The 72,089-nt window shown below is 31.8% G+C and overlaps 2 protein-coding genes across 2 annotated transcripts; one reads left to right on the forward strand and one right to left on the reverse strand.

The window, feature by feature from the left end:
- Positions 1-25,657: 25,657 nt before the first annotated feature.
- On the reverse strand, positions 25,658-40,026 carry LOC138189661 (arginine kinase). Its single transcript, XM_069131743.1, has 4 exons — positions 39,523-40,026; positions 36,827-36,992; positions 28,339-28,640; positions 25,658-25,774 (listed from the first exon to the last, which is right to left on the reverse strand). The coding sequence occupies exons 1-4, from the start codon at positions 40,024-40,026 to the stop codon at positions 25,658-25,660; spliced, it is 1,089 nt and encodes a 362-aa protein (XP_068987844.1).
- A 7,905-nt stretch (positions 40,027-47,931) lies between these two features.
- On the forward strand, positions 47,932-57,896 carry LOC138188245 (uncharacterized). The gene is made up of 7 exons (XM_069129860.1): positions 47,932-47,991; positions 48,112-48,234; positions 50,762-50,824; positions 51,560-51,622; positions 51,758-51,799; positions 51,875-51,949; positions 57,822-57,896. Exons 1-7 carry the CDS (start codon positions 47,932-47,934, stop codon positions 57,894-57,896), a joined length of 501 nt encoding a protein of 166 aa, XP_068985961.1.
- The last annotated feature ends 14,193 nt before the right edge of the window (positions 57,897-72,089 follow it).

Raw genomic sequence — 72,089 nt, forward strand, 5'->3', positions numbered from 1 at the left:
GTATTAGGTTATATAGTATAACGTTACATATTGTAACGTTAAAACGTATAACGTTATATGGAATAACGTTATAACGTAATACGTTATATGGTATAACGTTATAACGTAATACGTTATATGGTATAACGTTATCACGTATTAGGTTATATAGTATAACGTTACATATTGTAACGTTAAAACGTATAACGTTATATGGTATAACGTTATAACGTAATACGTTATATGGTATAACGTTATAACGTAATACGTTATATGGTATAACGTTATAACGTAATACGTTATATGGTATAACGTTATAACGTATTACGTTATATGGTATAACGTTATATGGTATAACGTTATAACGTAATACGTTATATGGTATAACGTTATAACGTAATACGTTATATGGTATAACGTTATAACGTAATACGTTATATGGTATAACGTTATAACGTATTACGTTATATGGTATAACGTTATATGGTATAACGTTATAACGTAATACGTTATATGGTATAACGTTATAACGTAATACGTTATATGGTATAACGTTATAACGTAATACGTTATATGGTATAACGTTATAACGTAATACGTTATATGGTATAACGTTATATGGTATAACGTTATAACGTAATACGTTATATGGTATAACGTTATAACGTAATACGTTATATGGTATAACGTTATAACGTAACACGTTATATGGTACAACGTTATAACGTAATACGTTATATGGTATAACGTAATAACGTAATACGTTATATGGTATAACGTAATAACGTAATACGTTATATGGTATAACGTTATACCGTAATACGTTATATGGTATAACGTTATATGTATAACGTAATATCGTATTACGTTACATAGTATAACGTTATATGGTATATCGTTATGACGTAATACGTTATCTGGTATAACGTTTTATCGTAATACGTTATATGGCATAACGTTATAACGTAATACGTTATATGGTATAACGTTATCACGTATTAGGTTATATAGTATAACGTTACATAGTGTAACGATATAACGTAATACATTATATGGTATAACGTTATAACGTAATACGTTATATGGTATAACGTTATCACGTATTCGGTTATATAGTATAACGTTACATATTGTAACGTTAAAACGTATAACGTTATATGGAATAACGTTATAACGTAATACGTTATATGGTATAACGTTATAACGTAATACGTTATATGGTATAACGTTATAACGGAATACGTTATATGGTATAACGTTATATGGTATAACGTTATAACGTAATACGTTATATGGTATAACGTTATAACGTAATACGTTATATGGTATAACGTTATAACGTAACACGTTATATGGTACAACGTTATAACGTAATACGTTATATGGTATAACGTAATAACGTAATACGTTATATGGTATAACGTTATATGGTATAACGTTATAACGTAATACGTTATAAGGTATAACGTTAAAACGTAGTACGTTATATAGTATAACGTTATATGGTATAACGTCATAACGTAATACGTTATATGGTATAACGTTATAACGTAATACGTTATATGGTACAACGTTATAACGTAATACGTTATATGGTATAACGTTATATGGTATAACGTTATAACGTAATACGTTATAAGGTATAACGTTAAAACGTAGTACGTTATATAGTAAAACGTTATATGATATAACGTTATAACGTAATACGTTATATGGTATAACGTTATAACGTAATATGTTATATGGTATAACGATATAACGTAATACGTTATATGGTATAACGATATAACGTAATACGTTATATGGTATAACGTTATAACGTAATACGTTATATGGTATAACGTTATAACGTATTACGTTATATGGTATAACGTTATCACGCATTAGGTTATGTAGTATAACGTTACATAGTGTAACGTTATAACGTATTACGTTATATGCTATAAGGCTATAACGTAATACGTTATATAGTATAACGTTATATGGTATAACGTTATAACGTAATACGTTATATGGTATAACGTTATAACGTAATACGTTATACGGTATAACGTTATAACGTAATACGTTATATGGTATAACGTTATAACGTATTACGTTATATGGTATAACGTTATATGGTATAACGTTATAACGTAATACGTTATATGGTATAACGTTATAACGTAATACGTTATATGGTATAACGTTATAACGTAATACGTTATATGGTATAACGTTATATGGTATAACGTTATAACGTAATACGTTATATGGTATAACGTTATAACGTAATACGTTATATGGTATAACGTTATAACGTAATACGTTATATGGTACAACGTTATAACGTAATACGTTATATGGTATAACGTTATATGGTATAACGTTATAACGTAATACGTTATATGGTATAACGTTATAACGTAATACGTTATATGGTATAACGTTATAACGTAATACGTTATATGGTATAACGTTATATGTATAACGTAATATCGTATTACGTTACATAGTATAACGTTATATGGTATATCGTTATGACGTAATACGTTATCTGGTATAACGTTTTATCGTAATACGTTATATGGCATAACGTTATAACGTAACACGTTATATGGTATAACGTTATCACGTATTAGGTTATATAGTATAACGTTACATAGTGTAACGATATAACGTAATACATTATATGGTATAACGTTATAACGTAATACGTTATATGGTATAACGTTATCACGTATTAGGTTATATAGTATAACGTTACATATTGTAACGTTAAAACGTATAACGTTATATGGAATAACGTTATAACGTAATACGTTATATGGTATAACGTTATAACGTAATACGTTATATGGTATAACGTTATCACGTATTAGGTTATATAGTATAACGTTACATATTGTAACGTTAAAACGTATAACGTTATATGGTATAACGTTATAACGTAATACGTTATATGGTATAACGTTATAACGTAATACGTTATATGGTATAACGTTATAACGTAATACGTTATATGGTATAACGTTATAACGTATTACGTTATATGGTATAACGTTATATGGTATAACGTTATAACGTAATACGTTATATGGTATAACGTTATAACGTAATACGTTATATGGTATAACGTTATAACGTAATACGTTATATGGTATAACGTTATAACGTATTACGTTATATGGTATAACGTTATATGGTATAACGTTATAACGTAATACGTTATATGGTATAACGTTATAACGTAATACGTTATATGGTATAACGTTATAACGTAATACGTTATATGGTATAACGTTATAACGTAATACGTTATATGGTATAACGTTATATGGTATAACGTTATAACGTAATACGTTATATGGTATAACGTTATAACGTAACACGTTATATGGTACAACGTTATAACGTAACACGTTATATGGTACAACGTTATAACGTAATACGTTATATGGTATAACGTAATAACGTAATACGTTATATGGTATAACGTAATAACGTAATACGTTATATGGTATAACGTTATAACGTAATACGTTATATGGTATAACGTTATATGTATAACGTAATATCGTATTACGTTACATAGTATAACGTTATATGGTATATCGTTATGACGTAATACGTTATCTGGTATAACGTTTTATCGTAATACGTTATATGGCATAACGTTATAACGTAATACGTTATATGGTATAACGTTATCACGTATTAGGTTATATAGTATAACGTTACATAGTGTAACGATATAACGTAATACATTATATGGTATAACGTTATAACGTAATACGTTATATGGTATAACGTTATCACGTATTCGGTTATATAGTATAACGTTACATATTGTAACGTTAAAACGTATAACGTTATATGGAATAACGTTATAACGTAATACGTTATATGGTATAACGTTATAACGTAATACGTTATATGGTATAACGTTATCACGTATTTGGTTATATAGTATAACGTTACATATTGTAACGTTAAAACGTATAACGTTATATGGTATAACGTTATAACGTAATACGTTATATGGTATAACGTTATAACGTAATACGTTATATGGTATAACGTTCTAACGTAATACGTTATATGGTATAACGTTATAACGTAATACGTTATATGGTATAACGTTATAACGTAATACGTTATATGGTATAACGTTATAACGTATTACGTTATATGGTATAACGTTATATGGTATAACGTTATAACGTAATACGTTATATGGTATAACGTTATAACGTAATACGTTATATGGTATAACGTTATAACGTAATACGTTATATGGTATAACGTTATATGTATAACGTAATATCGTATTACGTTACATAGTATAACGTTATATGGTATATCGTTATGACGTAATACGTTATCTGGTATAACGTTTTATCGTAATACGTTATATGGCATAACGTTATAACGTAATACGTTATATGGTATAACGTTATCACGTATTAGGTTATATAGTATAACGTTACATAGTGTAACGATATAACGTAATACATTATACGTTATAACGTTATAACGTAATACGTTATATGGTATAACGTTATCACGTATTAGGTTATATAGTATAACGTTACATATTGTAACGTTAAATCGTATAACGTTTTATGGTATAACGTTATAACGTAATACGTTATATGGTATAACGTTATAACGTAATACGTTATATGGTATAACGTTATAACGGAATACGTTATATGGTATAACGTTATAACGTAATACGTTATATGGTATAACGTTATCACGTATTAGGTTATATAGTATAACGTTACATATTGTAACGTTAAAACGTATAACGTTATATGGTATAACTTTATAACGTAATACGTTATATGGTATAACGTTATAACGTAATACGTTATATGGTATAACGTTATAACGTAATACGTTATATGGTATAACGTTATAACGTATTACGTTATATGGTATAACGTTATATGGTATAACGTTATAACGTAATACGTTATATGGTATAACGTTATAACGTAATACGTTATATGGTATAACGTTATAACGTAATACGTTATATGGTATAACGTTATATGTATAGCGTAATATCGTATTACGTTACATAGTATAACGTTATACGGTATATCGTTATGACGTAATACGTTATCTGGTATAACGTTTTATCGTAATACGTTATATGGCATAACGTTACAACGTAATACGTTATATGGTATAACGTTATCACGTATTAGGTTATATAGTATAACGTTACATAGTGTAACGATATAACGTAATACATTATATGGTATAACGTTATAACGTAATACTTTATATGGTATAACGTTATCACGTATTAGGTTATATAGTATAACGTTACATATTGTAACGTTAAAACGTATAACGTTATATGGTATAACGTTATAACGTAATACGTTATATGGTATAACGTTATAACGTAATACGTTATATGGTATAACGTTATAACGGAATACGTTATATGGTATAACGTTATAACGTAATACGTTATATGGTATAACGTTATCACGTATTAGGTTATATAGTATAACGTTACATATTGTAACGTTAAAACGTATAACGTTATATGGTATAACGTTATAACGTAATACGTTATATGGTATAACGTTATAAAGTAATACGTTATATGGTATAACGTTATAACGTAATACGTTATATGGTATAACGTTATAACGTAATACGTTATATGGTATAACGTTATAACGTAATACGTTATATGGTATAACGTTATAACGTAATACGTTATATGGTACAACGTTATAACGTAATACGTTATATGGTATAACGTTATAACGTAATACGTTATATGGTACAACGTTATAACGTAATACGTTATATGGTATAACGTTATATCGTAATACGTTATATGGTATAACGTTATAACGTAATACGTTATATGGTACAACGTTATAACGTAATACGTTATATGGTATAACGTTATATGGTATAACGTTATAACGTAATACGTTATATGGTATAACGTTATAACGTAATATGTTATAAGGTATAACGTTAAAACGTATTACGTTATATAGTATAACGTTATATGGTATAACGTTATAAGGTAACACGTTATATGGTATAACGTTATAACGTATTACGTTATATGGTATAACGTTATATGGTATAACGTTATAACGTATTACGTAACATAGTATAACGTTATATGTTATAACGTAATATCGTATTACGTTACATAGTATAACGTTATATGGTATATCGTTATGACGTAATACGTTATCTGGTATAACGATTTATCGTAATACGTTATATGGCATAACGTTATAACGTAATACGTTATATGGTATAACGTTATCACGTATTAGGTTATATAGTATAACGTTACATATTGTAACGTTAGAGCGTATAACGTTATATGGTATAACGTTATAACGTAATACGTTATATGGTATAACGTTATAAAGTAATACGTTATATGGTATAACGTTATAACGTAATACGTTATATGGTATAACGTTATAACGTATTACGTTACATGGTATAACGTTATATGGTATAACGTTATAACGTAATACGTTATATGGTATAAAGTTATAACGTAATACGTTATATGGTATAACGTTATAACGTAATACGTTATATGGTATAACGTTATAACGTAATACGTTATATGGTATAACGTTATAACGTATTACGTTATATGGTATAACGTTATATGGTATAACGTTATAACGTAATACGTTATATGGTATAACGTCATAACGTAATACGTTATATGGTATAACGTTATAACGTAATACATTATAAGGTATAACGTTATATGTATAACGTAATATCGTATTACGTTACATAGTATATCGTTATATGGTATATCGTTATGACGTAATACGTTATCTGGTATAACGTTTTATCGTAATACGTTATATGGCATAACGTTATAACGTAATACGTTATATGGTATAACGTTATCACGTATTGGGTTATATAGTATAACCTTACATAGTGTAACGATATAACGTAATACATTATATGGTATAACGTTATAACGTAATACGTTATATGGTATAACGTTATAACGTAATACGTTATATGGTATAACGTTATAACGGAATACGTTATAAGGTATAACGTTATATGGTATAACGTTATAACGTAATACGTTATATGGTATAACGTTAAAACGTATTACGTTATATAATATAACGTTATATGGTGTAACGTTATAAAGTGATACGTTATATGGTATAACGTTATAACGTATTACGTTATATGGTATAACGTTATAACGTAATACGTTATATGGTATAACGTTATAACGTAATACGTTATATGGTATAACGTTATAACGTAATACGTTATATGGTATAACGTTATAACGTAATACGTTATATGGTATAACGTTATAACGTATTACGTTATATGGTATAACGTTATCACGCATTAGGTTATGTAGTATGACGTTACATAGTGTAACGTTATAACGTATTACGTTATATGCTATAACGCTATAACGTAATACGTTATATAGTATAACGTTATATGGTATAACGTTATAACGTATTACGTTATATACTATAACGTTATATGGTATAACGTTATAACGTAATACGTTATATGGTATAACGTTATAACGTAATACGTTATATGGTATAACGTTATAACGTAATACGTTATATGGTATAACGTTATAACGTATTACGTTATATGGTATAACGTTATATGGTATAACGTTATAACGTAATACGTTATATGGTATAACGTCATAACGTAATACGTTATATGGTATAACGTTATAACGTAATACATTATAAGGTATAACGTTATATGTATAACGTAATATCGTATTACGTTACATAGTATATCGTTATATGGTATATCGTTATGACGTAATACGTTATCTGGTATAACGTTTTATCGTAATACGTTATATGGCATAACGTTATAACGTAATACGTTATATGGTATAACGTTATCACGTATTGGGTTATATAGTATAACCTTACATAGTGTAACGATATAACGTAATACATTATATGGTATAACGTTATAACGTAATACGTTATATGGTATAACGTTATAACGTAATACGTTATATGGTATAACGTTATAACGGAATACGTTATAAGGTATAACGTTATATGGTATAACGTTATAACGTAATACGTTATATGGTATAACGTTAAAACGTATTACGTTATATAATATAACGTTATATGGTGTAACGTTATAAAGTGATACGTTATATGGTATAACGTTATAACGTATTACGTTATATGGTATAACGTTATAACGTAATACGTTATATGGTATAACGTTATAACGTAATACGTTATATGGTATAACGTTATAACGTAATACGTTATATGGTATAACGTTATAACGTAATACGTTATATGGTATAACGTTATAACGTATTACGTTATATGGTATAACGTTATCACGCATTAGGTTATGTAGTATGACGTTACATAGTGTAACGTTATAACGTATTACGTTATATGCTATAACGCTATAACGTAATACGTTATATAGTATAACGTTATATGGTATAACGTTATAACGTATTACGTTATATACTATAACGTTATATGGTATAACGTTATAACGTAATACGTTATATGGTATAACGTTCTAACGTATTACGTTATATGGTATAACGTTAAAACGTATTACGTTATATAGTATAACGTTATATGGTATAACGTTAAAACGTATTACGTTATATAGTATAACATTATATGGTACAAAGTTATAACGTAATACGTTATATGGTATAATGTTATAACGTAATACGTTATATGGTATAACGTTATAACGTAATACGTTATATGGTATAACGTTATAACGTAATACGTTATATGGTATAACGTTATAACGTATTACGTTATATGGTATAACGTTATCACGCATTAGGTTATGTAGTATAACGTTACATAGTGTAACGTTATAACGTATTACGTTATATGCTATAACGCTATAACGTAATACGTTATATAGTATAACGTTATATGGTATTACGTTATAACGTAATACGTTATATGGTATAATGTTATAACGTAATACGTTATATGGTATCACGTTATAACGTATTACGTTATATGGTATAACGTTATATGGTATAAAGTTATAACGTAATACGTTATATGGTATAACGTTATAACGTATTACGTTATATGGTATAACGTTATTTGGTATAACGTTAGAACGTAATACGTTATATGGTATAACGGTAAAACGTATTACGTTATATAGTATAACGTTATATAGTATAACGTTATAACGTAATACGTTATATGGTATAACGTTATAACGTAATAAGTTATATGGTATAACGTTATAACATATTACGTTATATGGTATAACGTTATATGGTATAACGTTATAACGTAATACGTTATATGGTATAACGTTAAAACGTATTACGTTATATAATATAACGTTGTATGGTATAACGTTATATCGTAATACGTTATATGGTGTAACGTTATAACAAAATACGTTATATGGTATAACGTTATAACGTAATACGTTATATGGTATAACGTTATATGGTATAACGTTATAACGTAATACGTTATATGGTATAACGTTATAACGTAATACGTTATATGGTATAACGTTATAACGTATTACGTTATATGGTATAACGTTATATGGTATAACGTTATAACGTAATACGTTATATGGTATAACGTTAAAACGTATTACGTTATATAATATAACGTTATATGGTGTAACGTTATAAAGTGATACGTTATATGGTATAACCTTATAACGTAATACGTTATATGGTATAACGTTATAACGTAATACGTTATATGGTATAACGTTATAACGTAATACGTTATATGGTATAACCTTATAACGTAATACGTTATATGGTATAACGTTATAACGTAATACGTTATATGGTATAACGTTATAACGTAATACGTTATATGGTATAACGTTATATGGTATAACGTTATAACGTAATACGTTATATGGTATAACGTTATAACGTAATACGTTATATGGTATAACGTTATAATGTAATACGTTATATGGTATAACGTTATAACGTATTACGTTATATGGTATAACGTTATATGGTATAACGTTATAACGTAATACGTTATATGGTATAACGTTATATGGTATAACGTTATAACGTAATACGTTATATGGTATAACGTTATAACGTAATACGTTATATGGTACAACGTTATAACGTAATACGTTATATGGTATAACGTTATATCGTAATACGTTATATGGTATAACGTTATAACGTAATACGTTATATGGTACAACGTTATAACGTAATACGTTATATGGTATAACGTTATATGGTATAACGTTATAACGTAATACGTTATATGGTATAACGTTATAACGTAATACGTTATATGGTATAACGTTATAACGTATTACGTTATATGGTATAACGTTATATGGTATAACGTTATAACGTAATACGTTATATGGTATAACGTTAAAACGTATTACGATATATAATATAACGTTGTATGGTATAACGTTATATCGTAATACGTTATATGGTGTAACGTTATAACAAAATACGTTATATGGTATAACGTTATAACGTAATATGTTATAAGGTATAACGTTAAAACGTATTACGTTATATAGTATAACGTTATATGGTATAACGTTATAAGGTAACACGTTATATGGTATAACGTTATAACGTATTACGTTATATGGTATAACGTTATATGGTATAACGTTATAACGTATTACGTAACATAGTATAACGTTATATGGTATAACGTAATATCGTATTACGTTACATAGTATAACGTTATATGGTATATCGTTATGACGTAATACGTTATCTGGTATAACGATTTATCGTAATACGTTATATGGCATAACGTTATAACGTAATACGTTATATGGTATAACGTTATCACGTATTAGGTTATATAGTATAACGTTACATATTGTAACCTTAGAGCGTATAACGTTATATGGTATAACGTTATAACGTAATACGTTATATGGTATAACGTTATAAAGTAATACGTTATATGGTATAACGTTATAACGTAATACGTTATATGGTATAACGTTATAACGTATTACGTTACATGGTATAACGTTATATGGTATAACGTTATAACGTAATACGTTATATGGTATAACGTTATAACGTAATACGTTATATGGTATAACGTTATAACGTAATACGTTATATGGTATAACGTTATAACGTAATACGTTATATGGTATAACGTTATAACGTATTACGTTATATGGTATAACGTTATATGGTATAACGTTATAACGTAATACGTTATATGGTATAACGTCATAACGTAATACGTTATATGGTATAACGTTATAACGTAATACATTATAAGGTATAACGTTATATGTATAACGTAATATCGTATTACGTTACATAGTATATCGTTATATGGTATATCGTTATGGCGTAATACGTTATCTGGTATAACGTTTTATCGTAATACGTTATATGGCATAACGTTATAACGTAATACGTTATATGGTATAACGTTATCACGTATTGGGTTATATAGTATAACCTTACATAGTGTAACGATATAACGTAATACATTATATGGTATAACGTTATAACGTAATACGTTATATGGTATAACGTTATAACGTAATACGTTATATGGTATAACGTTATAACGGAATACGTTATAAGGTATAACGTTATATGGTATAACGTTATAACGTAATACGTTATATGGTATAACGTTAAAACGTATTACGTTATATAATATAACGTTATATGGTGTAACGTTATAAAGTGATACGTTATATGGTATAACGTTATAACGTATTACGTTATATGGTATAACGTTATAACGTAATACGTTATATGGTATAACGTTATAACGTAATACGTTATATGGTATAACGTTATAACGTAATACGTTATATGGTATAACGTTATAACGTAATACGTTATATGGTATAACGTTATAACGTATTACGTTATATGGTATAACGTTATCACGCATTAGGTTATGTAGTATGACGTTACATAGTGTAACGTTATAACGTATTACGTTATATGCTATAACGCTATAACGTAATACGTTATATAGTATAACGTTATATGGTATAACGTTATAACGTATTACGTTATATACTATAACGTTATATGGTATAACGTTATAACGTAATACGTTATATGGTATAACGTTCTAACGTATTACGTTATATGGTATAACGTTAAAACGTATTACGTTATATAGTATAACGTTATATGGTATAACGTTAAAACGTATTACGTTATATAGTATAACATTATATGGTACAAAGTTATAACGTAATACGTTATATGGTATAATGTTATAACGTAATACGTTATATGGTATAACGTTATAACGTAATACGTTATATGGTATAACGTTATAACGTAATACGTTATATGGTATAACGTTACAACGTATTACGTTATATGGTATAACGTTATCACGAATTAGGTTATGTAGTATAACGTTACATAGTGTAACGTTATAACGTATTACGTTATATGCTATAACGCTATAACGTAATACGTTATATAGTATAACGTTATATGGTATTACGTTATAACGTAATACGTTATATGGTATAACGTTATAACGTAATACGTTATATGGTATCACGTTATAACGTATTACGTTATATGGTATAACGTTATATGGTATAAAGTTATAACGTAATACGTTATATGGTATAACGTTATAACGTATTACGTTATATGGTATAACGTTATTTGGTATAACGTTATAACGTAATACGTTATATGGTATAACGGTAAAACGTATTACGTTATATAGTATAACGTTATATAGTATAAGTTATAACGTAATACGTTATATGGTATAACGTTATAACGTAATAAGTTATATGGTATAACGTTATAACATATTACGTTATATGGTATAACGTTATATGGTATAACGTTATAACGTAATACGTTATATGGTATAACGTTAAAACGTATTACGTTATATAATATAACGTTGTATGGTATAACGTTATATCGTAATACGTTATATGGTGTAACGTTATAACAAAATACGTTATATGGTATAACGTTATAACGTAATACGTTATATGGTATAACGTTAAATGGTATAACGTTATAACGTAATACGTTATATGGTATAACGTTATAACGTAATACGTTATATGGTATAACGTTATAACGTATTACGTTATATGGTATAACGTTATATGGTATAACGTTATAACGTAATACGTTATATGGTATAACGTTAAAACGTATTACGTTATATAATATAACGTTATATGGTGTAACGTTATAAAGTGATACGTTATATGGTATAACGTTATAACGTAATACGTTATATGGTATAACGTTATAACGTAATACGTTATATGGTATAACGTTATAACGTAATACGTTATATGGTATAACGTTATAATGTAATACGTTATATGGTATAACGTTATAACGTATTACGTTATATGGTATAACGTTATATGGTATAACGTTATAACGTAATACGTTATATGGTATAACGTTATAACGTAATACGTTATATGGTATAACGTTATAACGTAATACGTTATATGGTATAACGTTAAAACGTATTACGTTATATAATATAACGTTATATGGTATAACGTTATAACGTGATACGTTATGTGGTATAACGTTATAACGTAATACGTTATATGGTATAACGTTATAACGTAATACGTTATATGGTATAACGTTAAAACGTATTACGTTATATAATATAACGTTATATGGTATAACGTTATAGCGTGATACGTTATGTGGTATAACGTTATAACGTAATACGTTATATGGTATAACGTTATAACGTAATACGTTATATGGTATAACGTTATAACTTAATACGTTATATGGTATAACGTTATAACGTAATACGTTATATGGTATAACGTTATATGGTATAACGTTATAACGTAATACGTTATATCTTATAACGTTATAGCGTAATACGTTATATGGTATAACGGTATAACGTAATACGTTATATGGTATAACGTTATCTCGTATTACGTTATATAGTATAACGTTACATAGTGTAGCGTTATAACATAATACGTTATATGGTATAACGTTATCACGCATTAGGTTATGTAATATAATGTTACATAGTGTAACGTTATAACATAATACGTTATATGGTATAACGTTATAACGTAATACGTTATATCTTATAACGTTATAACGTAATACGTTATATGGTATAACGGTATAACGTAATACGTTATATGGTATAACGTTATCACGTATTAGGTTATATAGTATAACGTTACATAGTGTAACGTTATAACGGAATACGTTATATGGTATAACGTTATAACGTATTAAGTTATACAGTATTACGTTATATAGCATAACGTTATAACGTGTTACGATATTTAGTATAACGTTATATGGCATAGCATTATAACGTAATACGTTAGATGGTATAACGTTAAAACGTATTACGTTATGTAGTATAACGTTATATGGAATAACGTTATAGCGTATTACGTTATATGGTATAAGGTTATATGGTATAACGTTATAACGTAATACGTTATATGGTATAACGTTAAAACGTATTACGTTATATAGTATAACGTTATATGGTATAACGTTATTACGTAATACGTTATATGGTATAACGTTATAACGTAATAAGTTATATGGTATAATGTTATAACATATTACGTTATATGGTATAACGTTATTTGGTATAACGTTATAACGTAATACGTTATATGGTATAACGTTAAAACGTATTACGTTATATAATATAACGTTGTATGGTATAACGTTATATCGTAATACGTTATATGGTATTACGTTATAACAAAATACGTTATATGGTATAACGTTATAACGTAATACGTTATATGGTATAACGTTATATGGTATAACGTTATAACGTAATACGTTATATGGTATAACGTTATAACGTAATACGTTATATGGCATAACGTTATAACGTATTACGTTGTATGGTATAACGTTATATGGTATAACGTTATAACGTAATTCGTTATATGGTATAACGTTAAAACGTATTACGTTATATAATATAACGTTATATGGTGTAACGTTATAAAGTGATACGTTATATGGTATAACGTTATAACGTAATACGTTATATGGTATAACGTTATAACGTAATACGTTATATGGTATAAAGTCATAACGTAATACGTTATATGGTATAACGTTATAATGTAATACGTTATATGGTATAACGTTATAACGTATTACGTTATATGGTATAACGTTATATGGTATAACGTTATAACGTAATACGTTATATGGTATAACGTTATAACGTAATACGTTATATGGTATAACGTTATATGGTATAACGTTATAACGTAATACGTTATATGGTATAACGTTATAACGTAATACGTTATATGGCATAACGTTATAACATATTACGTTATATGGTATAACGTTATATGGTATAACGTTATAACGTAATACGTTATATGGTATAACGTTAAAACGTATTACGTTATATAATATAACGTTGTATGGTATAACGTTATATCGTAATACGTTATATGGTATAACGTTACAACAAAATACGTTATATGGTATAACGTTATAACGTAATACGTTATATGGTATAACGTTATATGGTATAACGTTATAACGTAATACGTTATATGGTATAACGTTATAACGTAATACGTTATATGGTATAACGTTATAACGTATTACGTAGTATGGTATAACGTTATATGGTATAACGTTATAACGTAATTCGTTATATGGTATAACGTTAAAACGTATTACGTTATATAATATAACGTTATATGGTGTAACGTTATAAAGTGATACGTTATATGGTATAACGTTATAACGTAATACGTTATATGGTATAACGTTATAACGTAATACGTTATATGGTATAAAGTTATAACGTAATACGTTATATGGTATAACGTTATAATGTAATACGTTATATGGTATAACGTTATAACGTATTACGTTATATGGTATAACGTTATATGGTATAACGTTATAACGTAATACGTTATATGGTATAACGTTATAACGTAATACGTTATATGGTATAACGTTATAACGTAATACGTTATATGGTATAACGTTAAAACGTATTACGTTATATAATATAACGTTATATGGTATAACGTTATAACGTGATACGTTATGTGGTATAACGTTATAACGTAATACGTTATATGGTATAACGTTATAACGTAATACGTTATATGGTATAACGTTATAACTTAATACGTTATATGGTATAACGTTATAACGTAATACGTTATATGGTATAACGTTATATGGTATAACGTTATACCGTAATACGTTATAAGGTATAACGTTAAAACTTATTACGTTATATAGTACAACGTTATATGGTATAACGTTATAACGTAATACGTTATATGGTATAACGTTATAACGTATTACGTTATAAGGTATAACGTTATATGGTATAACGTTATAACGTGATACGTTATGTGGTATAACGTTATAACGTAATACGTTATATGGTATAACGTTATAACGTAATACGTTATATGGTATAACGTTATAACTTAATACGTTATATGGTATAACGTTATAACGTAATACGTTATATGGTATAACGTTATATGGTATAACGTTATAACGTAATACGTTATAAGGTATAACGTTAAAACGTATTACGTTATATAGTACAACGTTATATGGTATAACGTTATAACGTAATACGTTATATGGTATAACGTTATAACGTATTACGTTATAAGGTATAACGTTATATGGTATAACGTTATAACGTAATACGTTATATGGTATAACGTTATAACGTATTACGTTATATGGTATAACGTTATATGGTATAACGTTATAACGTAATACGTTAGATGGTATAACGTTAAAACGTATTACGTTATATAGTATAACGTTATACGGTATAACGTTATAACGTAATACGTTATATGGTATAACGTTATAACGTAATACGTTATATGGTATAACGTTATAACGTAATACGTTATATGGTATAACGTTATATGGTATAACGTTATAACGTAATACGTTATATGGTATAACGTTATAACGTAATACGTTATATGGTATAACGTTATAACGTAATACGTTATATGGTATAACGTTAAAACGTATTACGTTATATAATATAACGTTATATGGTATAACGTTATAACGTGATACGTTATGTGGTATAACGTTATAACGTAATACGTTATATGGTATAACGTTATAACGTAATACGTTATATGGTATAACGTTATAACTTAATACGTTATATGGTATAACGTTATAACGTAATACGTTATATGGTATAACGTTATATGGTATAACGTTATACCGTAATACGTTATAAGGTATAACGTTAAAACGTATTACGTTATATAGTACAACGTTATATGGTATAACGTTATAACGTAATACGTTATATGGTATAACGTTATAACGTATTACGTTATAAGGTATAACGTTATATGGTATAACGTTATAAGGTATAACGTTATATGGTATAACGTTATAACGTAATACGTTATATGGTATAACGTTATAACGTATTACGTTATATGGTATAACGTTATATGGTATAACGTTATAACGTAATACGTTAGATGGTATAACGTTATATGGTATAACGTTATAACGTAATACGTTAGATGGTATAACGTTAAAACGTATTACGTTATATAGTATAACGTTATATGGTATAACGTTATATCGTAATACGTTATATGGTATAACGTTATAACGTAATACGTTATATGGTATAACGTTATAACGTATTACGTTATATGGTATAACGTTATATGGTAAAACGTTATAACGTAATACGTTATATGGTATAACATTATAACGTAATACGTTATATCTTATAACGTTATAGCGTAATACGTTATATGGTATAACGGTATAACGTAATACGTTATATGGTATAACGTTATCACGTATTAAGTTATATAGTATAACGTTACATAGTGTAACGTTATGACGGAATACGTTATATGGTATAACGTTATAACGTAATACGTTATATGGTATAACGTTATAACTTAATACGTTATATGGTATAACGTTATAACGTAATACGTTATATGGTATAACGTTATATAGTATAACGTTATAACGTAATACGTTATAAGGTATAACGTTAAAACGTATTACGTTATATAGTACAACGTTATATGGTATAACGTTATAACGTAATACGTTATATGGTATAACGTTATAACGTATTACGTTATAAGGTATAACGTTATATGGTATAACGTTATAACGTAATACGTTATATGGTATAACGTTATAACGTATTACGTTATATGGTATAACGTTATATGGTATAACGTTATAACGTAATACGTTAGATGGTATAACGTTAAAACGTATTACGTTATATAGTATAACGTTATACGGTATAACGTTATAACGTAATACGTTATATGGTATAACGTTATAACGTAATACGTTATATGGTATAACGTTATAACGTATTACGTTATATGGTATAACGTTATATGGTATAACGTTATAACGTAATACGTTATATGGTATAACGTTATAACGTAATACGTTATATGGTATAACGTTATAACGTAATACGTTATATGGTACAACGTTAAAACGTATTACGTTATATAATATAACGTTATATGGTATAACGTTATAACGTGATACGTTATGTGGTATAACGTTATAACGTAATACGTTATATAGTATAACGTTATAACGTAATACGTTATATGGTATAACGTTATAACTTAATACGTTATATGGTATAACGTTATAACGTAATACGTTATATGGTATAACGTTATATGGTATAACGTTATACCGTAATACGTTATAAGGTATAACGTTAAAACTTATTACGTTATATAGTACAACGTTATATGGTATAACGTTATAACGTAATACGTTATATGGTATAACGTTATAACGTATTACGTTATAAGGTATAACGTTATATGGTATAACGTTATAACGTGATACGTTATGTGGTATAACGTTATAACGTAATACGTTATATGGTATAACGTTATAACGTAATACGTTATATGGTATAACGTTATAACTTAATACGTTATATGGTATAACGTTATAACGTAATACGTTATATGGTATAACGTTATATGGTATAACGTTATAACGTAATACGTTATAAGGTATAACGTTAAAACGTATTACGTTATATAGTACAACGTTATATGGTATAACGTTATAACGTAATACGTTATATGGTATAACGTTATAACGTATTACGTTATAAGGTATAACGTTATATGGTATAACGTTATAACGTAATACGTTATATGGTATAACGTTATAACGTATTACGTTATATGGTATAACGTTATATGGTATAACGTTATAACGTAATACGTTAGATGGTATAACGTTAAAACGTATTACGTTATATAGTATAACGTTATACGGTATAACGTTATAACGTAATACGTTATATGGTATAACGTTATAACGTAATACGTTATATGGTATAACGTTATAACGTATTACGTTATATGGTATAACGTTATATGGTATAACGTTATAACGTAATACGTTATATGGTATAACGTTATAACGTAATACGTTATATGGTATAACGTTATAACGTAATACGTTATATGGTATAACGTTAAAACGTATTACGTTATATAATATAACGTTATATGGTATAACGTTATAACGTGATACGTTATGTGGTATAACGTTATAACGTAATACGTTATATGGTATAACGTTATAACGTAATACGTTATATGGTATAACGTTATAACTTAATACGTTATATGGTATAACGTTATAACGTAATACGTTATATGGTATAACGTTATATGGTATAACGTTATACCGTAATACGTTATAAGGTATAACGTTAAAACGTATTACGTTATATAGTACAACGTTATATGGTATAACGTTATAACGTAATACGTTATATGGTATAACGTTATAACGTATTACGTTATAAGGTATAACGTTATATGGTATAACGTTATAAGGTATAACGTTATATGGTATAACGTTATAACGTAATACGTTATATGGTATAACGTTATAACGTATTACGTTATATGGTATAACGTTATATGGTATAACGTTATAACGTAATACGTTAGATGGTATAACGTTATATGGTATAACGTTATAACGTAATACGTTAGATGGTATAACGTTAAAACGTATTACGTTATATAGTATAACGTTATATGGTATAACGTTATATCGTAATACGTTATATGGTATAACGTTATAACGTAATACGTTATATGGTATAACGTTATAACGTATTACGTTATATGGTATAACGTTATATGGTAAAACGTTATAACGTAATACGTTATATGGTATAACATTATAACGTAATACGTTATATCTTATAACGTTATAGCGTAATACGTTATATGGTATAACGGTATAACGTAATACGTTATATGGTATAACGTTATCACGTATTAAGTTATATAGTATAACGTTACATAGTGTAACGTTATGACGGAATACGTTATATGGTATAACGTTATAACGTAATACGTTATATGGTATAACGTTATAACTTAATACGTTATATGGTATAACGTTATAACGTAATACGTTATATGGTATAACGTTATATAGTATAACGTTATAACGTAATACGTTATAAGGTATAACGTTAAAACGTATTACGTTATATAGTACAACGTTATATGGTATAACGTTATAACGTAATACGTTATATGGTATAACGTTATAACGTATTACGTTATAAGGTATAACGTTATATGGTATAACGTTATAACGTAATACGTTATATGGTATAACGTTATAACGTATTACGTTATATGGTATAACGTTATATGGTATAACGTTATAACGTAATACGTTAGATGGTATAACGTTAAAACGTATTACGTTATATAGTATAACGTTATACGGTATAACGTTATAACGTAATACGTTATATGGTATAACGTTATAACGTAATACGTTATATGGTATAACGTTATAACGTATTACGTTATATGGTATAACGTTATATGGTATAACGTTATAACGTAATACGTTATATGGTATAACGTTATAACGTAATACGTTATATGGTATAACGTTATAACGTAATACGTTATATGGTACAACGTTAAAACGTATTACGTTATATAATATAACGTTATATGGTATAACGTTATAACGTGATACGTTATGTGGTATAACGTTATAACGTAATACGTTATATAGTATAACGTTATAACGTAATACGTTATATGGTATAACGTTATAACTTAATACGTTATATGGTATAACGTTATAACGTAATACGTTATATGGTATAACGTTATATGGTATAACGTTATACCGTAATACGTTATAAGGTATAACGTTAAAACTTATTACGTTATATAGTACAACGTTATATGGTATAACGTTATAACGTAATACGTTATATGGTATAACGTTATAACGTATTACGTTATAAGGTATAACGTTATATGGTATAACGTTATAACGTGATACGTTATGTGGTATAACGTTATAACGTAATACGTTATATGGTATAACGTTATAACGTAATACGTTATATGGTATAACGTTATAACTTAATACGTTATATGGTATAACGTTATAACGTAATACGTTATATGGTATAACGTTATATGGTATAACGTTATAACGTAATACGTTATAAGGTATAACGTTAAAACGTATTACGTTATATAGTACAACGTTATATGGTATAACGTTATAACGTAATACGTTATATGGTATAACGTTATAACGTATTACGTTATAAGGTATAACGTTATATGGTATAACGTTATAACGTAATACGTTATATGGTATAACGTTATAACGTATTACGTTATATGGTATAACGTTATATGGTATAACGTTATAACGTAATACGTTAGATGGTATAACGTTAAAACGTATTACGTTATATAGTATAACGTTATACGGTATAACGTTATAACGTAATACGTTATATGGTATAACGTTATAACGTAATACGTTATATGGTATAACGTTATAACGTATTACGTTATATGGTATAACGTTATATGGTATAACGTTATAACGTAATACGTTATATGGTATAACGTTATAACGTAATACGTTATATGGTATAACGTTATAACGTAATACGTTATATGGTATAACGTTAAAACGTATTACGTTATATAATATAACGTTATATGGTATAACGTTATAACGTGATACGTTATGTGGTATAACGTTATAACGTAATACGTTATATGGTATAACGTTATAACGTAATACGTTATATGGTATAACGTTATAACTTAATACGTTATATGGTATAACGTTATAACGTAATACGTTATATGGTATAACGTTATATGGTATAACGTTATACCGTAATACGTTATAAGGTATAACGTTAAAACGTATTACGTTATATAGTACAACGTTATATGGTATAACGTTATAACGTAATACGTTATATGGTATAACGTTATAACGTATTACGTTATAAGGTATAACGTTATATGGTATAACGTTATAAGGTATAACGTTATATGGTATAACGTTATAACGTAATACGTTATATGGTATAACGTTATAACGTATTACGTTATATGGTATAACGTTATATGGTATAACGTTATAACGTAATACGTTAGATGGTATAACGTTATATGGTATAACGTTATAACGTAATACGTTAGATGGTATAACGTTAAAACGTATTACGTTATATAGTATAACGTTATATGGTATAACGTTATATCGTAATACGTTATATGGTATAACGTTATAACGTAATACGTTATATGGTATAACGTTATAACGTATTACGTTATATGGTATAACGTTATATGGTAAAACGTTATAACGTAATACGTTATATGGTATAACATTATAACGTAATACGTTATATCTTATAACGTTATAGCGTAATACGTTATATGGTATAACGGTATAACGTAATACGTTATATGGTATAACGTTATCACGTATTAAGTTATATAGTATAACGTTACATAGTGTAACGTTATGACGGAATACGTTATATGGTATAACGTTATAACGTATTAAGTTATACAGTATTACGTTATATAGCATAACGTTATAACGTGTTACGATATTTAGTATAACGTTATATGGCATAGCATTATAACGTAATACGTTAGATGGTATAACGTTAAAACGTATTACGTTATATAGTATAACATTATATGGTACAAAGTTATAACGTAATACGTTATATGGTATAACGTTAAAACGTATTACGTTATATAGTATAACGTTATATGGTATAACGTTATAACGTAATACGTTATATGGTATAACATTATAACGTATTACGTTATATGGTATTACGTTATATGGTATTACGTTATAACGTAATACGTTATATGGTATAACGTTATAACGTAATACGTTATATGGTATCACGTTATATTGTATTACGTTATATGGTATAACGTTATATGGTATAAAGTTATAACGTAATACGTTATATGGTATAACGTTATAACGTATTACGTTATATGGTATAACGTTATTTGGTATAACGTTATAACGTAATACGTTATATGGTATAACGTTAAAACGTATTACGTTATATAGTATAACGTTATATGGTATAACGTTATAACGTAATACGTTATATGGTATAACGTTATAACGTAATAAGTTATATGGTATAACGTTATAACATATTACGCTATATGGTATAACGTTATACGGTATAACGTTATAACGTAATACGTTATATGGTATAACGTTAAAACGTATTACGTTATATAATATAACGTTGTATGGTATAACGTTATATCGTAATACGTTATATGGTATAACGTTATAACAAAATACGTTATATGGTATAACGTTATAACGTAATACGTTATATGGTATAACGTTATAACGTAATACGTTATATGGTATAACGTTATAACGTAATACGTTATATGTTACACAATTATAGCGTGTTACGGTATATGGTATAACGTTGTAACGTAATGCTATTTAACGTTACAGTATATAACGTAATACCTTATAATGTAATACTATAGATCGTAACAATATATAACGTTATAGTAGATAACGTAATACCATATAACGTTATAGGTCATATCGTAATGCTATATAATGTCATCCGTCACAACGTAATACCATATAACGTTATAGTGTATAATGTAATACCGTATAAAGTAATACTATATGACGTAATGCGTTATGACGTTTTTTTCCATATAACGCAATACGTTATTAAGTTATTCCATATAAGGTTATGTTATATAGCGTAATACGTTATATCTTTATACTAAATAACGTCATACTATGTTACGTAATACGTTATAACGTTACACCATATAACGTATTGAGTTATAACGTAATACCATATATCGTAATACTACCTACCGTAATACGTTATAACGTTATACTACATAAAGTAATACTATATATCGTAATACCATATAATGTATTACGTTATCACATAATACTGCATTAGGTAATACATTGTAACGTTAATCTATCCAGGGTTGTTGGTTACTGGTGGTGCAAGCGGAAAGGGGTTGATTCTACGCGATAAAAGAAGTCGAATATATACAATAATGATTTGTGGTTTGAGTCTTTGTTTTCGAGAAAATTGACTTTGAATTTTCGCTCGGTTCGCGTGCGGTAGGTTATAACTTATCTCCTTGTTGAACGTTGTCTCGATGGAAAAATTAAAAAAAAATAATTAAAAAAAAATTTTTATTCTATATTTTCGACTTCTTTTTTCACCTAGAATCACCCCCTTTCCGCTTGAACCTCCAGTTACCAACCACCTTGTATATTAACATTGTATAACGTGTTATGGTATAATATGTGGTAATATAATAAAACGTAATACAATATGACTGCGGTGTAGAACATGAAAAGTCCGAAATGAATAGTTGGTGCTTTCTTTAACTTTTTGTTTATTAACTCGATTAGCGACTTCTTCACAACTCTCCACTCTTGTCTCCTACTGATGACTGCTTACTGGCAACTGCACTGTTTATCCACTTTATCCCTTTGTCGTCATTAGATGTTCTTTTTCGCTCGTATTATGGTAGAACGTAATATAACATGATGTGGTATGATATAATGTAATATGATGTAATAGAATATAATGTAATATAATGTATCATTATACAAAACCACGTAGTATAATATAACGTGATATGATATAACGCAATGTAACATAATGTAGTATGATATACGGTAATATAATGTAACATTATACAACATAACATAGTACAGTATAAGGTAATATAATATATCGTAATATAATATACCGTTATACAATACCATGGAATATAATATAACGAAATACAATATAACGTAATATAATATAAGGTTATATAGTATAACATAATACAGTACATCGTAATATAATATAACGTAATATAACAAAGAGTAATAAAATATAACGTAATATAATATGACATAATATAGTGTAACGTAACGTAATACAAAGCAATATGGTATGCTGTAATATTATAAAGCGTAATAGAATACATATAGTATAGTAACATAGTATACTGTAACATAGTATAACGTAGTTTTGTATAATGTAATATATTATAATGTGTTATAATACGACGTAATATAATATATCGTAATACAATGTTACGTAATACATTCTAACAAAAATAAGTATATAATAATTTCGTATATTACTGGTATATTTACTGTTGTAAATCGCGATATCAATTTTAGTATGACTTTTAACATTTAATTTATATTTTATCTTCTTAGGTTGTCTTATCTAGTTTATGCTGTTTCTACAACTTCTATTGAGTTAGCAACGTTATATCCCTTACTAACAATATTACTACTTCTTGCCCTTACGGGATTATGTTTCACTAATAAATTTACTAATCCGTCTATCTATAATATTACGGAAGGAATATCTATCAATCCAGTATAGAATTTGAAAGGTATCTTAAATGGCATTGAAGAAATATTTACTCAAGATAGTGGATTAAATAATGATATTTCAATCGAATGATTTATCCAGTGAATAATTATTCGATGTTCATTATAAATTATTTCAGTCGTGTTATTTCAATAAATTTTCATTCTTTCGCGTGTACATGAAGAATGACCTGAAAATTACTTGATAATTATTTGAGTAATGACACATATGACGTGCGAACGAATAATTCTTTCGATTTAAAATGTTACTAATTTTGCGCGGAAAATCTATTTATTCACATACAATTACGTAAATATGCGTATATTAATGGCTTATTAATATTCTATCACACATCAAACAAGTTACAACAAAATGAAATATTGAATAAATCTAATGAAAATAAGAAAATTCAAGCGACCATATATTTATCATTTACAATTTAATTGTAATGTCAATTTTCTAGTAAAATAAGTTCACGATACCGATCTAATTATAACGTTGAACGAAACGTTTGGTATAATATCATCGTTCGCCGTGACAATACGACGAATTGAAAATTCAACTAAATTAAATTTTTCATATTTAGTATTAAGAGGATAAGTGAACATTCTAGATTTTCTTAAGGAGGTAGTGTGCAAATAATTAATTATACACTCGTGGCATGCAGTCAACTCGACTTTTCTAGTCGAAAGCTAAAATTTAGCGATTGATGTTATGACTACGATTTTCAAAGCAAATATGATGAGAATGAAGAGAAATATAATGAAAATGGCCAGAACGTTATGGAACTCTGCGTATTTTAAAAATTATATTATTCTTGTCTCTCGGAGTTAAATTTAATAATCACGAGGTTTGCGTTCATTTTAATACTCTTTAATTAGTATCAATATCGTGTTTTATTTCTTTGTATATCCATATAATGTTGCTACACGTATAATAAAGTTATATTACTCTTATGATCATTGTTTTACCATCGTTTAATTTGACACCGCAGAAGGATGCACGTAGTATGAATCAATTACAATCCGCCCAATAAACCAAATCCACAGATGGATTAAATAAGCTGAGCCCAATAATAAGGTTCCAAAAAATTTATAACTGCGAAGGAAGTTAGTTCAAAGTCAAATTCTCTCGCGTTCAAAAATGCACGCTTCGGGTCTAAAATCCGCTCGACACGCGTTGTTCTTTCTCCAGCTTGATATTTGCTGCGAAGAATCAGGCGTATTTTGTCACTTTTAATCGCGCTATAGTTATCCACGGGATGGCAGTGAAATTTAATAAAACCGTGCTACACGTTCGCGTGGAATAGAATGTAAAAAAAAAGAAAAGGAAACGCGCGGAAAGGGGAAAAAGATACAATAAACCTGAAACTGAAAAAGAAAAAGGAAAATAAATAAGCTCGCGTAGTAAGTAAAACTGTGTGTTTTTACGTTTCGTAGATTCTTCGCCCGTAGACAGCGAAGATCCAGTTCAAATATTTCCCCTGTAAGCTGGGAATATTCATAACTGTACTTGTTTGTACGTGCTCATCCGTAACTATAGTTTATGTTGTATACACTTGGGATTTGTATAAGCATCATCGCCGCTTCGCTCAGCGCAAAAGATATAAATATTTCGTACGAACGATTAGCATTGATCCCGAGCCGAAGGAATACTTGTTGCGTTGCGTTTCATTAGCATTTCAAAGATGACTAACGTTCGATAATGATAATTACGTGGAACCGTGGAATTATTTCTCTGTTTACCCATTTATAATTTTGCAACTCGTAACGACCGCGTGACCGATCGATCTGAAATCGATCTTTTAAACGCATTATCTATATCGTTAAATTCATTTAAACTGATTAAACTGCGAAACTTTGTTGAAAATATTTTCTCAAAATTATTTGTTTATGTACCTCATAATTGCACTATCATAACAGTTTCAGAAGTCATGGTATCGTACGTTTAATTTGCATTTCTTTGATACACCGTTGAGATTATTCGAACATATTACTTACATATTGGAAAAAGTAATTACATATTTTTGTAATGAAAAATATGCGCATTTCTACGTGAAACATTTACGTGAAAGAAGATAAACGTTGCATGATCCTATTCATTTACGTACGTAATGCAGTCCTTTCTTTGCAATGAATATAATCGTGGAGATTTATCACGTTTGTCATGTTCTTCATATGAAATATCGCGAAATCCTTAGAAATATCCGACTCCCATTAATAATAATAATAGTTAAAACTACATTTTTAATATTGAAAATCAAAGCATTCTTTTTATCCCTTCTTGATGAAATAAATATACCACTAACTTCCATTACGACGTTCCTTCAGAAATTCACAATTTTGTTATTGAAGAATGAAATAAAAATAAAGAAGAACCTTGCAATAGAAAAAGAAGACTATTCAAATTCTGTTTGGAATGAAGAAGATTATTCAAATCCTGTCATTTATATGTAAAGTAGACTAGTTTCTTTAGCGATCAAATAAGACAGGTAGAAAAAGAAAAAAAGTAGAGTAGGATCGATATTATTTCTCACCTGAAGATGGTACATGTTCGCGATTTCTTCGAATCTCGCATAATTCTCGCTCAATTTGGGAAGGCGGATATGAACAGAGGCCCTGATGGTTGTCCCCAGGTTGGTCGGGCAAAATGTGAGGAAGCCGAACCGACGGTGCCGCGAGAATCGTATTTCCTCCCCGACTTCGGTAACCGCTTTAACAAGCCTCGAGTATACGGACGACAGATTGCCACCCTTTTCCATCGATATCAGACGCATGTGATCCTCCTCGTTGCACCAGACGAGAAAAGTTTTTGCCTCGTTAAAAAATATTCCTCTGCCTGGAAATAGGATAGCGAGCGGGTAACGAGGAAAGAAGGGTAGGGTTTTGTTTCTTCTTCGTTTAAAGTTTAAAGTTTCAGAAAAGAGACTCGGCCTCTTTAGTTAGCAGATCGTGGATCTTTCTTTGTGATATTCGATATATATCGTAGGATTTAGAATTTCGTGATGATATTTTCTTTAATATTAATCCCTTCGCTGTGAATTAAAATTACAATATGCCGCGATAACAACGTTGTAAAATTTGAAAGAAGGTGGTTTCGTTTGAGTTCCGTGTACGGTTAAAAATTTTGAGAACCGTTACCGTCCAGTGAAACGTAAAAAAAGAGGGAAGTTATGCTGCAATAACGGTGTCGTAAAATTTGGGAAAAAATGGTTTTATGTGAGTTTTGTGTATAACTAAAAATTTTAAGAATTATTACCGCCCACTGAAACGTAAAAACGGTGTTCCAACTTTGTAAATTAAAATTACGATATACTGCGATAACAACGTCGAGAAAAGAAATTTTTTTCTTCTGTGTGAGCTTCGTGTGTGATTAAAAATTTTGAGAATGATTACTGCACAATGAAACGTAAAGAAGGGGTTCCAACTTTTTAAATTAAAATTATGATATGCTGCAATAATAGTGAAAATTTGAGGAAACGTAGTTTTTAGGTGAATTTTGTTTATGGCTAATGGTTATTTATGTATTGCTTTATATGTACACCTCGCGCGATAAATTTTATAATATAGTAGACTGTACCAGTTGACAGTGTCTCATATCGAATTTCTATTCATCCGACTGAAACACTGGAACATAAAAACCGAACTAAACATTCGATACGGAAGAAAATTTCCTTTTCGCCGCGCAATTTCTCGGCTTCCTTACGTTGTTCTTTGTAAACAGGGCGTCACAACCAGAATGGAATATTAATGTTTCAATCCCGCGATGTCTAAGGCAAATGGAAACGCAGCATGGCATGTCGTAACCAAACCACATTCGATTATCTTTAAATCGGCACTGGATTTACCCTTTGAGTAGGTATCATGGAAGAGAGATATACATGAAAACTGTGAAAAGACTGTAGATACGAATAAGTACGGATATTCCTCGAATAGTTTTATAAACGACTGCGCTAACCATTTGGCTTCCAAAATATATTTTTCCCTATTCAGCATATTTTCAGAAATACTTTTAAAAATACTTTTAAAAATACACGAAATTAATTAATAAATATTGAAAAAATAAATAAATACATAGGATATTTAATTTTCTGGATTATATTTGATTTCGATAATTATGGAAAAATAGTTTTCCTTTTTTGTTCGGCTAGCGTTTATGATTGAGTCAATGCCCATCGCGTAGACTATGATAATGTCAAACTACAATATTATTAGCTCCCTTTCTAAATAACATAACGCATATAAAATCACGGTTCACGTGATGTTGACAAGAATTGAAACGACATTTTGAGTTGCTTATAACGTAACAATGTTAGCATCTCTAAGAGGAAAGTTGGAAGTTGTATTCCTATCCAAATTTAACTTATGAAATTTTTCATATAAATTAATTGATGTATGTTGTCGTTGGCAGCGATGGGAGAGCATCAAATTTTATAAAAATAGAACTGACCTTTGTTTTGATGTGCGACAAATCGTTCGTACTTCGAGAAGGTCGGCTTCTTTTCTTAGCCGTTTAACCTGTCGCAACCTTAAGACAATGATACGATATAACAGATACAGAAATATTATCAACTTCAAAAAGTGATTCAGCTACGATCGAGAGGTTGTGAAGGAAAGTAATACAAGTGACGAACTTCATAGTATTTACACCTGCAATTTCTCGACGAAACCCTCCGCAAAGTTAAATCTTAGTAGAAAAATCTGTATATACTATGTATTGTGTAATACACCTGTGTAATATATCTGTGTACTATCGAATATTCTTGTCTCCTGCTTCTGATTTTTCGTATAATGAATTACTATAAAGTACGTGTAGTTCTAAAAGTAAATTGTAATCTCATTTAAACAAGATAACGATTAGTTTTATTTCAAGTAATTTCGTTTCATTTAGAAATTATCATGACCTTAAAATCTCAAAAACATTGCTTAGACAATATTGTCCGTGCAAAAACCAAACTTTGCTTGAAACAGTTCTTCTAATACCGAATATATAACGACCATAATTCGAAAGACAAACAAGTCGTAAGATTATAATGGAACTCCTCATGCATGCTTCTGTGGCGGATCGGTATCAACAGGACGCCGACAGGTCGAGGCATCAACTCGGCGCAACACCTCCCGGGCGATCCGCGGGTACCAACCGCCAACACCAGAGGACTACTACGACGACAAGTCTGTCTATCTCGCTAGCAGTCGAATATACGATGTCTCTACGTCTAAGACAGGGACTACCGGGCATAGCCTTACTGACGAGTCCACCGGTAGTCCCGGGACGAAACGCTCAAACTCTCTTTTCATCTGGCAGCAACTCCAACAACACACTCGCTACACTTCCTTATCTTACAATTTGAATTATAGAGGAAATATTTCTTCGAATAACAAGTACATGTATAACGAACGTAACTCGGAAGACAATTACATCAAAAGTTCATAATGAATCATCCTGTATGCGCTTTCATATCTTACGACTGAAGTTAGAGAGCAAATCAAGCTAGAGCAAATCATTCGAAATATGTGTATATTTCTATATCGATTTGAGGCGTCTATTTATTAGTTTCACGTTAAACTTGGATTAAAAATATTCTTGGTACGTAGTAATATCAATGTATGAAAACAAAATGGACGCGATCGTAATACGATTCTTCGAGGAACGTGAGCTGAAAGGGAGAAAAATAATTTGATCGAACGGCAACGAGCGTTCGTAAATAACAAGCAACGGTGGTCAGTCACAAAGGCAATCTGTTATCTAGTGCGGTTCAAAGGAACAAAAGCGACAATTATCTGCACGAGGACAATCGAAAGACGGAAATGAAATGTTCGATTATATTCGTTTGAAACATCTGAACACAGCGCAGCCTCTGTGATGATAATTTTGCACGCGCATCAAACGAACGGTTGTGTTATTTGGAGAATAAACAATGTGATAACGAATTAAATATAAAATAAAATGATATAATTATCTATCGACAATAAGAAGAGTTTTGTTCATTCGAAGAATATACAGTGTTGTGGAAAATTCCTTTGCAATATTCTTTTTAGGGTGTTACTCGTCTATGGTTTCACCTGGTTCATATATTTATTGAAAATGCTGAAATATGTTTATAATGTTACCTTAAATATTACAGAATATGTATATGTATGTGAGATTATTTAAAAGAAACAAGAAGAAAAAAATTTTAAGATACTTCTAAGATACTAAATACGAAATAACAAAACCTACTTTATTAAAAAATTATTCGGCTACATCTTCAAAGAAACTTCTTTATACAAGCACGATAATAAAAATAAATCGTATAGAGGTGGTCCTCGGATCTCCATGCGACTACGAAATCCTCATACATGTATGTCCTTACTGTATTATTCGAACAAAATATATTTAGTATGTGTATTTATCTATTTGTAATGCTTCTCTTCTTTCCAAAAAGATTAATGATGAGCAGTTTAAATTATCAGTTAAGACTTGGGGGCAGTGCGACAACAAAAAATTATTCATAGAAGCTGGACTATCAATTATTTTGATCACATAATCAATATTTCTCGAAATAAGGAGATATTGCAATTTTAGAATTAGATTCAATATTTCTTAAGAAATCATATTTACAATTCTTACAAATCTTAAGAAACGTTTCCGATCACCAAGTCCCTACAAAGTCAAGTGGTGTTTTTGTAACCATTCGAAGATTTGCCGCCTAAAATTATTTCTTCTCAAGATTTAGCATTTACTCGGAATAAACACACTTAGAGACTCCATCGTATTGTAGAAAACACCTCGGTGTTAAATACTGAAGGACAAAGCTAAAGACTTTCTACCACAATACGTCCTCGCGCTGACAGTTTATGATAATATAATCAGCAATTGTGTTGATAAAGACCGTGCTAAAATGCAATAAGTTACATTGGCGAGGTATTCACGATAAGAGGAGGAAACCTCTTTGGTTAGCTTTGAAAACTCCCTTCGAATGGCGGCTGATTCTCTCTTGTACATGGCCTGGTCTCTTTAATATACCTTAACCCTTTTGAGCCGTTTAATCTCGGCTGCAAAGAGATTTCCCAAGGCCATCATGATGAAAATCGCTAATGCAAGTTCATTTAATCACGGAACCCTTCGTCGGCTTTCTGGCAAGCTACGGAGACCCACAAGAATGCCAATGCCATCGGTTTGTATTTCGATTCAGATCGACGATAATCTTTAACTCTGTGAAGAATTAGGGTGGAAGTATACAGAAAGTTGTACACTTCGTACCGATTCAGCTTGGTTTTGAATTTCCATGGAATTCTTGGAACTTCAAATCACATCTGCTAATGGCAACAAAGACAATGTTCGTAGGAAACGCTGAGCTTTTAAGATTTTTAATTAAACTCTGAATAGTAGAAATGAGATTTTTCATCTCAAGAGGATGAGTCGATTTTTAATTTAATTTATAGAAATATAGAGAGATACTTGAAGTTTTGTAGCTTCTGACTGCGCTCTACAGGTTCTACCATTAGATATTCGAAACGCGTTAGTTTTTCGTTGTCGCACTGTTGATTCTGCCAATTATAAATCGTCTGCATTTCACTTTACTGGGGAATGAATTGTTCATCGTGATAGAGGTGTAAGATCTTGGACACTGCGGAGTTGGCGAATTCAGCATTCCCATTCGGTGGACTTAATAATTAGGCCTCTGGACTTGGAAGTCTCGTTGGTACTACAACTCGTGATATGTACAATGATAGTTATGCGTATTATTCCGCGTATCAATACAATAATATTGAAAAACCACAAGCTATGATTACTATATATAAAGTTTCCTAAAATGTTAGGGACAAGCTTTAGGGATATGTAGTATTCATTAAAACAAGCAAACAATGTCTTTATGAACACGAGTCAGAAAACCATTCATTTCGGAGTTACGAGATGTTTTTGTTAGTGATACATTACCTCTACCGCATATTTTGAATATACCCCTCTTCATTTCAACACACATTTCCACATTGTTTTCGCATGGAAACATGCACATGCTCAACAGTCACTGGCATTTCACTTATTTCTTAATAGCAGCTTATTTCTCTTATTTCTATATACTATAATTTTTTAATGTCCTCCCATATAGAGGTCCAAGTGATTTAAGTTGGACAAACGAGACTACCTTCTGGAAAACGGTTACTTGGACCCACGTTTGTTAGGACTTGAGATCTTTTTGCTTCTTTCGGTAAGTAATATAATAGTACTAGATGCTTCTAACTTTTATGGCCAATATTATTACGTTTTATATATAGGAAACACTATATATAAAACATAGCGAGATCACTATCAAAACAGAGAGAAAACTCTCGACCAATTTGACCGCTTGGAAACCATTGTTCTGTAAAATATCAACAAATTAGAGATCGAATAAAGTAACAGGTGCAAAATCTACGTCGGGGCTTCTACGAAAATATACTAATTTCCATCGTGAATGTACCACAAATTAGTACGTCAAAAGTATACGGATTACATATTCAGAAAACTTTCGTTTCTGCATTTCGAGGCAACAGTTGTCGCTCCATTCTGAATAACTCGAGCCTTTTATCATCTTCTGCGGATCACGTAACTTAATCAAAACCGAATACTTTTCCGAACTAACTACAAATATACCGAAAAATATAAATAACGGTCTTTATCGTAACGTGTTTTTATATCAAATCCGGTAAATAACAATCCCGCCGTTTAACGATATTTTCGTTTTAAATCAGATTCCGCTCTTTTACAATTTATCCCGTGAAACGGCCCGTTTTTACGGTCCTCAGGATGATTGATTGAAAATCCACTGGAAGCATTGAACTGTTTTTGTACGGGCAAGAGAGAATCGCGATGAAAATCAACAAACAGCTGGACCGGTCGTGACACTTGTCAAGCCGCCATTTCGCTAACCCATCTACCAACGGGTTCCCTCTAATCCCAGAAACTTTCGGTTTAATCTTCGTTTAAACTTGAACCGCCCAATTTCGAGCATTCGGCTTATCGTGGATTAATGTTTTCAAACGAGCTGAAGGAACTTGCGGCATTGTAATTGAATGTTTTACTCGAACTGCGATGATCCTCAAGCCGGCGAACAAGACGAATCGGAATTTTCCCACGGAAAATCAATTAACTGATTATTGCCTCGAATACGATTATAATCTCAGAATGGAATAATTGTCCTGTATCGTTGACAACGTTTTCTAGTCTGATTCAGTACAAAGAATACTAATACTTTGTTATAATGGTATTGATTCTAATGTTATAATACGCTGTATATCATATTAGTGTATTTATATACTGTAATTCAATATTAATGTTAAATTTAGTATTAGTATTACGATATTAATTACTTATTATGCCGAAGTGAATGTTAAAAAATTAAAAAATATAAATTCAAATAAAAATGAGAAATATATTTCTCTTTTAATTTTGGCACTTACATCGTTCATTTATTTGTTAAATTACTTGAACGCTATGAACTTTTAGTGTTTACTATCTTCATACATTTAGCAAGAACAAATGGTAAATTGAATTTTCATAGGGAGAATAAATGGTAAAATGTGCATAGTGATGATCATAATTTAATATATATTCCTGATTAGTCATCGGATTGGTCAAATTTATTTATTCGTACGCTATACTTTCATTTTCCTCGAACATTGTCTAGCTTACGCTTACCCAGAATTAAGCAGAGAAAAATTTTTAGAACAACGAATGGAAGGTTAATACATAAGGAGAATCGGGATGCTTAGAAGTAATTTCAAGTTTAAAGCTGACTGGGAGCACAGATTAAGGGAATTGCTTCGTGAACGATTTCAGGTTATTCTGAATTCGCTCACCTCAGTTCCTATTAAACAACTTACATTGTATTAGCCTGGTTCATATGAAACCTCGTTTCCCCAGTGTTTGATTGCTTAATATCGCTCATTACATTTTCTCTTATTGTCAATTATTACCGTCATTATTACCGACATTGAAAAAGAAATTTGCTATAATACACGCGTATTGAATGCAAACAAGATTTTTATTATCGTTATTGCTTTTCACGAACCATCAAAATATTCGTTTAATATCCTTCTTTATTATAAACACGGGAAATGTGTTGCAAATATTGTCGATAACGTAAATTTAACATTTCATGATGGTTATGGAAAAATTGAAATAGCGTGGAAATTATTTTGATTAAATACCTCTATATTTCAAAGAAATCGTCCGATTAAAGTTTTATTCGAGAAAATGATATTTTACAAGTATACCCTACTATTTAGTACACTTTCTATATTATGTACTATTTATCGCAGTACATCGAGCCTCCTACTATTTGGTACACCACGAAACGACATACCAAATACACGAGAGAGATATTTTAACCATTCCTAGAGTTAAAAACATTCTGTACAGCAATTTAAGAATCTCCATTTCCAAAATTATTCGAATATCCTTTGAAACAGTTTACAAATTTTTCCAAAGTAACTGTGCGTCTTTCGATTGAAATGTCTTCTATATCTTCCATAAATGAGATCACTGTCGAAAGCACGAAATATCAAACAATGTAATCCATTGTAAGCCTCCTTCGTTTAAGTTCTTCCTCGAAATGAAAAAGGAATAGAAAAATTGTCCAGTTACCAAGGTTTCCACGTGACTTAAGAATGATCAGAAATGTGTTAGATTGAAAATTGATTAGCTTTTGTAGGAGTATCTTGGAGTAGACAAAGAAGCCTGATAAACCCAAACAAATATCCTCACAAAGCACCTTTGCTCCAGCTTACGATCTAATTACCGACACGCTGAAGGGCACATCTGGCGCGGATCGTGCTTAAATAAAATTAAAAGTTGCGACTCCATCAGGCTCATTAATCTGCGTCCTGTGGAGCCGAAGCATCGTTGAATCGCTTTTCGAGGATGCAGTTGCCACAACAAGATTCGACGAAGGCAGTAACGGAAGATAAATTTCAGACAGGTTTAAAAGCTATGGCGATCGATCTGCTAAAGTTTGAGGAAAGTTAGCGCAGAGGTATAAAAGGGGAACGATCATTACTCACCGCTTGGCCAGAACCTATTGGCGTTGGCTGCCTCTAAAAATCGATCACCCTCCTTGAACAGAAAGTGATCGTCTATCAGTTGTTGTTGCGTCTCTTTGTCCATCGCGGCCAGACTGTAATAAGTCCCTTTCAGGTCGCCATCTAACGAGCGTAAGACTTGCTGTACCTGAAGATGAAAGAAAGAACGAACTGAGAGAAACGAAAGTATAACGGAAGAGATGTGCTGCGTAAATAGATTGGAAAAGGCAATCGCAGTAGTTTCTTCGTGGCGATTTATATAGTCAAGCTGTCTCCAGTCGACAACAAAGCAGGTAAAGTGCGATTATAAAAAGCAATTATACGCTTTAACGAAACGAGGGGATTTTTCGTGCCAGCAGAAATCAATTAGCTACGTGCACATTGTGCGGCTTGATTTAACTTTTCTAACGCGTTAACCAACCGTGTAACCGTAAAGACATAGACCTTGTTCTTCCGTTTCTCTATCTCTCTGTGTTTTTACCCTTTCTTCCGGGTTATTTTCCTTCTTTCTTCCCACCAGTCCTCTCCTCTTTTTCTTTTTTCTCCTTTTTTTTCTTTCTTTTTTTTTTTTTTTTTGATGGATTTTTTCGTTGGCGCGTTGACGAATTGAACGAAGTGCACTATGTTAGCTGAAGAGTTTACTTCGCTCCCTTTTTGTTCCCGTTTGGTAAGCAGAATTGGAAGAGAAATGAGTTTAAATAGGGGTCTTGCTTATAGATGTTTATGGTGTACAAGTGGGGAATTCAGTTTTACGCGAAAACGAATAAAAGTGTTGCAAATTTCATTACTTTTTTTATCGACATTAAATTACGAATGTAACGCTGGAATAAAATTGCAGTAGGAAAAATTAAAAACAGAATTCATGTTCTGTCTGTTTTATTCTCCCATATGTAAAAATTCTAGAAAATTTTAATATCCAAAATCTTAATATCCAATTAATAAAACCACGATCTAAACTGCTTTCCTCTTTACATCGTTTACTATGGAAAAATGGTGTCCGTATTACAAACACTAAAACTAATCATGCAATTTGCCCACCTTCTCGCTTCATGCGAAATAATATGTGAAATGTCCGTTTGAACACTTCAGGTTGTTCATCTGCATTGTATCAGGAAGTATATTATTTGTCTGCCATGTAGCTCGCATAAAACTGAATGGGAATCTACATTCCTTCGTTTCCCGTACTTTTTGTTTGAAACGTTGGAAATGGCATTCTCTTTGGCACAATGAATATGCACAATATTCGTACAATTTTCATTCTATTACTAAATTCGAGTACAATATTAATATCGTTTTTGAACAAAATGCTACTAACAGTACTACTCTTTGGTGATTTTCTACATTTTTTAAATCCCGTGTATGAGCTATATGTTACGTCTTAACTCCGGTCTCTCTTTCGATTTCCAAAAACTAAAAAACATTGTGCGCATTAGTCGTCTACACTTTATCTCTTGTTCCATGAATTTACGCTTTCGAAAAAACTCGAAATTCCTTTTTACCACTACCATGCAAAACGAAAATCCAAAGGCTTAATGATTTTCCTTTCAACGACTGTTCCACAATTAAAAACCAAGTTCATATTACAAATCTCTGTTCATATTACAAAATGTAAGTAATTTAATAGGCTTGATTTATGGGTAGTTTTACGATGCTGGAATACATAGAATATACCGTGTAAAGTTATACAAAATATTCAAAGCACAGCTTCATGATATTTAATAGGTGAAACGAAAGTCTATTTAGATCCTATTTTTATACTTATATTCACGAAAATGTAAAATTGCAGAAACATTCGCAATTACAAACAAGAATGTATAGAATATACATACCACGAAAAGTTATATAAAATATCCAAGGTATTTGTTATAATATACAGAGTGTCTCAGCTAAATGAGACCACCTAAGTATCTGTCTTATTTACGATTGTATGAAACATAGTTCTCCGGACAAAGTTAAACTATTTCAAGAGATACATGGAAAAAATTTTTCTCGAGTTTATCTTTCTTAGATTTCGTCGGTATTTTTTTAAATAGAACCCTATATATCTTTTTACGCTAGTAGATGTGATTTTTTATTCTCCACACAAAAGTATTAAAGTACTTATATCGGAAAATACATGGTTTAAAACATATTCCGATTTTAATTTCATCAAATGTAGTGTACGAAAGACAAGGAAAACATAAACGCTGGAGTATTACTTTGCGTTTTTCCTTGTTTTTCACACGTTAAGTGTTACAGAATCAAGGTTAACATATCTTTTAAACTTCTCAGACGCAAGTACCTTAATACTTTTTAAAACGCGTCAATTGGTAGATACAAAAATATAGAGTTCCACTTAGAAATATACCGATAACATTGAGATCGTATGAAAAAATGACCTCGAGAAAAAATTCTTTCCTGAAATAGTTTAACTTTGTCCTGAGAAATTTTCTCATTCACAAAACACAAATAAGATAGATATTTAGATGATCTCATTTAGCTGATCACCTTGTCATGTAACAAGTAAAACAAATCTCTATTCAATATATTCCCTATACTGATAAGTATTAAACATTATAGCTCCTCATAATATCCACTTAAATCTCCATTTAAATTAGTTTGATTACGCTCGTAAAAATATGAAATATAATAAACATCCGCGGTCTGCTAATTATAACAAACCTTTCGATTTGGTGTACCTTTGCCTCCAAATCCAAGTAGTGGGATTTGGTCATAGTAGGATTCAACGGATACCCATTGACCGACCTGGCGCAACGGATTCTCGTCGAAATCACGAATTGTCCCTCGGGATCGAGATCTCCTAGTTGCTCCGGTTCTCCCCAATCCAAATCCGGATGGACGTCGCTCGATGTGAAATTAATATGATACTCCTCGATCACTGGGTCGAATAAAGCAGCGAACACGTCATAAGCGTTCTGATCAGGCGCGTAAACACCAACGCCCGAGTCTGGATTCTTTAAACCCGATTGGATCACGTCCATTAAAGTGGAGCCGGTATTCGTTACGCGGGTTTTAAGCGTATCGAACACCTGCTGCGTTAAGTGCTTCTTCAATAGCGACCTGCTATCGATTTGAGCGAACTCCGCATACGCTTGTTCGAGGGCCTTCACACGCTCGTCATTCGGGTTCATGAAACCCGGCATCGTCTTCTTCTCGCAGGCACACAGCCGTTTGTCGCACATCTTGCGTTAGGGTAGTTACTCTTGACCCGGGTTGGAGAAGGAAAGTGACGAAGGATTTGGTCCTGAAAATGGTTTTAGGAAATAGGGATAAGGGGCTGGGATTATAGCGTCGGAGCGTAGTTGTAGGTATAATTCGAGTTTTATTGTTGTTGGAAGTTCTAACATGGTAATTTAATAGCGACAACTTTGCGAAACGGATGATGGAATTTTCGGGATATTTTTGTACCCGGTGCGAGGGGAGATGTTTTATATAAGGAAAGCTGGCAGGTAGTATTTCCGTATGATTCAACTCTTTGACGTTTGTACGAGAGAAGGAAAAACAAGGAAATTGTATTGTAATTAGTAAGATAATGGATATTTAAAAACAGAATAGGAGTGGAATATTGAACGAGAAAGAAAAGAGTTTTATTATCTGATTCCTTTTTAATACATGGTATATATAATGTGACTGTTTTTTTAAATAAAGAGAATAGAGAGAGAGTTTACGTTTTTAGTCACACCAAAATCAGTAAAAGATTATGCATAGCAGGAAAAAGTTGGAATATCCTACAATCTGAATATTCATTACGGATAACATTGAAAGATCTACGTGTGTGTACTAAATCTAGATATTTACAAGATTCATCAATGAGAGCGAAAACATCTGCAAGATTTCTACAAGATCTCCCTATAAGATCTATAAGATCTAGAAAATATCCAAAATCTAATGAGGATAAAAATAAAAATAAAATCTACAATATCCGTAATATCTAATGGAAATGTACGGTAAATTTCTGAAATAGCAGTCAATTCCTTCTATTTTTTACAAAGAAAGCTTTCCATTACAATCATTCAGTATCCTCAAATTGAAAAAAAAACTCAAATTCTTCAAAAAATGAATAAAGATAGAACGCAATCTCTTTTTCACTTTAATCGACACTCATCCACGCAAATAGACATGGAAATAGGCAAAGAATACCGAGTCGCAGTATTACATCAACACTCGTACGAACAACATGTCGTCATACCTATCCGAGCCACGAAAATACAGGATGTGTCAATAAGAAGTATGTACTATCTAAAATAACTTGTTGCCTATTGGTTTTATCCAAAAACGTTTTAAATAAATTATGTTACATTTCAAGGGACTCATCGTGTGGACGCAATGTTATTCTTTTATATCTTATATTTTCTGAGATATCAGTCTGATCTTGAGTCCTTAAAACGACAGCGTATATTTTTTCTAATATTAGTCGATTCAGTTGGACATTCTCTATAAGAAGATTTTAACCTATTTCTGTCCTTTCCATTAGTTCGGCATATAGTTTAACTTCAATTTGTTAAATTTAACGTATAAAAAACAAAGGCAACGTGAACACAAGAATGCCGCCTCTCGTCTTTCCTTGTCCCTCATGAATTTGACAAATTAAAGTTAAAATATCTGCTAAACTAATGGCTTTTCCGTATAAATAGGTTAATACTTTCCTGTAGAGAATGTTACCTTACCATCTAGATATCTCAGAAAATCTAAAATATTAGAAAATAACATTACATCCATCCGATAAATTCCTTCAAATTCAACGTAACTCGTCTAAGACGTTATTCGAGAAAATCGCTTATGTAACGAATTATTTTACATAATATTTCATATCGACTCACCCTGTGTATGCTAAACTTTCATCATTTTCTATTTGTCTCATCCCTTTCTTCCCTATTGACGCTGTATAAACTGTTTCGAAATTCGCTAGACACCGGAGAAACTCCAAAAAAAATCGGATCCCAGACGTCCGATCTCGGTCTTAACCGTCGTTGAACGCTTAGTGAGTACTTACTTCCGACAGAGAGTATCCAGTCTCAACCCGAAATCGTTACAGTCGCCGATCCTTCAGCCGCTGATTATTCCGTGCTCTAAACTTCGCGCTAGTGGCGGCTTGTCTGGACGTTTCTCTATCGTTTTTTCTCTTTCTGCTATACCCGATGTTCTCCCTTTTCCCGGGCGCACGGCGTTCGCGGAGGATCCCCCGGAGCGTCGAGTTTTAATTACACATATTTTTTGTGCGAGCCGCTCTCGAGGCTCGCGGTATGCGCCAGAAGGGCCCTACACGACGGCGACGTGAATATTCTGAATTTTGACGGTCGCTCGACGCTTCTGGCATTGCCATCTCGACGCCGAGCGACCGCGAAATCTCGTTTCCCGCTCGTCGCAAAAAACCATTGGCCCGCATACCTCTTACCCCTCCCCAACATCCTTCTCCTCGTCAAATGTAAGTTCTTTCGGCAAGTGCGAACATACCAGCAACCGTAAATCGTTGTGTCGACGTTTATAATTTGCGATTTGGATGTTACATTGGATCGTGGTTTTACGTTAAACGGAGTTGTATTTTAATTCTTTCGTCGTGGTACCGTTAGAAGTGCAAAGTGTTATTTTGACAGGTGAAAAAAATCTGCGTATAGAAATTTGTTTACATATGTTGTATAGTTGGTTATGCTGTAAAAAATGTGCATATATAAATGATTTCATGTGAAAACGTCTACTTATCCTGGATATGTATGTATGTTAACAAATGACTATGCGATATATAATGACATATATGAGTGTAATTTGTATATGAGCTTCGCGTCGTTATAAAATTAAAAAGATTTTAAGGAAAAATCTTGACGATGGAGTACCAACGAGAAGACCACAGTGACTGATACACGCAGATTTTCATGAAGTTTTGCACAGGTGTTCATTAGACCTACCTAAGAAATTAACCCTAATTCTCTCATGTCCGTTTTTTACTTTAATGGAGAAATCAACCATCATATCCGAGCCGACACTTTTATGTAAGTGCTTATAAATCATAAACGACAAAATATATAAAAAAATAGTTAAAATAAAAGTTATACCGTGTCTTGACACCTATAAATCTGTGCGAAAAATTTTTTTGAGAAATCACTTTACGAAAATTATATTAAAAAATGATTTCTTCAAAACCATTAATAAGTTAATACTTATTATGTTATACCGTATTTTAAGGCATAAATCTGTGCGAAAAATGACAACGAAATCGTTCTTTTTATGTAATTTTCCTAAGAAAATGCTTTCTTCCCAAAAATTTTTGCACAGATTTATTTGTAGAGTCTCTAACTGTAATTCATTAATTATAATCTTTTGTAATTTTTGAAATTAGTAATGCAAAATAGATATTATGTCAAAAATATATTCTTTTCTTTCGCTTTCCGTTGAACGTGCTGTACAATAACCATGTTTCGAGAAAGAAACAAAAGATATCCTCGTTATACAGAAGCCGCGATTAACAATAATCTTCGTGCCTTCAGCATATTTTTAAAGGAATTAGTTAACAACCGTAATTAAGGAGTACACATGAGATGTGTTTGCAGTCTAAATGAAAAAAAAGAACTATATTGCGTGTGGTTTATTCGCTGCACAGCTGGAGCATGCTATATATTACGAGGTTATCATAAGTAATGTTTGCAACTCCCTTCAGTAATAAAGCAACGTATAGAGACTCGTACATTCGCGTACTTTAAATTACTCCTGCTGCAATGTTCCACTTATTGCAATACACAGAAAGACAAGAATCGAGGTTTTGATCATAAAGTCGTAGGTGTATTTCGTATTCATGAAGAATTAAACGAAGTGTCTATGTGGATTAAAAATGCTCTTGTTGCAGTGTTCCACTTATTACAGTATAAAAAGGAGGTTCTGATCATAAAGCCCATGAAATTAAATGAAACACTTATGTAGATTTGGAGAGATTCGTTTTAACACACATATATGAATAACACAAGGAGATAATTTAAATAATCAGTATTATTTAAACATAAAATTTTATCTAATATATCATAGGTATAAATATATATATAGATTTATTTGTGCGTTTAAATTTTATAAATAGGAATTCTCGAAATATTCGGTATTTTCGTAATTCATATGCAAACTTCATCAGTCAATACTAAATAATCTATGGTTACATTGTGTGTAGAGTAAAAATGAAGAGAGCGAATAAAACTATCTTCCAAGGACATTTTCGTACAAACGTTTTGATTTACACATCCGTAACACGTGATCCTCCTATTTTCACACAAATTTTCTATGTGGAAGATACTTTTTTCAAAACCGGTAGCGAACTTTTATCTGGACCAACAAATCCTCAATTGTTGAAATCGGGATCGGCGATCATGAGAAAAGGAAAATGTACAAATCTTATTGATTTTTATGTTCCCACGCTGACCTCGACAGTCTTTTATTTATGGCCTATCGAATTTTGAATTTCGACCGGTGAGCCGGACTTCCGACATCGCCATTTCGATCACGAACAACCGTGAAACCCTGTTTCCGGTGAGCTAACAGTTTCGTGTGTCGCGAAAATATTGAACACCGTTCATTTGTCAAAACTTTCCTCAGGTACATGTGTTAACCTCGAACGTATAGCTCCAATACCATATTTTCATGACTTTGTTCGATATCGTGGATTAATTCCGCATGATTAAAATGAATTAAAATGAATTTAATTTAAGCAAGTATTTATTACATCTCCATCCGCACATATCAACGTTTTCTGATATAATACGTAATATAAGTTTAATAATATTCCAACGGCTCATAAAATATGCAGAAGGAAAAGAACCATAACGCTATTCGGATAGTCGAGTCGTTCTCCTGGTTGTGTTGCTCTTGCGTCCCCCTTTCTCGTGCTTTGCCCTTTACTTCCTCTTCTTAAAAATTCCTCTCTCGTAGATGAATTTGATTTAATAACTTACTGTTTAGTTTGAAGAAATAATTCAATAAAATTTAACATGAAATTGCTAATTTGACACAATTTTGCTAACCTTCTTTAGAAATCTAAATAGATAACTTCAAGCGTAAATAATTGCGTACATATACATATTGTTGACAAATCCAATGAAACGTTGAACATCCTACACATCTTATATACATCCATTCGACAGTTATATACATACATTCACAATCAGTTAAATCTAATTTCCTACTACAGTTTTTACATCCAACATGAACCTTTGCTCTATTTACTATACCCTTTCATTCGGTATATTCCGATCTTGCAATAAAATGGAAAACGGAACAGGACTGGACAAAAGGCAAAATTCAGTGTCGGAACGCAGCTTTGCAAGCAGAGCTTGCAATTTCGAGGAGGAAACTTTACAAACTACAATGACAATTATAAAATTTCACAGTAGATGTACGTGCAAGCTATTTTTAACGCTATTACAACAAATACAGATCTTTTACGTTTTATCTCCTGCTTGCTATATGTATCCTTTTATTCAACGTGTTCCGATCTTGCTATAAGATACAAGATGGAACGGAACTAGACAAAAGGTGAAATTCAGTGTCGGGGCGCAGTTCTGCGAGCACTGCTCGCGGAAATTTCGAGGAGGTAACTGTACCGTTGAAATGTTTCTGGTTGAAAAGCGCGCACGAGCGCTACGCCATTCCTCCACCTTTCGAAACATTTTCAATTTACGCCACAATTTACAGAGACGTCTTTTACACGGATGCGGTGTATTTCGAGGCGCGGCCCGATATCCTGACTCTACCATTCGGACGTCCGGACGACGCCAACAAATAGTCATGAAATTCTATTTCCAACGTCGCGTCGTCGTCAGGTTAATACGACATTCTGTAACCACGAGCGCAATTCCGATGAAACTGATTCGAAAGAAAGAGACAAACAGCTCGTCCCATCGTGATCGTCATTCGATTTTTTGATTTCGATTTTTCGACAAGAGTCCCCTTGCACGATAATTGAATATCTCAGAAATCAAGTTGATTAATTGTACGTTTAGTAAATTTTTCATTTTCGTTATCCAGCTACGCAATTAATATTCAGCGTAGAAGAAACACCTATCACTTATGTTCGTAAGTTTATTTATCTCAAGGTGGTGTAAATGACAGTAAATTCCAAAAAGAACTAAGAAATTATTTATAGAATATCAGTACTTTTCTATATTTTTCAATTTATAGAGTTAGTCAATGTTGCTTCTCAATGACTCATTTCACAATCTAAGGATATTAGTATAGCTACCGCAAAGTACCTGTCTATTTTACAGGCTATATATCGTAAGTCTTACATTTATGGTGTAAGATCAATTTAAGTTTAAGACAGTTAATTGTATCCAAAAGCTACAATGTACGGATAATAAAATAAATATACTCTATATGTGTGTGTGCATATTATTTTATATTATTATTATGTTATACGTATATTATGTGTGTGTGTATATATATATATATATATATATATATATATATATATATATATATATATATACATATATGTATAATAATATTAGTGAATCATCAAGTGACAAGTTGTAGCTACTTGTTATACAAACATTTTACTATTTTATAATTTTTCCTGTATTTTGTAAAGTTCATTTATAGAATTTTCCACGCTTTATGAGCAAACTTGTTATGCAAAATATTCGTATAAAAGGCGTTAGTCGGATTATTATTATTGTATTGACGCGAATTTAATAAAACTTTAAAATACCGTTCAATGTAATTCGATATGGAGAAAACCGGAACAGTATTCTTATGCCTTCCACTAAACGAGATACTAGTCCGAAGAATTGCCTATTTTCATGCGGAACATTCTGAAACCTCTTAAATCCATTAGAAGGAACAACAAGAAAGAGCAAACACGATCAAACTCATTACTAAATCCAGCGAATTCCCTGGGACCCGGCTAACGATAAAAACCAACGAGACCATCATTTCTAACTTCTTCATTTTACGGGGGTCGCGATCGAACCGCAAACAGTACGAACGAAAAATTAAATATACGTCTCGCGATTATTGCAAAGGAGCACGCGGCTGAATCTACCACACTTCCATTGTTCGTGCAAATATCGAAGGCTAAAAGTTTAAAGCGGGTGGAAAATGGCAGAGGGAACAGGTAGAATCTATCGAGCCGTTCGTTTTACCGATGGAAGCCACCGATCGCTGAAAAAAATAATGTCGTTACGATGGTATACGGTTGTTGGCATGTACCCGTGGCCGAATTATCATTATTGTGAGCGACGCTGTTTGAACATGCCGCATCAATTTGTATCGTCGATGTTTACTTCTATCGTTGCTCGCGATCGATCACTGCACATAGATGTATAGATACATACAGGGTGCGTCCGAAAGTTATGTACACGAGATGATTGTCGATAAAAAGGTAACAAGGAAATGTAGAATAGAGTTTTCTCATATGATGTTCTGTTCTAAAGGAAATCGAGTTTGGAAATTCGTCCAGTATACTTAAACTTGGCAAATTACCGAGTGGATATGATCCAACAATTAGTAACAATAAACAAACGATAAGAGGTTATTCAGTATGCGCGAAAATGAGGCGAAAATGTGCAATTCAATTTTTCCATTCAATGCTTCATTTTCAAAAAAATGGAGTTTGAACATGTTTAGTTAGGAATTGGCAGGCCTACGAGAAATTTCGAAATTTATTTTGTTGGAAATAAAGCGTCTTATGAACAAACATTATTATATATTTTCGACTTACTTTCACACGTAGAATCACCTCTTGTCAATTATTTACTCCCGTTTAGTGTACGAAACTCATACTCGATTTTCTCAAAAAAACGAAACATCGTATGACAAAATTCTATTCTATATTTTCTTCGTACTTTTACATAATTCACCTTATGTCCGCTCGTGCATTACTTTCGAACACATACCCCTCGTACAAAATTGAACAGACATACATGTAAATACACGTACTTATATATGGAAGAGGGGAAGAGCAATAGAGTGGGGCAAGGGAAACGCATCGACCATTTTCTGTCAAACGATCCACTGTCAGTTTTTTCGACTCGCGTGGACCGTCCAAATTCACGTGATGCTCGTGACAATCGCGAAGAATTATCGGCTTCGCGGTATCAAAACTCAAAATCGCCATGGAAGTCGCAAGATTCCACAAATACTACAGATCCTATAATTCTGGTCCTCAATGGCTGGTCCGTAGACATTTATGCGTATCTTTTTTGTCGAAAGTCGCATTGGCGAATAAGAAAGTGGAGTGACATAAAATACGAGATAACCCCGTTTCAAATGAAAATGATTCTTTTTGGTTTCAGTTATACCAGTATCTGCTGGCGGATACTAAACTGAGGCTCATGTTTAATTTGGGTCCGCAATGCGGGATCGTTACGTTTGTTACCTTACTCATGATGTTCATCGTCATTGTCTGTTCACTTGTGGTGAGTCAGATTTTTGCTCATTTTTATGACAACGGTTCTTTTCGCGAGACAATCGGACAAAAAATTTAATACGTTGACTGCCAGCCACAGCATTGGAATACTGTCACTTATTTCAGCAGGATAATGTTACATTGTTGTATGGTAATACATTATTAAATCGTTATATTAATAATAATGTAACGCATTGTTATATTATACTATACGACGTGTGACACAAAAGAAACAAGACTGCGCTTGTAACTATTTTTATTAAACAAATTCAGAAGATTAACTAGGATCATCTTCGAAGTAGTTCCCTTTCGAGTTGAGACACAACCACATATGATTGTCCCAGCGTTCAAGACAATTCAGTTCGAGACAATTCCGTTGAAAATCCCTTCCGTTGCTTTCGCTTTCGCACTATCTAACGACAAAAACTGGGTTAATTTGATGAAGTGGTTCAAAGACAAGAACTCGAGACATACAATCTTTATCGTAAGGCTTGGTCAATAATTGAAAAGATGTCGTTGAAAATTTTCCCAGCTTAGCAAAAAAACTTAATATTTATCTGCTGTTCGCTTTTCCTGTCCAACATTTTTCGACCGAGCGGAAAACACCATAATTGAAGATGTATCTTCACTTGTACCGATTGTGAGTGTAACGATCGAGCTAATCTTTGCAACACTGTCGCTACACAAAACATCTTTGATAGTCGTTCCTTTATCTTTCCCCTGCCACGCTTCATCCCCGAGCTGTAAGTGCAGTCCAGTGCTTTTTGTGTTGCACCTCATAATATTGTTATGGTAATATTTGAAAGTATTACAAATTTTACGAATATGTTTCTTTAGCTTAAGCTCTAATTAATTCCGAGATTAATCTACTTGACGTCACTAGCAAGTATAATGTCAATCGCCGATGACCTCCGTGGCACTCGACGTGTTAATATTATAACGACCGGCGACGCCACACTAGGCGTCATGCGAGTTAACTGTCAGCGTTAACTACTATAAAATTATACAAGTATATTTATTTATTTATAGACTTCTCCAAATTTTGTATCATATTAATCTTTTAACTTTTCAACCGTTCCAAGTTATTGAATTTTTTCTATAAACGTAACATAACAAATGTAAAACATGTATATATTTACATATTTTATACATTCTCTACGTGAAAGTTATACACGAACCTGAGTCTTTAGTGGCCTTAATAACGTAACGTGATGTATAAGAGTAAGTGTTCCGCAAAAATGTATCTAAGATGAACATATAAAAATATACGATATTATTTATGAATCTTAACTTTTCTCATTTTTATATTTATTATATTATTAAACTTTTAATTCTAACTGCTTGAAGATATATTTACAAAACGATTTTGTAACTATCTGACAAATTAACCGTGTTGTAGAGTTAACAGTGTTAAAAATGAAAAGAACCAAAAGCTGTAAATGGATTAAGATTGTATTTTATGACAACGTATCTTGCAGGTTAGCTCGTGATTTAACGCTTCGTTGCATTACAATTGTTCTGTTAAATCGTGGTCGGTTAATTCGTCTGGATGAACGGAAGGCAGACGGATCGATAACAGTCGAGAAAGTATCGTAGTATCGTCGACAAGATGTCTCGCAATTACGAGTGTTCGTTTGCATCGTTTCCTCTTTTCTTCCTCTTTCTCTCTCTCTCTCTCTCTCTCTCTCTCTCTCTCTCTCTCTCTCTTTCTCTCTCTCTCTCTCGCTCTCCCTTTCTTCCTTTCTTTCTCATTCTTTCTCTGCGGTGTTCTGATTAGCGGAAAGATCGAAAGTTTTTATCGGCGTTGAACGGCGAGAAAGGTTAATTTGATCAAGCACGAAGTTGCAAGCACATCGAGCATGTTCGACTTTATTTAGCACACTTTCATATTGAGATTCGGAATATTCTTCATTTCTTTAAGCAGCATTCCAACTTAAACTTTCAAGAGATGAATTTCTGTTCAATAATTTCGTTAATGATCTCATTATTATAAACGTATCCCTATATTATTAAACGAAGATTAAAAATTTTACTTTATATTATTCTGTAGCTTTAATGTCTTCTTAAATCTTATAGTGTTATATATTGTAATGTTACACGACAACAATAAATAACTTAATTATTGTTATCGTCAATTCCTAAAATAGGAAACTAAGAAGATGATATCCTGACGTGATTATTTTAATTAAAATATCAAGCAATAATCTTTATATAGATCAGAGAGACGATAACAGAATGACATTCGATAAATGAAATATCATGTAACCTGAGAGATTACACATCTGTGGTTGCTGCAAAAATAGAACTTTACAAATTTTAGAACAACTTTGTCTTTTACAAATTTTCAAATTATAGTATAAAAATCTGGAAATAGAATGTTTAGACGACGAATGATTTCGTCTTGACGAAATTAATTTGGTGTTTGACTTTTGCGTGATTTATATATGATACGAAAATACGCCAGTCTTTCGATAGATCTAACAATATTCTACATATTTAAAGACACCAAGTTATTCATTTTCATATATCGATCCCAGGGTGCAAAAGCGATCGTCTCGAATCAAAAAGTCTTCCTGGAATTACAAAAAGAAGCGGACAAGGTACGGTAAATAACAACATGCTGAATTCATTTTGAAACGAAGTATCACTATATAGGGCGTCTCATTTTTCGAAAAAATGTTTCAAATAAAACGGGGTCGTCTTATGATGAACACCAGATTTGTCTATATGGGTGGCATTTTTCGAGATCTTAGCATAACTTCTGTTTCCTTAAATGAAACTATAGACTTTTTTATACGTGTCTCGATTCAGTTTTTAATCCTCTGTAAAGAAATATCAAGGTACTTTTATCTGAAAATGCGTAGTTTAAAAGATGTTTTAATGTTAATTTCATCAAATTGAGAAAAAGAAACAAGGAAAACATAAACGCAAAAGCTTTGCGTTATCTTTTCTTGTCTTTCATACGATAAATTTTACAAGATTAAAGTTAAAATATCTTTTGAACTAAACACATTTCCACCCAAGTACCTTGTACCTTCTTCTAAAGAATTAAAAAATGCTTCGAGTGGTGTACAAAAAAAATATAGTTCTATTTAAAAAACACAAAGGACATATCGAAATTTCGAAAGAACGTCCATATAGTTAAGATTTGCGAGGATCATAAGATGCTTCCCTCGAAACAAGAGCTTTATTTGTATAATTAATAATGGTAAATTTATCGAGTATGCTTTATTTGAGATGCTTTTTAGAACAACGTATAATTCAGCAGATAGTTGCATGAATTGATTAAAATGGGACACCCAATCTGTATGCATATAATCGTGTTTAATTTACAGAAAATTCCGCGGAAGAAAAGCATGGCGGACATCAGACCGATCTACAATTGTATTCATAAGCACGTAAGTTTATTTCGAGTCGGTGCATCATGCCGAAAGTGCATTTCGTTGTTTTCCTTCGTATAGCATCGGAGTGTTGGTCGGCACGCGGGCAACAATACGGTTACGGTAAATGGTAAATTGCTTTCTGATTTTCAGTTGCAGCAGACCGATGTGTTCCAGGAGAAGACGAAGAAAATGGTAGGTTGTTCTACACTCGAATAAATTTCTCCCCTCTTTAGAGTTACGCGACTTAAGCCCTCTATATTTCGACAGCTCTGCAAGGAACGCCTGGAGTTGGAGATTTTGAGCAGCAGAATAAACTGTATCAACAAACTGTTGAAACCTGAGGTAAGACGTTAAAAAATCCGCCTGTTGCAGAACAAGACATGAAACAAGGCAATTCGTGTTTTGGTTACAAACAAAATACGATTTGTCGAATATAATAGTTACGAAAAATATTCGCACACTATTGTATTTATCATAACATTTACGAACTAATTAATTAGATTCAAGTGTATTAAATTTCGTATAATTCAATAGTAATTTCATATGAATACAAAAATTTGATGCCGTGAAAATGAAATGTAGGAGCTGAGGAAAAAAATGCTTCAGTGGGAGATAACAATGTGTGCCAATACTTTTTGTAGACACTGCGATACGAAATAATAATATTTAATTTATATTTAATATTTAATTAAATAGTACGCATTTTGTCCAGTTTGTGCAAAGGAAAATGTATGTCACAAAGAAACGTAAATGCGAAAACATATAATATACCTTGTATTAGTTGCATCATATGAAATATCACATTCTTAATGAGTTGTGTTTTACTGAATTCTAAGGAATATTCGTTTATGTATATAAAAGCTAAACAATTAAAATTATATTCGAGATAAAAGCTTCTTAGGTTTCGAATGATTGTAAATTATAACTTTATAATTCGAGGTCTTTTGTTTCTTTCCTTGTCGTATCAAATAATTATATATGTGTAGTTTATTTTAACGGCTACTCACTTAATCTCAAAATACTTCTTTCTTCTGCTATTGATACGATACAATCTGTTTTATTCAAAAATAATTTATAATCTGAAAAATTTTATAAATATTCACGGGTATTATCTGAAAGAATTAAAATTTGATCTAAATTTCGCATTTTATTCGTAACACACCTTTATTCCATTTTTTCCTTATCTTTTTTTATCTTCTGTTCTTCTTGTTTAATTTACGAGATAGAAAGTTGCTATTGGAATTTTCTAATTAATATTAAATATATGAGTCGAACGGGATATGTAATAGAGGGATGTAATACGCTTATTAATATTTTAAGAAGAGAGTGCATGTAACCATTAGAAAATCGTGAAAATCTCGCAGCTTCATAAAAGAGTATGAATTAATCGTTTAGACTACTTAGATACTTTTGATGTGAAATTTTTTATATATTATAATTTTCTTACGAAATTTGAATCTATCTAAAAGAGTCATTAATAATTCGAAAAATAGGATGGGGTTCCTGCTATCTATTCTTCATGTACGTAGACATTGTTAATTAAATGAAAGATTCGCCATTTCATTACTTCAAAGTAGTTTGATATTCATCCACGCCGCGACTGGAACGTGTGAAATCACCTATCGACTTAATAACGTATAGCTGCAGGTTGAATAGAACATATATCGTTTAATTAACATTTAATTCCTATAATTAACATTCAATGTTCTCTTTTGACGTTTGAATATTTTGCTATCAGACAAGTACTATTATTGATTCCATATAATAGTATAAGTATTACCATGTTATGATAAATAAATTTACTGTAACATTACAAGAATATAAAAATAAAAAGGTAGCTATAAAAAGTATATGCAAAAGGTAGATATAAAACGAGTTTAAGGTATAATATTAATTAAGCAAGCAAAAGGCAGGATACTTGGGAAAAAGGTACTTACATCCTTATGCGTATAGATGTAACAGAAAAACAAATTTATTCAATGCTAACGATTGATATTAAATATCACGTGCAATATAGTGTCTTTAGATTATATACCAGCAAAATAATTTAATAAAATGATGGCATATTTGAGTAAAGCAGCAGTGAAACGTCAAATTCTATTCTTTTCTTCGCTTTACGAACAATTCGCTATTAAAAGATTCACAAGTTCCCTAGGTCATCGGTTATATATGATAGTCAGCGGAACTGAAACTTCCATCGAACAAATAGAGATATTCTTTGTAAAAATTGTTCAAATAAAATGGATACGAGTGAAGACGAAACTGTCAAAAAATTCAGTACAAGTGGAATTTTCCTCCGATTAAATTTGCCAACGTAATTTTCCTACTCTTCCAGTTTAAAGCTCTGCCAAAACGCTTACTTACCGCTGGGCACGGACCGTGTTGAAAAGTCGAGTAAAATTTCAAAAAAATGTACCCACTCTTATTCCGACTGGGCGAGTAATTATTAAACCCAGTTGGCTCATAAAATTCTATTTTACGTGTTTTACAAACGTCTCGTACGGTCGCTAAACTTCGAACTTTACAGAGAATATCGCACCACTGTGACTTTCAAGTGTAGCCAGAGAAGCGTTAACAACCACATACCCGAAACCAATTGACCGACGCAAAAATAGAATCAAACTCGCCTTTCAACCTATATCTCGAACTTTCGTTGCCCCACGAGTTTCCTTTACGATCTGTCTTTCCCTTAAACGATTGAACGTGTTACGAGACTTCTCGAGGAAACACAAAATCGAACGAACGGAGAAAAGCTTCTGATCACACGTCAGAATGTACAGAAATTGTAAATAGTCCGACTATAGACAAAAGCAATATCTTGTTATACATACAATTATTAAAAATAGATCCAACAGATTAGAGGAAATAGAAATTTTTCAAAATTCTTTAGAGGAAAATTTCCGAATCGGCTTTGTAAAGAGATTCTTTGCTATGTTTTAAAAAAGAATTTTCTAGCTGAACTATGATAAGTCATTCTTAAAATACATAGAACGTTTCTAAGTTTTAACGAACCTCCTAGAATTTTTCATCTTTTTTATATCATATTTTATCGTCGAGATCTATACAGTAAGTTATTTTTTATTTGCTATCATCATAACATAACCGATGATTCTAAAACCCAACAAAATTTGTACGTCAAATAGGTCAATATGTATGTAGTAGCAGATAAAAGAAAGTTTAAAATTAAGACACTGTGAATCTTAGTAACTTTTATACTAAAAAATGTTTAACATGTTGATAACAATCATCCATCCTATGGTATATATCTATCCAATGCTCTTATTAAATATAAATCTATTTTGTATAATTATAATGTCTTCTTTCACACTTATTATCTTATAAACCTTCTTCTATTCTTTCTATTACGCTATTGTATATACAACTACTTTAAGATAGCAGGTAATTCAAGAAATTAACACAATTGTTGTTCTTCTTTACACTTATTATTCTATAAACTTTTTTCTATCCGCAAATGTACATACGGCCACTGTAAGATAGTAACTAATTCAAGAAATCTATACAACTATTACAAGCGTTCTTAAGACGTGCGAAAGAGTTGGTGAAATTATGTTGCCTTTTCTACATTTGTTGTTTTATAAACATTCCTCTATCCGGCACTACATATATGTATATATATATATATATATATATATATATATATATATAATACAACTATCACAGTCTACTACTACTACTGCTACTACTACTACTACTATTACTACTATTACTACTATTACTACTATTACTACTATTACTACTACATGGTACAACTACCTAAGTCGTTCGAAAGAGTTTGTAAAATTATTTTGTCTTCTTTACCCTTATTATTCTATAATGTTTCCTTTATCAGCCGCTATTTATACAACTACTGTAGGATACCAGCTAATTCAAGGAATTAATACAACTATCAAAAGAGCTCTTAGGACGTTCCTCGCGAATCTCCTTTTTCATTTAACTTCTCGAGCGTCGTACAATGGGATTCTCCTTGCAATTACGTCAGCTATCCTTTCATCGCATTTTTAACAATACGATGGCCACGCTAATAGACAGAATATATCACGCAGATAAGACGTATGATGTTCATTCAGCGGTCGCGTGACAACTTAACTTCGCTATTCAAGCTCGGCAGGTCGCGCGTTCAACGGAATTCGTCGCAAGAAACGAACGTCGGCCACCGTGCAGGGGTTGTAGAAGGTTGGAAAAAGCAAGATCTCACGGCGCGATAATACGCCAACCGTACGAACGAGCCTGTGCTTTTCAAAATTAGATTAAAACGATTAAAAGCTGCCCGTAGCCCAGCTGCGACCAAAAGGGACGAAATGCGATTTTCATCTTGTTAATTAGGACGAACTCGCGGAAATTCGCGCGGTTTCAGATATACATCGCGCGAACTTAAAGTATATCACGCCGACGGGCGTTAAAAGTGTCTGAAAACTTTTCTGTCCACGCCAGACAACAACGAGAACGACGATCGCGACGACGACGAGACGGGATTTCACGTTTACAGTTGCGTTTCATAAGACAGAAATTGTACAGGGAAAAATGTATTAAAGACATGAACATTCGCTGGAGTTTCTATTTATGACTGTGATTGAAGATTTAAAGAGAATGTATTAGAGTTGTATTAAAGATGGATTTTTTGTTGTACATGAGATATATAGTACCTACAGATAGTACATATCTTATTCTATCTTCCAATTTCTTTTTCCCGTTTTTCTGTTTCCGATTTAACACAAGCGAAAGTCAACAATTGTTGTGAATTGTGAATTGTGAATTGTGGCTTTATTTTACTTTTAAAAAGAAAAACAGAAAATATGTCGAGGAGGATATTCAATTTCTGTATTGTATAAGTGATATGCCTTAAAAATATTTTGTTTTGCGTTTTAATAACTTTTATCAATTGAAATTTTTCCGCAGGCTCTGTTATTCAGCTAGGCTGCAGATACTTATGCATTTATAGGGAATCTAAATTTAAATGTGCAAAAGCGTATAGAATGAATATCCGCAATAAACTTCCTGTTATAGTATTTAAAGAGTGTAATGAATCTTCATTTAGGTTTCGCTTTTCTAGTTGCATGAAAGAATATACTTTATCTTGTTAATTAAATTTATAGAAAAGCTGGATTAGTAGGATGCAAATGAAATATGAATAAAACGATCGGTGTAAAATATAGAAACTAAAATATAGGCAGCAATTTGTAATTTTGCATTAATTGAATTTGTTACGAAACTGGAATAAGATATAATTCGAATTAACAAAGTGAGTAATGAGAAATGTAAAACTTGAAAAACAGAGAAAACGTTAAAGAGTTTATTGAATTTAGGATTGTCCTTAATATCTTTGCATTAGTTAAATCTATAAATAAATTGAAATAACAAGATGTAAACTAAAAGCTAACAAGGTAGTCAATGTAGAGCGTAGACGTTAAAGGAGTTGGGGGAAGTTGGAAAAATGTTTCGAAGGAATATAATTGAGTTGCACGGAATATTGACAAGCAGCATTAGTCTTTTCTTGTTTATTCTTCACATTCTAAATTTACTTTCAGCAAAGGAAATAAAATCTCGAAACTTCAATTTCTACCCTGTAAGTCTTCGCAGAGAAGCTTCTCCACTGTTAGATAAAATCAAATTACCAAAAAAACCATTGCATTAATGAAATAATGTTATAAAATTCTATCGAGTGATACAACTTCTTGAGATGAAAATTTCATTCTATTTGTGAAAACTCGATCGCTGTCAAACGTAACGAAAGCGTGAATTTAACCCTCGCTTACCTGTCCTTACTTAATCTTTCGAATTTCAAAAGTTAATTCCTGGATAACAATTATCTGAAAGGAAACAATAATAGTACTTTGAAAAATTTCTATTCCGGTTGGTAATTTCTTCGGAAGATTTAAAAAAGAATATGATATGTTACATTATATGAAACTTCTGCCAAAATTAATAAACACTAGCGAAGAAAAGCGATAACTAAAATTTCCCATGCGAATTTCGTAATCGAAAGTACTGAAACTAAAATCGCTAAATAATTCAACTCGAAAGGATTAAATAAAAGCGATACCATGCCAAAAAGATTGTAGAAGACTCGTTAACTTGCTTCGTAGAAAGGAGAAAATTAAAATTATCTCGAGCTACCTAAAAATTCATTAATCCAGCTGCTATCGTTTCAAAAGAGATACTTCTGTTCAGAGAAATTCGCGTATGCATGTTTCAGGCGCAGACTGAATGGCGGCGGAGCAGGTTACGAAAAGTGTATTATCGTCCCATTAACTCGGCCGCGTCGAAGTAATAGCCGGCGGCGTAATAATGTAATTAAGCAAATACAAATGCGTCCAATAAAGAACATACAAATAGCATCGACTTATTACGCGCAGACGCGTTATGAGTTTGCGATGCTCGTGCATGTACCAACGCTGAAAACTTTCGCCACGTCTGATCGCCACGAGGGGCATATTAAAGCTTCGTGCTTGTTTTATAAACAGTATAACATTCTTTTATGTGCATTTAACACGAATCTAAAACATTGAAAATTATCGTGAAACATCTATAAATTGTGCATCTATCGAAGTATAATATTCCGATAAGAATAATTTTCGATTAGTTTTAGTAGTATTTAGAAGTGATATAATTTTCTAGCGGTACCACGTTGACACTGCCGTTACTTGTAATTGTGAATAATAAAAATTCCAAATTGTATCGAAATTTGACTTTTTACGATTTAAAAATTGCAAATATAATAAAATGTATATAGAACTATACATACATATATGTACATGTGAAGAGTCAGGCAAAAGGGGAAATGTCAAGTACTAGTATTCCTCAGAAAACGAAAATTCATTTTTCAATATATAATAGTCACAACTTCATATTTTCATGGATGTTATATACATATAAATGTATATATGTATAATATACATATATTCATAGATATTATATAGAAATAAAACATTATAGCCCTCTGCATCATCTTCAACTTTCGCTTATAATTTTAAGCAATATATGACACGTTAAACTGTGAAAAATGAAAAATACACAGTACACCCTAATTTCTTATAACTACTGTAAAATTCAAAAAATTTTAAAATTAATGGGACACACCCAGTGGTAAAGAGTACATACAGCAGCATACGAAAAAATGTTAAACTCAAGATTCAGCAAAATTTGCGTTCCCCCTTTTCCCTGTTGACTCTTGGCATGTATTCAAGGAAGAAGCGCGAAAGGCTTTCTGTTTTCGATTTATGAAAGACTGCGTAAAATTGGTCATGAATATGCAAGTTAAAAAAAGTTTCTTCTCTAGTTTTATTATTCTTAGCATTTTCTACGTATGTAAATATATAGGCTAAGTGTACAAAATAAATATTTTATGTACATGTTGAAAATAAGGACTTTATTCGATAATTGACTGTGGACTTTTGAATAATCAACTATAAAAATCAACTATTAAAAATTCAAGTAATTAACATTGTTTATATTTCATTAAAATATTCAATTGTAAAAAATTGTTCTCTCATTTACGTAACAATACCTGATAGTTTCTAATTTCCACAGTCGAAATGTCCCCAATTTAACCGTGCCTTAATTTCATTCTAAATTTAACCACGAATCAATACACACACGTACACTAATCATTCTCGTTTTCTTCGGTGAAACAACTGTAGATTCAACAAACATTGTGCCGATTTTGAACAATCGATATCATTTCTTCAGCGGAATTTACAGAATCTGATCGATTTAATAAGTGAATCGAACAATTTTCTCATTCTTTCTCTCTTTTATAGAGCCCACAATCTACACGTTAGGAAACAATCGAGTAATTCTCGTGCTCCATTTAATTTGATTCTTTTGATTTTAATTTCTTTCTTTCTTTTTTCCTTCTTTCCTTTTTTACATTTTTCACTAGCACCAACTATATTTGTACTTGCAGGCTATAAATTAAGTTTATATTCAAATCTAAATTACATGTACTTGACTTATATCTTTCGTGTATAGAGATTGCGATATATAAAATAGTTGAAAAACATTTTTAAGATATTTTATTTTCAAAAGATGAAAAGAAGTTCCAATTAGTGAAAGAGAGAATCAATGGAAAGTAGTAGAAAATTGAAAAATAATTGTGGAAGATGAGATTCAAAAGAAACCATGAAGGAATGTTTAAATATACGTACATGTATATCAATTATCTTAATATTAATATCGGAAAAATTCAAAATGCATCCAACTATTCTAAAAATCTCAATACTTTGGAAAACGGTAGCTTTACAGATATTTCTCTTAGAATAAACATTGTTAAGTTTGATAATGAAAAATATTCATTGGAACGAAATTTTCGTTCGCAAACTATGCGAGACGCGAATAAAATTAATCGCTAACATACAAGTACAAATAATTGATTTAAAGATTTCCTTTTTTTCGAATTTCACTATTTCCGACAATTTCTTTCAACCGTATTTTTACTCTTCGTCAATTCCTTAACATTCCCTCGTTTTTCAACAGTAAGTGCGCACAATCGAAACTCTTGTCATCAATGTACAAGTATAAATCATACTTAATTTAAAGGTTTCATTCGTTTCGAATCTCGTCATATTCTACAGCTTCTTCTCCATCCTACCACTTTTCGTCAAGTCCTTAAAACTCCTTCGTTCCTCAACGGAGAACACGAAATGCGAACAATCCAAACTTTGATCAGTAATGTACAAACACGGAACATCGTTAGCCGCGCGAATCAACTTCTACGTTCAGCAGCGTGCATAATTCATTCGCGCGTTTGACGTATGTAATAATAGAAACAATAGGACAACAGGCCACGGTAACGCGACAGCAATAACTCATCGCTGTCCCTGTGTGCATAACTCCTCGGCCCGGCTATCTTTTGAGACACACCATCGTTGTGCGTTGTTGATTAATCAAACCGAATAATCTGGTCGAACTGAATTCAAATAATACGCATCCCTCTTACTCCCTTCCTCTTCTTCCTACTCTGCCGACAATTTTGACCATCCTGGCGTAAACATTAATAACCAGCGACACAGAGAAGATAGGTAGTTAGTGTTCAGTGCTGCAATACGAAAGAAAATTGTTTAGGAAACTTCATACATTTCACTTGTAGATGGAATTTTTTAAAAGTAATGTTTATACATTTATGGGTGAAATATTGAGCAACATAAAGAATTATTAATGGTTGACTAATGTAATTTTTATGTTACATTGCTATATAATTAAATAAAATAGAACGTTAAGAAAGAAAATCAGTCTCGATTTCGGTAGTAAAATAGACAACGTGTTATTACTTTTTGGAAAAAGAAAATAAATATTAATAATTGTGATTGTTAGTCATTCTAATGATAAAGACTTGCAAAATGTAATATTTTATTTAATTTCTCAATTTATATTTTGCACCGTACATGTTACAGATTTTTACGTGATTTTTATTACAATTTTTTAATAACGTACTAATTCCTTCAGCAGCAATATTAGTGCCAATAATTAATAGTATTAATATTGTTTCATCGAACACCATTAATTCACTGAATCATTTTCTTTTCTACAACAAGTCGTCCATTTCCACCAAACATTAAATACCACCTTTGAAGATCATCCGCAAAATACAAATTGCCGATTGTCCTAAGCCTTCTTAAACCTTTTTAATTCGCGATTGTATTTTGTTCAGGAAAATTTTACGCGGACTTAGTTATATACGTAAAAAGATACATAAAATAAATATACAAATAAAACATTAATTCATGATAAATCAAAGAAGTTTAATTTTAAACAATTCTTTATTATATTTATAATTGTATCACTTATCGCCACTTATTAGGATAAAACTAAATTTACATACTAACGAGGCAAACGTGCTTATTTGTTCTTGCATAAAGAATTAAATCTTGGGTGAATATTTGATACAACAGAACATCTTCAACGTTTTTCAGAGTTGATCGATATTTTGATTTTACAATCGTCAATTGTGAAGACGTTTTTACAATAGGCATGCAGTACAAAGTGTCATAAGTGCTTTTAAGATCATTTTAAAAATTGTTGGAATTTCCGTTCAAATTTCAAGCAAAAATCCATTGAAGCAACTTTTTAAAAAGTTGGTGTTTCATCCCTATGACGATTAATAACTTGATGAAAGGATTCTTTAATGACAGATGATCGGCATTTTTTATTTGACTGGTGCGTGGCAATCGCAAAAATTTTGACAGCCCCATAATTCTGTTACGCGACCCCTTCATGGGATCGCGATCCATACTTTAAGGAGCCCTGTCCTAACCAATCTATTTTTCAATAACAACTATTTATCAAAAAGTTCCCGGAGAATTACCTAAACTTCGACACTCAATTCGCTTTATTCTTTTCTGCACGCTTCTACAATCTGCGGTGTTCAACAAATATTCCTCTCTTTTGTTACAATATCAATTGCTTCCTTTGACTTTTGCATAGCTGCACAAAGGCGTGTCATTCCATCAAAATGGCTAGCTCGATTTACTCTTCCCAACACGTATTCTTGTTGACAGCGACACATATGGCAAGGAAAAAAAAAATGTTGGAGGAAAGAAATAAGACGAGATAGTATCCACTCAGTTTAGATGAAATTATTGTTTAAATGTATTATCGCGTATTGTTATTTATCATTCCTAACAAAATTACCGTGTCTCCGAATAATATGCAATACTTGTTTGCGTTTATCTGGCACGTTATGCTTTGTTTACAGGATCGAACGAAAGTATTTCATAAAATCCGCTTGAAAAAGTGTCGCGATACGTGACCGGAAAAAAAACATCGGTGATTGACCGAAGCTTTAACCCCTTAAGCCTTGCGTATCGTTCTCGAATCGAGCGGCTTGACAAAGTCATGTTCGATCATTTCAAACGAAAGAAACGCTATCTAAGGAAATTTGGAGATGATTAATTCAGATATATTTCTTCTTTTACACAATCGATAAAGTATTTGATGTCTTTAGAATTATACGTAGCACATAGATCGCGGATCTTCGTGCAAATTCATGTTTTTGAAAATATAATTAAGAAGATAGAACTCAAGTAGAAAATCGTTTCACCTACCAAGTATCGTAGAAAACACTATATTTTTGATATTTTATACATTTTTTTCATATCATGTACCCACAGTCTGTACAATTTTGCATTTCCAAACTTTCTACAAGCGTATGGTAATCGACAGTATCTAACGAAATCTAGTAACGCGTCTCCTCTCGATCTTTATTTGGATTAAAAGGTGTAAAAAAAAACATAAAACATAATAAATCAGGGATATCAAGTGGTAAAATATGAGAAAAATAGAAACGTGTTTTAAAGCGGAAGGTAAGATGAAAATAAAAGAATATTGGATTTAAAATTCCTTTAAACCCTCTCTGTCAAACCCGAAACCGAATATCATAAAAGAGTTAGATTTAAAAATTCGTGATTTCCTCAGAAATAGAGCTTTATATACTAAGAATTCGTTCTACATTTTCAATCTACTTTTATGATATTTCAAAAGACGGCTCGCAACGTTTTTAAGGAAATCATATATTTGAAAGATCAACATTTGCTTGCCCTTTCTTGAAATAGTCGAGCGATGTCTAGATATTCAGGAAATATCCTATTCCGATTTAGCGATATTCGAAACTCTGTTCTTAACGACATCGAGTACATTTAGCGGTTTCTTGGTGCTCGAGAATGTTCCAAGTAATTTTCCACGTATCTATCCTAGCAACGTATTAATCCACGTATATCGTGGTCGGTCTATCTTACACAGGTGTTTGAAGCAACCGCAATTGCCAATCACGTGTGTTGATATATCGTATTATTGAATATCCTAGACGCTCGCGCACTCCCAGTTAATTTCTAATTGCATCGCATGCATTGTTAAAGCGTTCTCTTAAACATTTCCAAATGCAAAGGATCTAATGTGATTAATTTTTAAAACGATGGTATATTCGAAAATTAAAATGTCATTCTAACTTCAAGATCCATTAACAAATGTGCATGCATAATGTTGAGACTCCTTCGTACAATCGTATATCGACGCATAACATTTTCCCAAAATATTGATTTTATTTTTCATAACTAAACTATATTAACATTTACTTTATTCCCAATATCATCGAATAATCTTTTCATCAATTAATTATAAATTCAATTAAACAAAAATGATTTCCTTTGTCTCCTGGAAAATAATTTATTTTGCAAATGTATTATCCTTCTGTCAGATCGGCAATATATTTTTACCGATCAGCATAAATTTACTTATACTTTTACTGTCACCGTTCATTTTAAAATCTCTCAATTTATGGATAATAAACCAGTATCGTAATTTTCATGCACTAAATTGCCGGTCAGATTGATATTATTATTACTTACTCGTATTCCCTTCAACCCCAAGGCAATAATAATCCCCTGGTTACTTTTAACAACACGCTTTCCTACATTAATAAAACCAACACTGCAACTCGACCCTATTATACCAGTTAAACAACATCCCCTTCTACTTCACTAAACTTCCTCAATATCGCATAATCATCCCCAAAACAAGCCCCTTAAAACGTCCACCGTATACTTCAGCCTCGTTCCCACTGCTTCGTCATCTCTTCATCTATCCTACCCTTCAAGGCAGTTACCTTCGAAACATCGCTACTACATAATATTATTAATTCTCCCTTTCTAATATCTACTGTCTCTCGTTCCTAACACTTTGTCGAATCTTCTTAATCACGTATACAAATACAGGTTCCTTTACCCTAAGTGCTGTACAGAGCTGAAGGAACGATTGGCGGAATGGGACAGGGCAAAAAAAAGTACTGCTTTATATTGCTCATCGTCACGTGTTGCTATGTGAGGCGTTCACAGGTCAAAATGGTCAACGCCACTTTTGAAATTTTAGTAATTTTAATTTAGTTTAGTTTAGTTTAGTTTGATAGAATCTAGTTTATTAAATTTTATTTCGTAGAGTTAATTGATTTTATAAATAAGCGGGTTAAGCGTACCTTTATTTGTATCTGTGATACTTTCGGCCAATAGGCGTGCCTAGAATCGGGGACAAAAGTAAGTGGGCAGATAGTGAAAATAGGTATATTAATGAAGCTTCGTTAAATACAGCTTGCTTAATGCCGTATTTAAATGTAAAAAAGATTTTATCATTTACTTTGCGTTACGTCTATTTACGATGCAATAGTCTGAAACCGCCTTTACAAGACAGTATTGAATTGAACGGTTGATTCGAGTTGATCGTTGCGTCGCTAAACAGAATTCGGTTCACGCGACGAACGCAAAGCTTTAAATATGACTTACACTGCTTTCGTATATATTAACTTCAATTATTTATTACAAAGAAATATTGTACTTATAAATGACGCTACTACTACTTCGATTAAATTTCACCGATACCTACTTCCGCTATCTGCACTCTTACTTCTGTCCCCGATTGTATCTTTACGATTTTATCGGAGCTACCAGAACTCACTGATCAGACCCGCATTACTTTGCTTAATCATCTCTTCGGCTCTCTATTATCCCGCTCTCTGTCGCTTTATCATCGCCACGGATTCCTATATGATCCTATTTATACGTGTGACACTTTCAGCCAATACGCGTGCTTATCTTTACGATTGCGTTGTGTCTATGAGAAATAACTAATTAGACCCGCATTCCCTTGCCTAATCATCTTGTTAGTTCTCTGTTATGCTAGTCTTTATCAGGGACGCAGTGGAAAATGCAAGAAAGCCACAGGGCAGCATCCGCGATGTACAGAATCGAGGTAAGTTTCTTCGTGTTATATGGCGAATACGGGCCGAGATTTCACGGGTTGCGCACGCGCCGCTGCCGTGGGGTGGAGAGGGGTACCTCTTTTTGCATCCCTGCAGCTAGTCGCGAAATGTAGATGTCGCTGGCAATGCCATCGAAATCCTAACCCTCGTCCCCTATCCCTCCTGCCACTGGGTTCTCCTCTGCCACCCCCTAGTTCTCCCGGTGTCGTCGTCTATTTTCATTCAGCCCTCTCACCCGTCCTCTGTCTTCTTCCGCTCTCGCCCTGGTCGTCGTCGCGTTCGACCGCCTCCAGCGCAGAAATTGAACCACGGCTACGTGGTGCACGAGAACAGGGTCTTTGCTCCCGTTTAATATTTCAACCAGTCCATTGGCTGCCTTGAACATCGACATGCGCGCTTTGCCTTCGACTCGCGGCACCATCGTCGTCGTTCTCGTTACGTCAAAGACCGACGCTCGAAATCCCCAACGATGATAATCCACTTAGAGGTGGAATATGAGAGGCAGCTGGAACGCTTCGGAGGATCCGGAGGTTGCGGGTGTTAGCCAGACCGAGAGCCAGCGTGTTATCGATACACGCGGAAATATGGAAAAATCGATCCAAGTGCATCGTTGGTCACCTAGTGCACGCGTATCGAGGCTTTATAGGGCCAGGAACAACCGGGGCTCCTCGACGCGCTTCGCCTAGGAAATATATACACGTGCATACATATTTTCGTTCCGATCGAACACACGGGCTATCGGGGCCAGCGATAATATGCATCTGTGCATACACACAATACGAGAGCGTTCTGCTCCCAACGGCCAAGTTTCCTCCCTTTCTTCCTGGTTCTCGTTCTGCTCTATTTTTTCTTGCATTTGTTACTCGTTCTTTCTTCTCTTTTCTCTCTTGCCCCTCGTTTTTTTACCGCTTGTTTCTCGGAGGACAGTGGCTTCTTCTTCTCTTTCCTAACCCTCTTCCTGCTGGTATTGTTCCATTTTTGTTCAAGTTCGTTTGCTGTCACCTTTCACCTTCCCCGGCAAAAATGCGAAACGATATCAGCTAAGAAGATTATTCCGCTCGGCCGAGGATAAGTCGGGCAGGAAGAAATTTTCTATATTCACGAGTCTCTTCGTAAGTTGAGATCCCCGTACGAAACTCGCCTGGGATTATTATATTAACCGTCATAAATTTTCGCCGACCACGATGCGAATCTTTCTTTCCTTTGGTTAAAGATCTGCCCCTTTGTCTTTCTATACCACGTTCTTACTGGTTCCATCGGTGTGAAGGAAGTCGCGAAACTCCTCACCTTTTACCATCGAGTATGTTTGCCGTCATCGAAGAGCGGCTTTTTCCAACGGATCGGTTTGCCGCCGCGTTTTTATCTACTTCATAAGTGACGTTATGCAAAGACTTCTTGTCTGGTAAAATGTTTCTCTTACTTCAATCGATACGTGATATAATCTTAGGGCATCAACTTGAAACGAGAGTGACGAGTTCTTGGCGCATGCAACGGTGAGCTATGCATGTAAGCTTCGTGCTCCGTTTCATCGTATTGTGGGTGTATACGGCATTGAAAGTTATAATATAAATACGAGATTATTACAGCAATCGTAATAATATACAATAATATGTGAATGATACAATGTTATAGAATTTGGCAAGATTATTTGGTTGCGAGTGAATACGTTTTTGAGTGCAATAGATGTCCGAAATAATGTAGAGTGTCGATGATTGGTAGGTGAGAAGAAAATGTGTCGCCGCTCAAGATTTTGAGTGACTATACGCGAATATGTGCAGGAAATGTTTTCGTAGTTTGCCCGAAATAGGTGAAAGAGATGGTAAAATAGGAAAAGATAAGATGTGTGGATGTTAGGATAGTTGTTCAGCAGTAGTCGTTGAGTCGTTTCGTGTTGTGCCGCGTCTCGACGTTCTTTTATATTTTATATGGTTGAAACCATTTTGTAGTTGTACCTTTTGTATCCTGGTGAAGATAGCACAACAATCGTTTCCACGTTATTGAAAAACATATATAACAAATATCCTGTTGGGTTTCCATCGAGTCTTTGAATCATATCACTGAGTCTTTTAATGTATTGCACTAATCCGTGGGAAAGGAATCAAAACTTTCCTTCTTTTCTACGTCTTATTATTTCCTTCGCTACGTTGTCGATAAAACTGACATTAGATCGATCATACGGTATCCCCATAAATCATCCACAACAACCATCCCCGACTGTTTCTACCAATGACAGTGCAAACTTTCACTATACCTTTAATTTTCCTGTGTTCCCCGTCCCTCACGAACGCAATACCGTCAATAATTAATGTTATTTAATAATCTTCGTCAAATACGATATTTCCGGTTACCCTTCATCATCGTTTATATCTAATCGGACGCGTTATATCAAGTAATTAAAAAAAATTATTTGATTACAATACTTATATTAATCTTACGAATAGCCTATGACATTAAATTATATTATAATTAAATTATAACAATGCGAAAACATTTTTAAATGCATTTTCTATGGCATCGAATTAATTTCGTTTTTAATCCAACCGAAAACGAGAACTATAATTCACAATTAGTCTACCTTCGTAATCACCAATATACGTATAATTAATACATTTAATTAATACCTAGCTATTCTTACCGAACATAATAAAAAGGAATATCCTCCTCGGTGTAAAATCTTCGCCGTCATAAATTCAAATCACGGTTATTATAAATTATCTCGATATTTCCCTGGAGAATGGACACATCTCGTTAAATAACATAACGGAGATCCACAATGAAATCTATAAAACCACGGCTTAATTAACCTTTAATTGTCAGCCCTACCGAGCGTTTCGTTAATTTTATTTTATTTATGTATATATATTTCATACTATTCGGATCCACCGGAAGCAAAAGGTACACGGTCTATGGAAATTAACAGCGAGCCGGTGGCTTTTACAGGTATAGTTTTTCGCTTTCGTTCTCTCCGATATCGTTCGATCGCGCCTCGAAGCACGTGGAACAACGGATACGGAAGAAGTAATTCGGGATTAAATGCGGGCGTGATCGATTGGACTTCAAACTCGTTTTTCCCAGAAACAAAGGTATATACCCATGGAAAACGTAGTCTACTCTTTCGATCCATTTTTCTTTTACCCTTGCCCGCCTGCTCCACCCACGATTTCCTGCCCAGCCTCGTCAAGTTATTTACCTCTCGGGCTAGACTACAATTCAACCCAGGCGGGGGCCAGGGACGTAGCGTCACTTAAAAAAATCAAGGCGACCTCTCCTTGTCTCTTGAAACACGGACGGGCCACGCGATACAAGAGTAGAAAAAAGATAGAAGGAAAGAGAGTGAATGATACAGAAAAACGCGCCAGACTCGATTCGCAGAATTCGTTCGTTCTTCTGATACAAATAAGAAAAGTATTTTACCGGAGAATGAAATTGTTCAAGTCTGATTCTATATGAGGTGTCTATAAAAATCTATCGAAAAATCTAAGAGTCAGAGTCTAAAAATCGAACTTACCATAGAAAATCTTTAATTCATGTTTACAAATTATTAGTGTTATATGCGTCATTTTGTTTTACTTCGAAAGTATTATCGCAAAGTAAAACTTCGTTCAATGCCTCGGTACTATTTTTTTTTTTTTTTTTTTTTTTTTGTCAGTATCTTATTTTTGTAGAGATGTCGAGAAGGAAGAGACGTTCGTTGTTGAAAATACGATACAGTCGAATCTCCCGTATCCGAACATCTATTATCCGGATGTTCTACTATCCGAACATTTCGAACTATCCAAACGTTCTATATTATATATAAATGAAACAATATTTTTTGCTTGTGTCCTTTACTGTTATATGTCCATTCTATAATTTCATGTTACTTTCCTGTTACTTTGATACGTAGCTAATATCGTACACGTTAGTATCGTGTGTATCATGACATCAAAGAGGAAATATGTTGTTCCGAACGTTGAAAGAAAAGAAAGGATACTACAAAGGCTGGTAGAAGATGTGGAAACGTTGCAAAAATTGCAAATATCTACAACGTTAGAGAATCTATAAGTAACGACATCATGAAACAGAAACAACTAGTTGAAAATTATTCAGATATTTCAAAAAGTACAACAAACTTTAATGAAATTGCAAAATATATACCTATGATCTGTTACATGGTAGTGGTAATAAATCAGCAATAAAAGTATACCTGTATATATAGATGTATATCACAGAAAAATATTTCAAAATTTTGAAATATTGTATATATATGATATATATTGTTATCAATATTTTAAGTCCTCGTGCTGAATAAAGGAAGATTACAGTGAAATTGACGATAAGGAGCCTTCTTATTTTAAACTGTTGACGACGTTAGAAAGAAGACTTACAATTAGATGTTTCAGACAGAAACGGAATATAATTGAATCTACTTCAATGTATTAACAAAAATTGATCTAACAGTAAAAAAGATGTGGGATCTAGAAATAAGATAATAATAGAACATTTAATCAAATAAATTTATTACAAATTTATTACGAATTTAATTTAATTGAATAAAAATATTACATTATATCGTACGTAATTGTTCTTGTATTATTGTTTCTGAAATATCGATTCCTATTATTTGAAAATTCCCTCGTCCGAACAATTATGTGTCTATGTTAATACTGATACTAAAGGTTCCACTGTGCTACAAATAGATCATAATAGCTATCAAGATAATATTGTAATTATATTACAATGGGGAAAAAAATAATTCAGTGACATGAGAAACTCAAAATCTATCAAGTCGACCAATTATCAAACAATGATCGTGCTCACATAGATTGAAGCAAAACATCTTAATTATTAGGTTGTATTCTCAGAAATCTGTCCAAAACTACTATCTATCAGATTTTCGCCACTTTTCTCTTCAGCCTCCAAACGCCAAGCACGTCAGAGACAATAAAAGCACACGTGCTACCAACTCCATGGCCGCTGTTTCTCTAAACGCGAGGAAAGCTCCAACGTGCCAACAGATACTCTATACTATAGTGCTACTGAGGACACCAGCGAAAAGTTTCTGAAGAGCGTCGTTTTCAGTGGCGCACGTTTTCCTGGGCATTTTCTCGGCCAAGTCGCGCGCGATGCAGTAATCGCACGTTATTGCAACTTTCTGGCGCGAGATGCTTTTCGAGGATCAGGCTATATTTCGGTGTCACCTATATCCTTAATGATGGCCACCAACGAGGAGACTCGATCATTCGACAAATTTCGATTTTAATGAAATTTGGCGAGAGAATGTGGAAGTGTACGAGCAAGAAAATTAACTTGGTGATTGCGACGAACATACTGTGAATTTGTACGCAATATCATATTTTTATAAACGTAACCAAAGAACTGTGGTACCTAAATGTATGAACATTTATTTCAACTATTAAATCTTAAATTAAAACAGATAATTCACTTTAAATATTTTTTATATTTTTGCATATGCGAATTTTGTACATTTTTACAACTTTTGAATTCCTATAAATGTACAAAAGTCCATGGTCTAGCGACGGAGGAAATGTAACACAACCTGATGATTGGATACAAATATTCATGAAAATTCAAATTTTTATAAATACTACTAAAGAAATAAAAATTATTTCGTTTTGTTTTATCAGAATGTCATAATCATCGCTTTCTTAAACTGTTATTCACGTATTGGAGATAGATTCAGTCTAGTAACGACAATACAGAAAAGAACAGTGATATTTTGAAATGTTCCATTCGTTGCTTTTTTTATTCCATTTTATTCCATGGAAAATATTCGGTTCAAGGGTATACTTCTGGACACGTCAATTTGGTTTGGAAATGTTTTGCTCCAGATGCAATCTTAATCATAAAATCCATAATTTCGTGATTTAATTGACTACAATTCTTTTCTAATATGCACATATGATTTGTACAATCATATTATACACACGTATAATGTACTGCACCGTATCATCCAGATCTATTTCACTGAATCACGTTACACGATGAGTATTTTGTCTAAAAAAATTGAAATCTATTCAATAAAAATTTTAAATGTTACAGTTTCCTTTTCCTAGAAACAGACAAAAATTTAATAAGAATGGTTTTTAATGATATAAACCCCCTTTTATTAATGAGATAAACGAAAGATCAGAGACACTATCTAAATTGTAACATAAGCCAAGAACAGATCTTGATAATCGTAACGTAACGGACATTGGCATAAACAATTGGCTACGATGTACAATCGATTGTAACAGCTGCAAAGGGGAGGCTTATCAGGTCAGTCGTAATCGTAATCGCGTAAGTCTGTTCGAATCGGCGTGAAATCGCGTGTCGTTCGATTGCGTACGTCCAAATTTCCAGGATAGAGAAACACTCGTGTAGTGTGAAAATCTTTAGCCTTTTTTCCTCGAATCTGTCGTACCAACAAACAAAAAATTCGAAGCAAAGAACAGAATCTAATATAAAGCAATAAATAATATCGCAATGGAAATAAATTTCTCTTTTTAATCCAATTCTAACTTTTCATCAACGAACGTTCTTGATTGTTTTTAGTCGCTATTATTTCCAAAAAAAAAGTACTAAGAGGAATTAACAGAGAAAAGCAGTATCGAAAAATAAAACTGAAATAGATAGAAATTTCAATCCGTTTAAAACATCTTATTGATTTATATCGTGCCAACAAGCAAAACTGATGCCTTTTTAAGTACGACACGATTCAGTGATCAAATAATTCGT

This window comes from Bombus flavifrons, chromosome 2 (genome assembly GCF_040668555.2).
Source record: "Bombus flavifrons isolate JBK064 chromosome 2, iyBomFlav1_principal, whole genome shotgun sequence".
Taxonomy (NCBI): Eukaryota; Metazoa; Arthropoda; class Insecta; order Hymenoptera; family Apidae; genus Bombus; species Bombus flavifrons.

Coding starts and splice junctions, on each gene's coding strand:
- LOC138189661 (XM_069131743.1), bottom strand. CDS start 40,026: ATGTGCGACAAACGGCTGTGTGCCTGCGAGAAGAAGACGATGCCGGGT. Junction 36,993..39,522: donor ACTTGGATTTGGAGGCAAAG/GTACACCAAATC, acceptor TTTCATCTTCAG/GTACAGCAAGTCTTACGCTC. Junction 28,641..36,826: donor CAATAGGTTCTGGCCAAGCG/GTGAGTAATGAT, acceptor TCCTATTTCCAG/GCAGAGGAATATTTTTTAAC.
- LOC138188245 (XM_069129860.1), top strand. CDS start 47,932: ATGGAAGTCGCAAGATTCCACAAATACTACAGATCCTATAATTCTGGT. Junction 51,623..51,757: donor ACAATTGTATTCATAAGCAC/GTAAGTTTATTT, acceptor TCTGATTTTCAG/TTGCAGCAGACCGATGTGTT. Junction 51,800..51,874: donor AGGAGAAGACGAAGAAAATG/GTAGGTTGTTCT, acceptor ATATTTCGACAG/CTCTGCAAGGAACGCCTGGA.